Below are 72,089 nucleotides of genomic sequence, written 5' to 3'. Positions count from 1 at the left end.
TTGGCTTATAGTTTTAATTGGTCACCTGGCCAACATACTGCATATCACATTAATGAGCCTGGCCTCCACCAACAAAAATCCAGGGAAGCAAAGTGTGCAACTCCTGAGTTATCTTCTCAAATATGAAGCCATTTGCCCTTACCCTTACCCTCCACCCACCCACCCACCATTTCTTGGCTGCAATGAGAGTGTGGAGGTAACTAGCTTTGGTGGAAAAAACAACATGGAATAGAACAATAAAATGGAATCAGAACCACCCACCACCTCTCAATGCCACCAGATTATTACAGAAGAAATCCTTCTACATTACTGAATATTAAATAAAGCCACTCTATTTTGGTGGTCTTTCAGTTAGAGTAGCCTAACTTTACCCTCCATGGCTTGATGAAGATGTTGGGCTTTTTGCTGTAAGGTAGCGTGGTCCTTCAATCAGCAGCAACCACATCACTTGGCTCTTTATCAGAATGGACACTCTTGGACTCACCTCAGACCTACTGAACCAACCATCTGAGAAAGGACCCAGAAACTGATTTGTCTTAACTAACAGTTCAGGTGATGAGACAAAAGTTTAGAACAACTGTTACAGAAAATAGGGAGATGTTGAGTTTCTAAACAGAAAATTAAAATGGTCTTGTGGACTTTAATTACTTTCTTTCCTATAGATGTGTGAAAGAAGGTGGGTAATGGTTTCTCAAGGCTCTTAGAAGAAATGAAGGAAATGAGGAGTTTTGTCTAAATGAAATCAATATAAATGGGTATTCTTTATTTAATACTATCTTCTAGCCCTTTAATTTTATAATATTCTTCCTTTTTCTTAGAAAGCACTTTTTTAAATCTTTATTTAAATCTAATTTCGTTAAAATAATATACTGTATCATCAGTTTCAGGGGTAGAATTTAGGGATTCATTCTATTAAGTGCCCTCCTACTGCCCATTAACCAATTACCCATTCCTCCCACCCACCTCCCCTCCGGCAACCCTCAGTTTGTTTCCTAGAGTAAGAGTCTCTCATGGTTTGCCTCCTTCTCACTTTTCATATTATTATTATTATACTATTTGTCCATTCCTTACCCTATGTTCATCTGTCTTGTTTCTTAAATTCCACATATGAATGAAATCATATGATAATTGTCTTTACTATCTTATTTCATTTAGCATAATACCCACTAGGACCAGACACATCATTGAACATGACAATATTTCATTACTTTTGATGGTTGATTAATATTACATTGTATATATACACCACCCATTCCTTATCCATTTATCTCTTGACAGATATCTGGGCTCTTTCCATAGTTTGACTACTGTGGAAATTGCTGATATAAACATTGGGGTGCAGGTGTCCCTTCACATCAATGTGTTTGTATCCTTTGGATAAATACACAGTAATGCAATTGCTGGGTTTTAAGTTAGCTCTATTTTTAACTTTTTGACGATCCTCCATACTGTTTTCCAGAGTGGCTGCACCAACTTGCATTCCCATCAACAGTGGAAGAGGGTTCCCCTTTCTCCACATCCTCTCCAACACACGTTGTTTCCTGTCTTGCTAATTTTGGCCATTCTAACTGGTGTAAGGTGGTATCTCAATGTGGTTTTGATTTGAATCTCCCTGATGGCTAGTGATGATGAACATTTTTTCATGTGTCTGGTAGCCATTTGTATGTCTTCATTGGAGAAGTGTCTGTTCATATCTTCTGCCCATTTTTTAATATGATTGTCTGTTTTGTGTGTGTTGAGTTTGAGGAGTTCTTTATAGTATTAGAAGTCCTAGCAACAGCAATCAGACAACAAAGAGAAATAAAAGGTATCCAAATTGGCAAGGAAGAAGTCAAACTCTCTCTCTTCACAGATGACATGATTCTTTATATGGAAAACCCAAAAGACTCCACCCCTAAACTTCTAGAACTCATACAGCAATTCAGTAATGTAGCAGGATACAAAGTCAATATACAGAAATCAGTGGCTTTCTTATATACTAACAATGAAAATACAGAAAGGGAAATTAGAGAATCGATTCCATTTACTATAGCACCAAGAACCATAAGATACCTGGGAATAAACCTAACCAAAGAGGTTAAGGATCTGTACTCGAGGAACTACAGAACACTCCTAAAAGAAATTGAAGAAGACACAAAGAGACGGAAGACCATTCCATGCTCTTGGATGGAAGAATAAACGTTGCCAAAATGTCTATACTGCCTAGAGCAATCTATACTTTTAATGCCATTCCGACCAAAATTCCACCAGTATTTTTCAAAGAGCTGGAGCAAATAATCCTAAAATTTGTATGGAATCAGAAGAGACCCCCAATTGCTAAGGAAATGTTGAAAAAGAAAAACAAAACTGGCGGCATCACGTTACCTGATTTCAAGCTTTACTACAAAGCTGTGATCACCAAGACAGCATGGTACTGACATAAAAACAGACACATAGACCAGTGGAACAGAGTAGAGAGCCCAGATATGGACCCTCAACTCTATGGTCAAATAATCTTCGACAAAACAGGAAAAAATATCCAGTGGAAAAAAGACAGTCTCTTCAATAAACGGTGCTGGGAAAACTGGACAGCCATATGTAGAAAAATGAAACTCAACCATTCTCTTACACCGTACACAAAGATAAACTCGAAATGGATAAAAGACCTCAACGTGAGACAGGAATCCATCAGAATCCTAGAGGAGAACATAGGCAGTAACCTCTTTGATATCAGCCACAGCAACTTCTTTCAAGATATGTCTCCAGGGGCGCCTGGGTGGCTCAGTGGGTTAAAGCCGCTGCCTTCGGCTCAGGTCATGATCCCAGCGTCCTGGGATCGAGCCCCGCATCGGGCTCTCTGCTCAGCAGGGAGCCTGCTTCCTCCCTTCTCTCTCTGCCTGCCTCTCTGCCTACTTGTGATCTGTCTGTCAAATAAATAAATAAAATCTTTAAAAAAAAAAAAAAAGATATGTCTCCAAAGGCGATGGAAACAAAAGCGAAAATGAACTTTTGGGACTTCATCAAGATCAAAAGCTTCTGCACAGCGAAGGAAACAGTCAACAAAACAAAGAGGCAACCCACGGAATGGGAGAAGATATTTACAAATGACAGTAGAGACAAAAGGTTAATATCCAGGATCTATAAAGAACTCCTCAAACTCTCTTCTTTTTAATTTTTTTTTATTTTTTTAATTTCTTTTCAGTGTACCAGAATTCACCACACCCAGTGCTCCATGCAATACGTGCCCTCCACAATTCCCACCACCAGGCTCACCCAACTATAGGTTGTCTTTTGGCTTTATGGCTGTTTTCTTTGCTGTGCAAAAGCTTTTTATTCTGATGAAGTCCCAATAGTTCATTTTTGCTTTTGTTTTCCTTGTTTGGAGACATGTCTAGCAAGAAGTTGCAGTGGCTGAGGTCAAAGAGGTTTCTGCCTGTGTTCTCCTCTAAGATTTTGATAGATTCTTGTCTCACATCGTGTTCTTTCATCCATTATGAATTTATTTTTATGTATGTTGTAAGAAAGTGGTCCAGTTTCATTCCTTTGTATGTGGCTGTCCAATGTTCCCAGCACCATTCATTGATGAGACTCTCTTTTTGCCATTGGATAGTCTTTGCTGCCTTGCTAAATTTAGTTGACCATAGCGTTGAGGGTCAATTTCTGGGTTCGCTATTCTGTCCATTGATCTATGTGTCTGTTTCAGTGCCAGTACCATGCTGTCTTGATGACTACAGCTTTATAATATAGCCTGGTTTTGGGTATTCTGATGCCACCAGGTTTGGTTTTCTTTCTTTCTTTTTTTAAGACTTTCTGTTATTTACTTATTTGAGATAGAGGAAAAAAAGAGAGACAACAAAGCACAAGAGAGTATGAACATAGGGATCAGTGGAGGGAGAGAGAAAAGCAGACTCCCCATCAAGCAGGGAGCCCAATGTGGGGCTTGATGTCAGGGCTCCAGGATCATGACCTGAGCCAAAAGCAGATGCCCAGCTGAGCCACCCAGGCACCCCTGCTTTTCTTTTTCAACATTCTTTGGCTATTCAGGTCTTCTCTGGTTCCATACAAATTTTAGGATTTTTTTTCCAGTTCTGTGAAAAAAGTTGGTGGTATTTTGATAGGGATTGCATTGAATGTGTAGATTTCTCTGGGTAGCATAAACATTTTAACAATATTCATTCTTTCAATTCATGAGCATGGAATGTTTTCCCATATTTTTGTGTCTTCCTCGATTTCTTTATAAGAGATCTACAGTTTCCAGAGTACTGATCATTTATCTCTTTGGATGGATTTATTCCTATGTATCTTATGGATTTTGGTGCAATTGAAAATGGAATTGATTCCTTCATTTCTCTTTCTTTGTTCTCATTGTTAGAGTATAGAAATGCAAGTTGCTTTTGTACACTGATTTTATATCCTGACACATTAATTCTTTATGTGTTCTAGCAATTTTGGGGTGGAATCTTTTGAGTTTTCTACAGAGTATCACTTCATCTGTGAAGAGTAAAAGTTTAATTTCTTCTTTGCCTACTTGGATGCCTTTTTATTTCTTTTTGTTTTTTGATTGCTGAAGCTAGGACTTCCAGTTCTATGTTGAACAATAGTGGTGAAAGCGGACATCCCTGTCACGTTCCTAACTTTAGGGAAAATGCTCAGATTTTCCCCACTGAGGATGATATTTGTTGTGGATTTTTAATATATGGCTTTCATGATATTAAAGTATGTTCCCTCTATCCCTACACTGTGGAGACATTTTATCAAGAAAGGATCCTGTATTCTGTCAAATGCTTTTTCTGCATCTATGGAGAGGATCATATGGTTTTTGTCCTTTCTTTTACTAATATTGTGTATAACATTGACTGATTTGCAAGTGTTGAACCAAATTTGCCTCCCAGGAATAAATCCCACCTGGTCATGGTGAATAATTCTTTTAAGGTAGTGTTGGATCCTACTAGCTACTATTTTAGTAAGAATTTTTGCATCCTTGTTCATCAGAGATATTGGTAATTCTCCTTTTTCATGGGGTCTTTGTGTGATTTCAGGATCAAGGTAATGCTGGCCTGACAAAATGAGTTTGGAAGTTTTCCTCCCACTCCTTTTTCTGGAACATCTTCATAAGAATAAGTATTATTTCTTCCTTAAATGTTTGGGAGTATTCCAATGGGATAGCATTGACCCTGGACTCTTGTTTATTGGGAGATTTTTTTATTATTGTTTCAATTTTTTGCTGGTTAGGGGTCTGTTCAGGTTTTCTAATTCTTCCTGTTTCAGTTTTGGTGGTTTATATGTTTCTAAAAATGCATCCACTTCTTTCAGACTGCCCAATTTCTTGGCATAGAATTAATTGGTCATAACATATAATATTCTGTTATAATTGCTTGTATTTCTTTGCTGTTGGCTGTGATCTCTCCCTCATTCATGTGATTTTACTTATTTGGGTCACTTCTCTTTTCTTTTTGATAAGTCTGGCCAGGGGTATATCAATCTTATTAATTCTTTCAAATAATCAGCTCGCAGTTTGTGGGATTTTTTCTGCTGTACTTTTGATTTCTGTTCTAATCTTTATTATTTCTCTTCTCCTTCTGGATATAGGCTTTATTTGCTGTTCTTTCTCCAGCTCCTTTAGGTGTAAGATTAGGCGTTCTGTATTTGAAATTTTTCTTGTTTCTTGAGAAAGGCTTGTATTACTTAATACGTCTCTCTTAGGACAGGCCTTGCTGCATCCAAAAGGTTCTAAACTGTTGTCTTTTCATTCTCATTTGCTTCCATGAATATTTTTAATTCTTCTTTAATTTTCTGGTTGACACATTCATTCTTTACTAGGATGTTCTGTAACCTGTGTTCCTTCCAAATTTTCTCCTGAGATTAAGTTTAAGTTTTAAACACTATGGTTTGAGAATATGGAGGGATATAAACAATGAATCTTGGAACCTGAGGGTTTTGAAGGGGCAGAAGTGGGAGGTTGGGGGAACCAGGTGGTGGGTATTAGGGAGGGCACAGATTGCATGGAGCACTGGGTGTGGTGAAAAAACAATGAATACTGTTACGCTGAAAATAAATTAAAAAAATTTTTAAATTAAATTAAATTATAAAAAAAGAATATGCAGGATAAAGATGTTGTCCATATATACTACGGAGTATTATGCCTCCATCAGAAAAGATGAATACCCAACTTTTGTATCAATATGGACGGGACTGGGAGAGATTATGCTGCATGAAATAAGTCAAGCAGAGAGAGTCAGTTATCATGTGGTTTCGCTTATTTGTGGAGCATAAGGAATAACACAGAGGACATGGGGAGATGGAGAGGAGAAAGGAGTTGGGGGAAATTGGAGGGGGAGATGAACCATGAGAGACTATGGACTCTGAAAAACAATCTGAGGGTTTTGAAGGGGCGAGGGGTGGGAGGGTGGGTAAGCCTGGTGGTGGGTATTGTGGAGGGCACGTATGGCATGGAGCACTGGGTGTGGTGCATACACAATGAACTCTGGAATACAGAAAAGAAATTTAAAAAAATAAATAAAATTTTTTAAAAAGAATATGCAGGGAATAATCCCAACCTTTTGGTATCCTGTGAGACCTGATTTGTGACTCAGTATGTGATCTATTCTGGAGAATGTTCCATGTGCACTTGAGAAGAATGTGTATTCTGTTGTTTAGGATGAAATGCTCTGAATATATTTGTGAAGTCCATTTTGTAGGGATTTCTACTTCCCAAACAGGCGATAATCTGAGTATCAATAAGAAAATTACTGAAACATAACAAAGAATGAAATCTTGCCATCTGTGATGACATGGATGGCGCTACAGACTATTCCTCTGAGTGAAAATGTTATGCAAACCCAAACTCTAACCCCCAGCCCCTAAACCCTATCCACTAAACCCTAAGCCTGACCCTGACTCTAATTCTAATCCCAGCCCTAAACTTGTCCCTCTGGAGAGATCTCCAAGTTGCTGGCTAATAGGCACCCTCCTCACCTGACACCCTAATCCAAACCCTTCTTCTGGCTCAAACCTGAACCCTAATCCAAGGTCTGTGCAAAGATCAAATTTGGTCCATATAACTAAAGGCATATTAGTCAGTCAGGAAAGCAGGATGAAATCTTGCCATTTGCAATGACATGGGTGGAGCTAGAGAGTATTGTGCCAAGTGAAATAAGTCACACAGAAAAGGACAAATGCCATATTATTTCACTCATATGTGGAACTTAAGAAACAAAACAGAAGAAACAGAATCTTTACAATAAGGTACAAACTGAAGGTTACTGGAAGGGAAGTGGGCAAGGGGCTGGGTTGAATAGGTGATGGAGATTAAGGAGGGCATTAGCTGTGATGACCTCCACATGCTGTATGTAGATGATAAATCATGAAGTTCTATACCTGAAACATTGCACTATATGTTAGCTAGCCAAAAATTTTTTTAAAACTTGGGGTATGTATTACATGGAGCAATGAGTGTGGTGCATAAACAATGCATCTTGGAACACTGAAAAAAAAATAAAATTTAAAAATAAAAAAATAAATCCCCTAAAATAAACTTGGGGAAAAATTATACCTTAATAAAATTGAATTAAATAAATAAATACATAATAAATAAATAAAAGGCAAACTACAATCTAAGTTTCCTGCATATTCAGGATGGTCTATGGATGAATTAGACAAGTAATCTAACTTTCCATAAGTAAATAATATGATTTTCAGGACTGTTTGTCTCCTGTTTTGGGGGACAGGATGAGAGCATTATCATTTGCCTGAACAATAGCTCTCTCAGGTTAGGCGGAAGCAGAAAGTTGCTACACAACTTTCTAAAAGTTCATCTACATGTGCAAGGAGATGTACAGATGTTGACAAACCAAGGACCTACTGAGCATTACACTGGACACACAGCTAGCCAGTGCCACATACTAAGCTTTGTACTGTGAACCTAACTTTCTGTACCGGGCTTTGCAGTGCTGGATTGGGTCATCTAAAATGACATTTTTTCTTTGCCATGGCACTTCTAGTTGGATTCTATCAGATAGCCATAAAAAGTATTCGAAGGCTGTATGACATAGGAAGAACTTTCTCATTACTCTGTTTCTGTTCCCGTGAGCATCCCCAGTGACACCACATAATCCAGTCTCCACGTAGTCACTGACCTACCACCACCACATGGAAGCTCTTCAGATTCACCAGCACCCACAGGAAAGTGCCCCCTCCTCAATGCTCCAGAGGCACTGCTGCAGCCAGGGGGAACTTCTAGTGGGTAGTCTTGAGTCCCAGCTCTACCTGTCCCCCCGACAAAGCGCCTGGGCTCTCTGCCCTTATATTCCAGCCCTGGGCTAGAAGCTGGTTCCTACAGTCAACATGAAGACACTTCAGTGTTTCCTGTACTTGATATGTCTACCAACAACTGCTTAAAATATTCTTTATTATGTTCTGTTAGCCAACATATAGTACATCATTAGTTTTTGAGTAGTGTTCAACAATTCATTAGTTGGGTATAACACCCAGTGCTCTCTCACACTCTCTTCATTGAAATAAGTTGCTTTTCTTCCATTACTGGACTCAGACTGAAAGTCTACCTTAAAAAATCCTTAAAATATATTGTAAACGTGGATCAAATTATAAGGATAATATTGTCAGTGAGCCATCATGATACATAACTTCATTCACTTCTCTTAGTTATTATAGGTCAGACAAAGCCAACATAGATGGATACAGGATAGTGGAACAATTACTGAATAATAGCCATTCTTCCCAAGCACATGTGGTGCATTTTAAAACTGGGATCATGACCTGGGTTTTACAATGTATTTAAATAATTTTTTTTGATGTTTGATGTTTTTACTTTTAAAGAAGTCAGCAGTAATGCAGTGTAACCTCAGCAAATGGAAACTAGGCTCAATAAAGAGCCAGAGAACCCATTACAGGAAGAGTGTGGGATGAGTTACTTTCATGAAGTACTTGAATAGATTATTAATTTCTATGGTTTATATAAAACTTTTTTCTTTGCTTTACTTTTCTTTTTTTTTTTTAATTTCTTTTCAGCGTAACAGTATTCATTGTTTTTTCACCACACCCAGGGCTCCATGCAATCTGTGCCCTCCCCAATACCCACCACCTGGTTCCCTCAACCTCCCACCCCCCACCCCTTCAAAACCCTCGGGTTGTTTTTCAGAGTCCATAGTCTCTCATGGTTCACCTCCCCTTCCAATTCCCCTCAACTCCCTTCTCCTCTCCATCTACCCTTGTCCTCTATATTATTTGTTATGCTCCACAAATAAGTGAAACCATATGATACTTGACTCTCTCTGCTTGACTTATTTCACTCTGCATAATCTCTTCCAGTCCCATCCATGTTGATACAAAAGTTGGGTATTCGTCCTTTCTGATGGAGGCATAATACTCCATAGTGTATATGGACCACATCTTCCTTATCCATTCATCCGTTGAAGGGCATCTTGGTTCTTTCCACAGTTTGGCGACCGTGGCCATTGCTGCTATAAACATTGGGGTACAGATGGCCCTTCTTTTCACTACATCTGTATCTTTGTACATCTATATCTGCACTACCCAGTAGTGCAATTGCAGGGTCATAGGGAAGCTCTATTTTTAATTTCTTGAGGAATCTCCACACTGTTCTCCAAAGTGGCTGCACCAACTTGCATTCCCATCAACAGTGGAAGAGGGTTCCCCTTTCTCCACATCCTCTCCAACACACGTTGTTTCCTGTCTTGCCAATTTTGGCCATTCTAACTGGTGCAAGGTGGTATCTCAATGTGGTTTTAATTTGAATCTCCCTAATGGCTAGTGATGATGAACATTTTTTCATGTGTCTGATAGCCATTTGTATGTCTTCATTGGAGAAGTGTCTGTTCATGTCTTCTGCCCATTTTTTAATATGATTGTCTGTTTTGTGTGTGTTGAGTTTGAGGAGTTCTTTATAGATCCTGGATATCAACCTTTTGTCTGTACTGTCATTTGCAAATATCTTCTCCCATTCCGTGGGTTGCCTCTTTGTTTTGTTGACTGTTTCCTTCGCTGTGCAGAAGCTTTTGATCTTGATGAAGTCCCAAAAGTTCATTTTCACTTCTGTTTCCATCGCCTTTGGAGACATATCTTGAAAGAAGTTGCTGTGGCTGATATTAAAGAGGTTACTGCCTATATTCTCCTCTAGGATTCTGATGGATTCCTGTCTCACATTGAGGTCTTTTATCCATTTTGAGTTTATCTTTGTGTACGGTGTAAGAGAATGGTCGCGTTTCATTCTTCTACATATAGCTGTCCAATAAATCCATGTCGTCAGGGCGCCTGGGTGGCTCAGTGGGCTAAAGCCTCTGCCTTCGGCTCGGGTCATGATCCCAGGGTCCTGGGATCGAGCCCCACATCGGGCTCTCTGCTGCATAGCAGGGATCCTGCTTCCTCCTCTCTCTCTGCCTGCCTCTCTGCCTACTTGTGATCTCTGTCTGTCAAATAAATAAATAAAATCTTTAAAAAAAAAATAAATAAATCCATGTCGTCTGATCAAATTAATTTTTAAAGATAAGTGGGGGGGCGCCTGGGTGGCTCAGTGGGTTAAAGCCTCTGCCTTCGGCTCGGGTCATGATCCCAGGGTCCTGGGATCGAGCCCCATATCGGGCTCTCTGCTCCGCGGGGAGCCTGCTTCCTCCTCTCTCTCTGCCTGCCTCTCTTCCTACTTGTGATCTCTGTCAAATAAATAAATCTTTAAAAAAAAAAAAAGATAAATAGGGTTTCACCCCCTGGGGTATTAATACTCATAGGTGAAATAATATAGTGGAAGTTTTAAATGCTTAGAATCAGAAGAATGACATCATCAAAATAGCACAAGAGGAACTTTCTACCATTTTGAACCGAGGAACACTGATTGTAACTCAAGCAACAGATGACAGTGACTTTGTCCACTCTGGCAGTCCAGACGACAAGTCCCTGGACATCATAGACCAAAGATAAATCCAAGATTGGACACCCTGAAGAACAGCTTCCTTTTATTACTCTGGTCTCCTCAACTCCACAGTGGCAAAGCTCCACACCTGAGAGACCTTCTCTCAGTATACTTCTCCTTTGGGGGCAATGGGAACATGTGAGTGAGCACCTGACTTCCCCAGCTGGGCAGCATGCCCATGCACTGCTGGTAGGAATGTAAATTGGGTGGCCACCATGGAAAACAGTATGGAGGTTCCTCAAAACATTAAAAATAGAACTATCCTATGGTCCAGCAATTCCACCCCTGGGTATTATTCTCAAGAAACCAAAAAAAACTCAATTCTCAAGAAAACAAACAAAACAACAACAACAACAAAACTATTTGAAAAGCTACATACAGCCCATGTTCATTGCAGCATTATTTACAATAGCCAAGATATGTGTCCATTGATGAAGAAAATGTGGTATTACATATTCTGTAGAATGTTATTCAGCCACACACAAAAAAAGAAATATGGGTGTGCCTGGATGGCTCAGTCAGTTAAGTGTCTGACTCTTGGTTTCAGCTCAGGTCATGACCTCAGGGTCATGAGATCAAGACCCAGGTCTTCCTCCAACCTCAACGTGTTTTTTTTTTTTTAATTTTTTAAAAAGACTTTATTTATTTGAGAGAGAGACAGAGTGAGAAAGAGAGAGAGAACGTGAGCAGGGTGAGGGGCAGAGGGAGAAGCAGACTCCCTGCTGAGCAGGAAGCCCAGTTTGGGGCTTGATCCCAGGACTCCAGGATCATGACCTGAGCCAAAGGCAGACACTTAAATGACTGCGTCCCACCTGCTTCAGATTCTTTACCCTCCTGCCTCCCCTCCCCCTCTGATCTACCCTATCTCATTCTCTCTCTCTCTCATAGATATAGATATAGACATATAAAAACCCTTTTTTAAAGATGAAATTTTGCCATTTGTGAATATATGAATGGATCTTGAGGGAGTTATGCTAAGTGATATGTCAGATAGAGAAAGACAAATAACAAATGACCTCACAATGTGCGAAACCTTAAAATAATAATAATAAGCTCAGACAAAAAGAACAGAGGTCTGGTTGCCAGAAGTGGGTATGGAGATGGGTGAAATGGAACACTGAAAAAATAAAATTTTTTAAAAGGTTCAAAAATTGTCATAAAACAATTAACTCATTGGAATCTAATGTACAGCATGGTGACTATAGTTAATACCGTACTGCATGTTTGAAAGCTGCTCAGAGACTAAATCTTAAAAGTCCTTATCACAAGAACTAAATAACATTTTTATAACTATGTAGGGTCATGAATGTTCACTAACCTTAGTGTAGTGATCATCTTCTTGTAATATATACAAATATTAAATCAGTATATTGTACACCTGAAACTAATATATTACAAGAATTGTACCGCACATTTAAAAAAAAAAAGCCACAATAAGATGTCACCTCACACCAGTAAAAATGGCTAAAATTACCAAGTCAGGAATAAAAAAATGTTGGTGAGGACGCAAAGAATGAGGAACCCTCCTAAACTGTTGCAGAGAACGGAAACTAGTACAGCCATTCTGGAAAACTGTATGGAGGATACTCAAAAAGTTCAAAACAGAGCTACTGTATGACCCAGCAATTGCACTACTTGGTATTTACACAAAGGATACAAACGTTGTGATCTGAAAGGGCACCTGCACCAATGTTTATAGCAGCAATATCCACAATAGCCAAACTATGGAAAAAGCCCGGATGTCCCTCAACAGATGAATGAATGAGGAAGATGTGGCATATATATAAATATACAATAGGATATTACTCAGCCACAGAAAGGAAGAAATCTTAGCATTTGCAATAATATGGATGGAACTAGAGGGTATTATGCTAAGCAAAATAAGTCAATCAGAGGAAGACATCATATGGTTTCACGCACATATGGAATTTAAGAAACAAAACAAAGGATCGTAGGGGAAGGAAGGGAAAAATAAAATAAGAGGAAATCAGACAGAGGGAGACAAACCATAGGAGACTCTTAATTGTTGGAGGGGAAGTGGGTTGGGAGATGGGGTTACTGGGTGACGGACATTAAGGAGGGCATGTGATGTAATGAGCACTGGGTGTTATATGCAAGTGATGAATAACTAAAGTCTATCTCTGAAACTAATGACAGATATGTTAATTAACTGAATTTAAGCAAAATAAGATACTTAAAAAATGACACTAGGTTGTATCATATAAGGAAAAGACACTGAGAGGGAGAGCAGAATTCAGAGCCCAGAAATATATCAGCATCCAAAAATACACAACACATATGCAGAACCTTGATATACTCAACAGCTATAATGGCAATTTCAATAAATTAAACTGGAATCTGGTTACTTATATGGAAAAGCAAATTTGGACCCCCACCTTCTACCATACAATTACACTAATTCCAGGTGTATTTAGGGTATGACTTTAAAATGTTTAGGAAAAATAGAGCTTAATACCTTTCTCACTTTGGAATGCACAAGGATTTCTTAAAGTCTAATTAAAAGTGTTTTACATAAGCAGTGAATCTTGAAACACTACATCAAAAACGAATGATGTATTATATGGTAACTAACATAACACAATAAAAAAATAAAAAAACAGAAGACATACAAGTGGCTAACAGACACATAACAAAATGTTCATCATCATTAGCCATCATGGATATTCAAATCAAAACCACACTGAGACACCACCTTCCACCAGTTAGAATGACCAGAATTAACAAGACAGTAAACACCAAGTGTGGGAGAGGATGTGAAGAAAGGGGAAGCCTCTTACACTGATGGTGGTAATGCAAGTTGGCACAGCCACTTTGGAAAAGTGTGCAGATTCCTTAAGAAATTAAAAATAGAACTACCCTATGACCCTGCAATTGCACTACTGGTTATTCACCCCGAAGATACAGATGTAGTGAAAAGAAGGGCCACCTATACCCTAATGTTCATAGCAGCAATGGCCACATTTCCCAAACTGTGGAAAGAACCAAGATGCCCTTCAACAGATTAATGGATAAAGAAGATATGGTCCATGTATACAATGGAATATTATGCCTCCATCAGAAAGGTTGAATACCCAACTTTTGTATCAACATGGACAGGACTGGAGGAGATGATACTGGCTGAAATAAGTCGAGCAGAGAGATTCAATTATCATATGGTTTCACTTACTTATGGAGCATAAGGAATAACATGGAGGACATTAGAAAAGGAAGGGAAAAGTGAATTGGGAGAAATTGGAGGGGGAGATGAACCATGAGAGACTGTGGACTCTGAGGAACAAACTGAGGGTTTTGGAGGGGAGAGGGGTGGAGGGTTGGGTGAGCCTGGTGGTGGGTATTAAGGAGGGCAGGTATTGCATGGAGCACTGGGTTTGGTGCATAAACAATGAATCTTGGAACAGTGAAAAAATAAAATTAAAAAAAAAAAAGAAATGGGCAGAAGACATGAGGAAACACTTCTCTTTTTTGTTTTATTTTTTCAGTGTTCCAAGATTGCTTATGCACTACTCCCAGCGCTCCATACAATACATGCCCTCCGTAATACTCAGCAACAGACATTTCTCCAAAGAAGACATACAAATGGCCAAAAGACTCATGAAAAAATTCTCCATATCACTTGGCATCGGGGAAATACAAATCAAAACCACAATGAGATACCACCTCATACCACTCAGAATGGCTAAAATTAACAAGACAGGCAACAATAATAATGTTGGCAAGGATGCAGAGAAAGGGGGACCATCTCACATCGTTGGAAATTCAAGCTAGTGTAGCCACTCTGCAAAACTTTGGATTTGGAGGTTCCTCCAAATGTAGAAAATAGGGACACCCAGGTTCCTCAGTCAGTTAAGTGGCTGCCTTCGACTCTGGTCATGATCCCAAAGTCCTGGGATCAAGCCCCGCATTGGGCTCCCCCCTCAGCAAAGACCCTACTCCCTCTCCCTCTGCCTGCCGGTCTGCCTACAAGTGTTCTCTCTCTCTCTGTCAAATAAATAAAATCGTTTTTAAAAAAATGTTGAAAACAGAGCTACCCTATGAATAAGCAATTTCACTACTGGGTATTTACCCCAAAGATACAGATGTAATGATCCAAATGGGTGTATGCTCCCCAGTGTTTATAGCAGCAATGTCCACAACATCCAAACTATGGAAAGAGCCCAGATGTCCACTGACATATGAATGAATAAAGAAGATGCGGTATAAATATATATAATGGAATACTATTCAACTGGCAAAAAAGAAAAGGAAAGAAAAGAAATCTTGCCACTTGCAACAATGTGGATGGAACTAAAGGATATTATCCTAAACAAAATAAGTCAATCAGAGAGAAAGACAATTATCATATGATCTCACTCACTCATGTGGAATTTGAGAAACAAAACAGAGGACCATAGGGGAAGAGAGGAAAAAAATAAAATAAGATAAAATCATCTATACCGCCTAGAGCAATCTATACTTTTAATGCCATTCCGAACAAAAATCCAACAGTATTTTTCAAAGAGCTGGAGCAAATAATCCTAAAATTTGTATGGAATCAGAAGAGACCCCCAATTGCTAAGGAAATGTTGAAAAAGGAAAAGAAAACTGGGGGCATCACGTTACCTGATTTCAAGCTTTACTACAAAGCTGTGATCACCAAGACAGCATGGTACTGGCATAAAAACAGACACATAGACCAGTGAAACAGAGTAGAGGGCCCAGATATGGACCCTCAACTCATTAGTCAAATTATCTTCGACAAAGCAGGAAAAAATATACAGTGAAAAAAGAACAGGCTCTTCAATAAATGGTGCTGGGAAAATTGGACAGCTGTATGTAGAAGAATGAAACTCGACCATTCTCTTACACCGTACACAAAGATAAACTCAAAATGGATAAAAGACCTCAACATGAGACAGGAATCCATCAGAATCCTAGAGAAGAACATAGGCAGTTCTTTGATATCAGCCACAGCAACTTCTTTCAAGATATGTCTCCAAAGGCAAAGGAAACAAAAGCGAAAATAAACTTTTGGGACTTCATGAAGATCAAAAGCTTCTGCACAGCAAAGGAAACAGACAACAAAACAAAAAGGGAACCCATGGAATGGGAGAAGGTATTTGCAAATGACAGTACAGACAAAAGGCTGATATCCAGGATCGATAAAGAACTTCTCAAACTCAACACACACAAAACAGATAATCATGTCAAAAAATGGGCAGAAGATATGAACAGACACTTCTCCAATGAAGACATACAAATGGCTATCAGACACATGAAAACATGTCATCATCACTAGCCATCAGGGAGATTCAAATCAAAACCACATTGAGATACCACCTTACACCAGTTAGAATGGCCAAAATTAGCAAGTCAGGAAACAACGTGTGTTGGAGAGGATGTGGGGAAAGGGGAACCCTCCTACACTGTTGGTGGGAATGCAAGTTGGTGCAGCCACTTTGGAGAACAGTGTGGAGATTTCTCAAGAAATTAAAAATAGAGCTTCCCTATGACCCTGCAATTGCGCTACTGGGTATTTACCCCAAAGATACAGATGTAGTGAAAAGAAGGGCCATCTGTACCCCAATGTTTATAGCAGCAATGGCCGCGGCCGCCAAACTGTGGAAAGAACCAAGATGCCCTTCAACGGACGAATGGATAAGGAAGATGTGGTCCATATACACTATGGAGTATTATGCCTCCATCAGAAAGGATGAATACCCAACTTTTGTATCAACATGGGCGGGACTGGAAGAGATTATGCTGAGTGAAATAAGTCAAGCAGAGAGAGCCAATTATCATATGGTTTCACTTATTTGTGGAGCATAACAAATAACAAGGAGGACATAGGGAGATGGAGAGGAGAAGGGAGTTGAGGGAAATTGGAAGGGGAGGTGAACCATGAGAGACTATGGACTCTGAAAAACAATCTGAGGGTTTTGAAGGGGCGGGGTGGGAGGTTGGGGGAGCCAGGTGATGGGTATTAGGGAGGGCACAGATTGCATGGAGCACTGGGTGTGGTGAAAAAACAATAAATTCTGTTACGCTGAAAAGAAATTAATTTTTAAAAAATGAAAAAAAAAGATGAAATCAGAGAGGGAGACAAACCATAAGAAACTCTTAATCATGGGAAACAACTGAGGGTTGCTGAGGGGAGGGAGATGAGGGGATGGGGTAACTGGGTGATAGACATTAAGGAGGGCACATGATGTAATGAGTATATCTAAGACTGCTGAATCACTGACCTCTACCTCTGAAACCAATAACACATCATAAGTTAATTATTTGATTTTAAATTTTTTTAATTTTTTATTTCTTTTCAGCATAACAGTATTCATTGTTTTTTCACCACACCCAGTGCTCCATGCAATCTGTGCCCTCCCTAATACCCACCACCTGGTTCCCCCAACCTCCCACCCCCGCCCCTTCAAAACCCTCAGGTTGTTTTTCAGAGTCCATAGTCTCTCATGGTTCACCTCCCCTTCCAATTTCCCTCAACTCCCTTCTCCTCTCCATCTACCCTTGTCCTCCATAATTAAAAATTCCTTACAAAATTAAAACAAAACAAAAAGTTCAGTTAAATGTGTTAATTTTTATATAAATGTTTAACATTATATTTTCAATCTTCAATAGTAAATCACATATATAAACAAATCCATTTCTTTATTTAGTTTCCATGGAGGAATCTAAAAGGAAAAATAAAGAAAAAAAGAACAGGTGAAACCCAATGTCTTAAGGGAATCGCTCCTAAAATAGTTATTTGGATAGGCCTCTGACCATGGTCTAAGTCCTGTTAATCCCTCTGTGGGGCACCAGTCCCTAGGGTCTATACCACCTTAACTTACCAGCCTTTAAGTCCTACATAAACACTTCTTGGAGTACACACGAACAAGTGTAGGGCTCTCCTGGTTTAATTAGGCAGAGATCCACCCACAAATGTGTCTCTAACAGAAGTGTACACAAAAAGATTGCAAATATCCCATCAAAAATACATTCAATGAACGAAATTCATCAGCTTTTCCACCAGTCCCACATTTAGTTTTCCTTCAACATTCACATTAGAGACCTCACTGAATATTAGTGCAGCTGTTGCATTTAAACACAAAAGTGATCATATTGTTAGCACAAGTAGTCAGGACTAATCAGTATTTCATGAAATCAGTAACTTGTCAAAGAAGAATCCTTCTGATTACCGCTGAAACGAAGGCTCGTCATCATGGGAAGAAGGGTACCTTTGGACTATGTAAGAACATGACAGCTGTGAACTCTTCCCTTCTGAAATGTAAATATGTTCTAATTTTCCTTCTAATTTACTCTCCACATCATTCTGTACATTCAAATTATGTTTAAATATGTTTGCTTCATTTGTGTTATGTTTCATAGAACAAGGTAATTTGTAAATTCATGCTAAGCTATTAGAACCTGGAGTCCATACCATGAAAAATGAAAATCTGTTTCAGTGAAAACATCACATGCCTCTTTTTTAAACATCTGTTTCTTCTACTTGTGGTTTCTCCTTTTTAATATCACATTCACTTTTTTTTATTCTTTTTTTTTTATTTCTTTTCAGCATAACAGAATTCATTGTTTTTGCACCACACCCAGTGCTCCATGCAATACATGCCCTCCTTAATAATACCCACACCTGGCTCCCCCAACCTCCCACCCCCCGCCCCTTCAAAACCCTCAGATTGTTTTTCAGAGTCCATAGTCTCTCATGGTTCACCTCCCCTTCCAATTTCCCTCAACTCCCTTCTCCTCTCCATCTCCCTATGTCCTCCTTGTTATTTGTTATGCTCCACAAATAAGTGAAACCATATGATAATTGACTCTCTCTGCTTGACTTATTTCACTCAGCATAATCTCTTCCAGTCCCGCCCATGTTGATACAAAAGTTGGGTATTCATCCTTTCTGATGGAAGCATAATACTCCATAGTGTATATGGACCACATCTTCCTTATCCATTCGTTCGTTGAAGGGCATCTTGGTTCTTTACACAGTTTGGCGACCGTGGCCATTGCTGCTATAAACACTGGGGTACAGATGGCCCTTCTTTTCACTACACCTGTATCTTTGGGGTAAATACCCAGTAGCGCAATTGCAGGGTCATAGGGAAGCTCTATTTTTAATTTCTTGAGGAATCTCCACACTGTTCTCCAAAGTGGCTGCACCAACTTGCATTCCCACCAACAGTGCAAGAGGGTTCCCCTTTCTCCACATCCTCTCCAGCACACGTTGTTTCCTGTCTTGCTAATTTTGGCCATTCTAACTGGTGTAAGGTGGTATCTCAATGTGGTTTTGATTTGAATCTCCCTGATGACTAGTGATGATGAACATTTTTTCATGTGTCTGATAGCCATTATCACATTTACTTTTAAGTTAAAATTACAATCATAGCTAAATTTGTACCAGGACTTAAATCAATATGAAATAGAGGCTGGTGGTGGGTACTAAGGAAGGTACGTATTGCATGGAGCACTGGGTGTGGTGCAAACACAATGAATCTTGGAACACTGAAAAAATAAAATTAAATTAAAAAAATAAAGCTAATGAAATTTAAGCTTTAGAATGCCTTGTTTGGATAGGCCCCACTTAAATAAATACTCAATTTTGTTCCTTCCAAAAAAAAATGAAATAGTTTACAGCATAAAGGAAAAGTCCAATACCTGGATTCACTACATAAAATTGCATGAAGGATAATTCCAGCTTAACACTTCCAGTAAGTACCTGAGTTCCTATGTGACCCAAAGTGTAAACTCAGCTGTTAATGTTTTTCCCCTGTTAAACCAAGCAAACATATATTTTAGGAACTATACCTGCCTCATAGATGCTCATTGTCTTCTTCATACACCTATGGTATTGTGTTCACATCTCAACTCATAATCAAAGGTATTTGATAAACCATAGTGAGTCCAATGGATAGCAAACAGGAAAGTATACTAATTAAACATCATACAGTGTTAGAAGCAGCTGATAGCCATCAAACACTAAGTCTAGGAATATAGATCTAGGAGTATATTTGATAAGAGATTCCAATATTTGGGACGCCTGGGTGGCTCAGTTGGTTGAGCTGCTGCCTTCGGCTCAGGTCATGATCCCGGGGTCCTGGGATCGAGTCCCGCATCGGGCTCCTTGCTCGGCGGGGAGCCTGATTCTCTCGCTGCCTCTGCCTGCCTCTCTGCCTGCTTGTGTGTACTCTCTCTCTGACAAATAAATAAATAAAATCTTTTTTAAAAATAAATAAATAAAATAAAAATTAAAAAAAAGAGATTCCAATATTAAAAGAAACTCAAAAGACATATAAAAAACTTTTAATGAGCCCAACTAAACAATATTGTCTACAGGTGCACATTTGGGTAATCAAGCTATTAAATACAAGAAGATGATTACTAATGGCACCTCAGTGGCGCACTTGTTTAAGGGTTCGACTTTTGGTTTTGGGTCAGGGTGAGAGCTCAGTGTCATGAGATTGAGCCATGCCTCAGGCTCTGTGCTCAGCATAGCCTGCATGAGTTCCTCTCTCCCTCTCCATCTGCCCCTTCCCCCCATGCTCTCTTTCTCTCACTCTCTAAAATATATATTTTTTAAGATTTTTATTTATTTGTTTGACAGACAGAGATCACAAGTAGGCAGAGAGGCAGGCAGAGAGAGAGAGAAGAAGCAGGCTCCCTGTTGAGCAGAGAGCCCGACACGGGACTCGATCCCAGGACCCTGGGATCATGACCTGAGCCGAAAGCAGAGGCTTCAACCCACTGAGCCACCCAGGTTCCCTAAAATATATTTTAAAAAAAAAATTTTAAACTAGGTGAGTACTATAAACCTCAGAATAGTGGATAGTTTGAGAAACAGGGAAGTATAATGATCAGGACCAGTCATGAAGAGAAGTTCCTGGGGTGCTTGGCAAGATCTATTTCTTTTTTTTTATTTTATTTTAATAAACATATAATGTATTTTTATCCCCAGGGGTACAGGTCTGTGAATCGCCAGGTTTACACATTTCACAGCACTCATCATAGCACATACCCTCCCCAATGTCCATTTCCCCAGCAAGATCTATTTCTTGATGTGCCTGTTAGTTACAAGAATATTCACCTTAACTTATCAAGCCTTTGTTTTCCTCTGCATTTATGTTTTGTTGCATAATAAAACTGTTCTTCATAATGAAGCCATGTTGAATCGACATATTCTCTGTTATTTCTAGAATAAAGAAAAAGCATCAGTCTTGGATGTTAAGGAGGCATCTCTGAGCTCAACACAAGGAGTAGGGATGAGGCACAGATTAAAGGCGCAGAGCTATGAAGCTCTGAAAACTGGAGTCTGTGGGTATTCTCTGGAAGACGTCCATCCTAAGGCAGAAGGCTGGATCACACTTTCTGAGTCTATTTCAGCTCTAAAGTTCTGTGGCCTTTTAATTCCCAGCACTACCCCAGCCTTATGTGGTCAAAGGATGCCCAGTGCATTTTGTAACCTACACATGTTGGGAGCTAAGTCCCCTGTCCTCTCCTGCCTCTGGGTTTATCAGTTCAGTATATACACCATGCTTGTGGTCACTTTTGTGTACAGGAGTGGGTGTGCATTTGAAAAGTTATGCAAACATGAAGTTTTAGGCATTCAGGTTCAGTTCTAGACCATCATGGTAATATCAACAGTGTGAAAAATGATGACAGGAAGGAGTGAATACAATAACAATAATAAGTTGTGGGTAGATTAATACAATTTTTAATTTTGATAGTTGATATGAACCAAACACAGTTCCTAGTGTTTTCACAATTACTAAACCTTACCACCTTCTTTTAAGGAACATTATTATCTTCACTGAACATATAAGGAAGCTGGTGTAAAAAAATTACATAACTGCCCAAGGACACATTACCTCCAAGTAGTGAACCTGGGATTTGACACCTAGCTCTGAGTCTAGAATCTGTGCACTTAGCCACTATGCCCAACTTAGCTGTCATCCACCACATAAAAACATCACATTCATTAATTAAATTCCATTTTCTATTGAGAAAAGCTATATCCCTATCTCATGCTACTTGGTAGTAACAGTTCTTTTTCATGATAATAATATTTTCGTGTTCTGACTAAACTGCTTGTAGCAACCATATATGGTAGATAATTTAATTCACCTTATTTTACTGTAATGACAGCAAGTAAAGTTATTATTCCTGGTCACAAACGCACAACAAATATAAACTACCCTATGTCTGATGTTTACGGCCAGAAATTCTATGCAAAAAAACACAAATTTACAAACCAAAAAAATAAATAAAAATTTAAAAATATTTATAAACTAATTCAATTAATAAAATTCTGTCTATAAAGTGATATGATAAACTATTCAGAAATAGTGAAATGTATGTGTTCCTTATCTCTTTTCTGAATTCTTATAGAACTAAAATGAGGTTTTACCTATAGAGGTCTGAAGCAAGCAGAGGATTGACTCATTTGTGGAACTGGGAAATTCCACAAAGAAAAACAACCCACTGATTGTTTACTGAGCTGCTTCTTGTTCCAGTCCCCTGCCATCGTAATTTTGCAGAATGGCCAGGTGAGTTGGAGCTAACACAGGTAGTTGCTGTGTGTGGGTGGTAACCAAATGTTTCTGGAATTAGTTCAATATTTAACTCTGCAACAAATCAGTAAGGCTATTTAAATGCTATACAGCAGTCATGAATGGCATTCTAAGAAATATGGGTCCTCTGTACACAGAAAAGAAGGTTAATAGGAAAGATGATTTTTCCTGGCATCAAAAAAGGTCAGTAGAGTGGGGAACAGCAAAACTGATAAAGGAACAGCAGTGTATGTCATGCTGAAGAGGAGGGAAATCAAGGAAGGGACAGTGATGATAATGGCTGGAATGAACACATTTGAAAATGAATATGGAAACTGATCCTGCTGCCAAATACTGGAGATTGTCCCTAGGAAGTGGGTCCCTTAACTTTTTACTTGAAATTCCACTTCTTGGATAAGGCAAAAATTTGTCATGACCAAGTATGCTTATGTCATATTTCAACAAGGAACAGCTCTTCCAATCTTAAGTAATATTAAATTTATGGATTTATCACGTAACCAAAACACACAGAAACATAGGTGACATGGCATCATTAAACCATTTCAATGATCTATAACTCAGTGTGACTGAGTTTGCCATATTATTTTTAGAACCACTCTGGTTATGAGTAAACACAGAGAGGCTATGGACAATGAACACATGGAGAGTGTTAACAGAGGTGGTCCAAATGGGAGAGAGAGCACAAACAACTGAATTGGGGATACTCATGGCAAGCTACATGGCAAGCTATTTCTGCCTAGGGCTGATGCTATTTTGATTACCACGATCTTGTCTCCTAGACTTTCCTAAGGAGCCATGGACACAAACAATGCAAGTTCCACAACAGATTTCATCCTGCTGGGCTTTTCTGATCGACCCCAATTAGAACCCATCATCTCGGGGGTGGTCTTCATCTTCTATATTGTGACTCTGGTAGGAAACACAACCATCATCCTTGTATCTTACCTAGACACCCAGCTCCATACGCCCATGTATTTCTTCTTATCCAATTTGTCTTTTTTGGATCTCTGCTATACGACTAGCATTATCCCCCAGATGCTGGTAAATCTATGGGGTCCTACAAGGTCTATTACGTACGGAGGGTGTGTGCTCCAATTCTTCTTTGCCCTTGACCTGGGAGCCACTGAATGTCTTCTCTTGGCTGTGATGGCCTATGACCGCTATGCTGCTGTCTGTCAACCTCTTCACTACACAGTAATAATGAACCCTCAGCTTTGCCAGAATATGGTGCTCACCGCGTGGTTAGGTGGCCTTGGCAGTGCCTTAATTCTTTGTTCCCTGACTTTGAAATTACCAAGATGTGGGCACCAGGAAGTGGATAATTTTTTCTGTGAGATGCCAGCATTGATCAAGATGGCTTGTGTCTACTCAAAAGTAATTGAGGTCATTCTCTTTGCTCTCGGGGTGATATTTCTTCTAGTACCTCTATCACTAATTCTCATCTCATATGCAGTAATCACTCAAGCAGTCGTGAGGATCAAGTCAGCAGCAAGGTGGAGTAAGGTCCTTAATACATGTGGTTCCCACCTCACAGTAGTAACTCTGTTTTATGGAACAGCCATTTACATGTACATGAGGCCACAGAATAGCACCTCCCATGATGAGGGGAAGTTCTTTACTCTCTTTTACACAATCATCACACCCACGCTTAACCCTCTGATCTACACTTTAAGAAACAAAGATGTGAAGAGGGCAGTAAAGAGAATACTATGTGTTGAAAAATGGCCAGCCAAGTCATGAGTTACATGGAAGAGAGCTAGGAAATAATACTGACTTTTACCAACAAAAGATGAATTGATTCTTTTCTCCAAAGAGCATTTATTGGGTGTTACCATTGTACCAAGAATTGTACTAATTAATGGCACTGTAAATAAGTGTAAAGAGAGAAAAATTTTAGGAGCTAGAGATACAGACACATAAAAAAACTTCAACTCATACACTTAGAATCCCTCAAGACTAATCAAGAACTGTAGATAACTAAACATATAATTATGAAATGTGGTTAAATACAGTAATAGAGATATGTACAAAGTATTAACATTTCACATGGAAATTATTTTAATATAGGATTACACTGTACACTAATTTTTTCCTTTCCTCACTGACCAATTTTATAGGAATACCCTTTCTTCATCTACCTGATACTGATATTGGGGCTTCTGTACTGGAGATCGTCTGCCCACTAATACCCGTTCCAACTTCTCCTAGTTTTAACTGGACACAGGGCCACAAAGTGTGTATTGCATTTCTGAGCCTGGCTTTCATTAACACACTGTCAGGGAAGCAATGTGTTTAACTCCTGGGTTATCTTCTCAAATATGAAGCCATTTGCTCTCACCCTTCTCACTCCCCTTCATCTTGACTGGAATGTCAATGTGGAGAGTACCTAGCTTTACCAAAAGCCCTAATAAGGAATGGAAAAATAACACGGAAACATCCACCCCTGCAGCAGAGAATGTCTCCAGACTATTACAGGAGGAAAAGCTTCTATATTATTTAATATTAATTAAGCCCTTTACTTTAGGCTCTCTCTGTTAGAGTAGCTTAACTTTTACTCTCTGTGGCCTGATAAGGAGTTTGAGTGTTTCCTGTAAGGTAGTGTGCCCTTGGACCACCAGCAATAGCATCACTTGGCCCCTTATCAGTAATGCACACTCTTGGGCCCTCCTCAGACGTACTGTAGTGTTTTAACAAACACTACAGGTAATTAGGCTAAACTTTCAGAACCACTATTACAGAGAATAGGGAGATGTTGAGTCTCTAAACAGAAAATTAACAGTGCTTTACAGATTTTAATTAATTTCCTTCCCATATACCTGTGAAAGTAGGTGAGTAATGGTTTCTCTAGGCTCTTAGATAAGAGAAATGAAGGAAATGAGAAGTATCACCTAAAAGAAATCCATATAAAAGGGTATTCATTATTTAATAGTATCTTCTTACTCTGGTTTTATATTTTTTTCTTTTATTAAGTTAAGATGGTAATAGATGGTAATTTTTTGGAAAGGGGCTTGATGTTCTTATTTGGCAAAAGAAACCTTAGCAATCTCATGTTTGTTCCCCATATGCTTTTACTTTGCTTTACTGATAAATACATTCAAACTCTGATAATCTGGATGCTGGAGAGAGAAATACTCCCCTTCTATACAAGATGACCATTTCAAGAGACTTGGAAATCCTCTCTGCACAACAGAGTCCTCACATTTGTGGGGTCCTTGCTCTGTGATTTCAAGGTCAAGTAAACTGCCATCCACCTGGAGTACTGGGTGGGAGCACAGGGTTTGTAAGGCTTAATGGTCTTTTCTCTCCCGTCTTCAAGCCTTGTGGTTCCCAGGATTCCACAGGGAAAACACTATACCTTTATTTATAGTTTTAATTCCTTTTTGCAGGTAACTTTAAAACCATCAGATATGTAAGCCTTGGTAATAATAAGGAATCTGAGAGAGGGTGATGATACCCAAAGACAGGAAGCCCTAGAGACAACAGAAACTTTATGGTGCTCTAAGGACTTGGGAGGAGAATGTACAGAATGGTGGCAGTGTGGCCCTTGGAAACGAATATCACCTCTTCTTTGTGAAAAATGCTTGTCCCCAATCTTGATAACCTATTAATTTATCACTTACAAACCTCTCACTAGATTCCTAAATCCAGTTATAATCTTACCTCTGGATAGATATTCTTACAAATCTCATCAATCTGCCCTTTGAATTCCCTCCAAAACCAGTCCCTGCCACTATTATGGCATTATCTCATTTTATATATTTGTCTGTATGTATGTTTGAGGAAAGGCATTGGTGAGCTTTTCAACAACATAGAACCTCTTACTCATGTGTGATTTTCCTGCGTCTAAACTGGCTTCTGACATGAATTACATGTTTAATAAATACAGAGAATGAATAAGTGAATGGATATTTTCTTAATAAATATACATGAAATGTTCTTATTCTACAGAGTATAACAAATATTCATTGGGCAATGAATACAGGAGCAACATCTTTAGGCTTTTAACATTTAGAACATTTGCAACACCTGACAACTAAAAGAAGGGAAAGATACTCTAGGTTTTCTTTCACCTTCATATTATTATGGAATCCTTTTAAGTGTGTATTTGGACATGAGAAAAACAGGAAGAATAAAAGAAAAAGTTTCTCAATTATCTCATAACCTAGAAATAATGACTGCTAACTCTTTAGTTGATTTCCTTTTAAATTATTCCCTTCCATATTAAAGTTTTAGTCACACTGAGTAGCTGATTCATAGTATTAGAAGTCCTAGCAACAGCAATCAGACAACAAAGAGAAATAAAAGGTATTCAAATTGGCAATGAAGAAGTCAAACTCTCTCTTTGCAGATGACATGATACTTTATATGGAAAACCCAGAAGACTCCACCCCCAAACTACTAGAACTCATACAGCAATTCAGTAATGTGGCAGGATACAAAGTCAATGCACAGAAATCAGTTGCTTTCTTATACAATAACAATGAAAACACAGAAAGGGAAATTAGAGAATTGATTCCATTTACTATAGCACCAAGAACCGTAAGATACCTGGGAATAAACCTAACCAAAGAGGTAAAGGATCTGTAATCAAGGAACTACAGAACACTCATGAAAGAAATTGAAGAAGACACAAAAAGATGAAAAAACACTCCATGCTCATGGATCAGAAGAATAAACATTGTTAAAATATCTATACTGCCTAGAGCAATCTATACTTTCAATGCCATCCCAATCAAAATTCCACTGGCATTTTTCAAAGAGCTGGAACAAATAATCCTAAAATTTGTATTTCTCCCAAGGTATGAATTCACATCAGATAAATCACTCCCAAGGGCAAGTGATTGGTGGCCTTTGAAAGAGCTACTGTATGTAAACAGACATATGAGGTAACTGTGATATGAAAATGGGAAGAAGATGGGAAATGGGAATGTGATGGGAAAATGGGAAGAAGATGCTGACAGTGACAAGACTGGAAAAACAATGTTGCACTGTTATAGCACATGCTTGTCCCTGTCCACACAGACGACAGAGATCTCCTGTGAGACAAAATGATGGATGAGGAAACACACCCAGGCTCCAGTACCTGAGGAAAGTGTGAATGGTCTTCTAGGTAAGTGACTGACATCTTGGACCCAAGAATGGCGTCAGTTAATCAGGGTCAAGTGCTGGAGATTCCCTGGAATAACACTTTAAAGTTCTATAACACAAAGAATAATTGTGAGTTTGGGGAAACAGACATCTCACTTTTCCTGGTTGTATTAGTTATCTGCTGCCACATAAACACTTATTTTAATTCTTTATTTAAATGCAATTTAGTTAACATATACTGTTTTATTAGTTTCAGGGGCAGAATTTAGTGATTCGTCAGTTTCATATAGCACCCAGTGCTCATTATATCAAGTGCCATCCTTAATGCCCATCACCCAGTTACCCAATCCTCCCACTAACCTCCACTCCAGCAACCCTCAGTTTGTTTGCTATAGCTCAGAGTTTCTTATGGTTTGTCTCCCTATTTTTATTGTATTTTATTTTTCCTTCCCTTCTCCTATGTTAATCTGTTTTGTTTCTTAAATTCTACATTTGAATGAAATCATATGGTATTTGTCATTCTCTGACTGACTTATTTCATTTAGCATAATACTCTCTAGTTCCATCCACATCACTGCAAATGGCAAGATTTCACTCTCTTTGATGGCTGAATAATATTCTATTATCTATAGACACCACATCCTCTTTATCCATTCATCTCAATGGACATCTGGGCTTTTTCCATATCTTAGCTACAGTGGACACTACTGCTATGAACAGTGGGGTGCAGGTGACCCTTCAACTATGTTTGTATCCTTTGGATAAATGCCTAGTAATATAATTGCTGGGTTATAGGGTAGCTGTATTTGGAAAACAGCATGGGGGGTTCCTCGAGAAGATAAAAATAGAACTACTCTATGAGCCACATAAATATTTTTTAAAGATAAAGCAGGGCTGCTAGAAATATGTTATTATATATATTAGTATTATGTTATAACATACAACATATGTAATAGAATATTACTCAGCCATATAAAAGAATGAAATCTTGACATTTGCAATGATGTGGATAGATCTAGAGTATAATGCTAAGCAAAATGAGAGTCAGAGAAAGACAAATACCATATGACTTCACCTGAAGTGGAATTTAAGAACCAAACTATAGAGAACAAATTGATGGGTACTAGAGAGGAGGTGGGAGGACGGGTGAGACAGGTGAAGATGGAGAGTACACTTATCTTAATGGGCACCGAGTAATGTGTAGAATTTTTGAATCTATGGAATGTATAGAATTGTTGAATATTGTATACCTGAAACTAATGTAATACTGGGTATTAACTATACTGGATTTAAAATAATTTTTTTAATTAGGGAAAAAAAGAAATGACAGAGTAGGTTGAATATCCCTTCCCCACAATTCTGAAACTAATATTCTGTTCATAACTCTGTTGGCAGCAAACCTGTCCTAAATAGATATGAGGCTATTTCTGCTCCTAGCTTTCAGTTCTGTTAAACACAGTCAGATCAGTGTTAAAACAATTCCTTTGCAATAGAAAATAATATTAGCTACATGTCATTTGTCATTTCTTCAGAGAATACTCATTATTTTTTTAAAGATTTTTATTTATTCATTTGACAGACAGATCACAAGTAGTCAGAGAGGCAGGCAGAGAGAGAGAAGGAGGATGCAGGCTCCCTGCTGAGCAGAGAGCCCGATGCAGGGCTCGATCCCAGGACCCTGAGACCATGACCCGAGCCAAAGGCAGAGGCCCCAACCCACTGAGCCACCCAGGCACCAGAGAATACTCATTATTAACACTTTGTAAAACTATACATTTTCTTCGGAGGATTCAAAAGAAATCAGACTCTGTTTTAGATGAACTGGTGGAATCAAAGGAAATATGTGAAAGAATAACTTAAAGTTAACCATTTTAAGTGCACATTTAGAGTAGCCATGTGAAAAGGATGGGTCACATTTTATGTTCACGTTAGTCAACAAAAATATCAGTGGGAAAGTTTCTGTCCTTTGTATCAGTTATCTTTCTGGGAAGAAATGTTCCATGAATTCTGAGCACAAATATGGCCTGTTATTTTTCTTTATTATCATTACTTTCCAAATATTCATCAGCCCCCAGTTGTAGTATTACCAGAATGTCCAGTGCCTGCATTTTGGGCTCCCCTTCCCCATGAATGGTCACCAAATTTCAAATTCCAAAAGTGCCTCAGTGTGCATGCCAGCCAGTAAACACCCTGTGTTAAGTGCACTACTTCCATTACTGCTTAGTGCCATATATGCCATGGTGCCTATTGGGGGATGATCCCACAGGTGCACAGAACTAGTGTGGGATGATGGTTCTTCAGGTATAAGCCCTGACCATTCCTATCATAAGAAGGACCAGTATTCCAGATCTCTGAACCAGCTTCAGTGGACCTCCTCAGGAGGCACATTCCCCTCTCCAAATTTTCATGACAGTTGCATCCCTGTGAGCCCTGTGTTCAGTCTCTGAGGTGGCTGATACAGCAGCATGATAGAGGCCTTTGTGACAAGCCCACAGCTAACATCACACTCGATGATGGATGTCCACTCTGACCACTTCTATTCAACACAGTACTAGAAATCCTAGCCAGAAGAACGAGGCAAGAAAAAGAAATAAAAGCATCCAAATCAGAAAGGAAGAAATAACTGTCTCTATATGCAGATGACATGATATCCTACATAGAAAATCCTAAAGACTCCACCAAAAAACTGTTAGAACTACTAAACGAATTCTGTAAAGTTGCAGATATAAAATCAATATACAAATATACATCATTTGCATAGACTAATAACAAACTACTAGAAAGGGAAATCAAGAAAATTAATCTCACTTACCATTGCATCTAGAAGAATTAAAGAGGTAGGAATAAATTTCACCAAGAACCTGAAAGACCACATCTTCCTTATCCATTCATCCGTTGAAGGGCATCTTGGTTCTTTCCACAGTTTGGCGACCGTGGCCATTGCTGCTATAAACATTGGGGTACAGATGGCCCTTCTTTTCACTACATCTGTATCTTTGGGGTAAATACCCAGTAGTGCAATTGCAGGGTCATAGGGAAGCTCTATTTTTAATTTCTTGAGGAATCTCCACACTGTTCTCCAAAGTGGCTGCACCAACTTGCATTCCCACCAACAGTGCAAGAGGGTTCCCCTTTCTCCACATCCTCTCCAACACACGTTGTTTCCTGTCTTGCTAATTTTGGCCATTCTAACTGGTGTAAGGGGTATCTCAATGTGGTTTTGATTTGAATCTCCCTAATGGCTAGTGATGATGAACATTTTTTCATGTGTCTGACAGCCATTTGTATGTCTTCATTGGAGAAGTGTCTGTTCATGTCTTCTGCCCATTTTTTAATATGATTGTCTGTTTTGTGTGTGTTGAGTTTGAGGAGTTCTTTATATACACTATGGAGTATTATGCCTCCATCAGAAAGGATGAATACCCAACTTTTGTATCAACATGGATGGGACTGGAAGAGATTATGCTGAGTGAAATAAGTCAAGCAGAGAGAGTCAAGTATCATATGGTTTCACTTATTTGTGGAGCATAACAAATAATATGGAGGACAAGGGTAGATGGAGAGGAGAAGGGAGTTGAGGGAAATTGGAAGGGGAGGTGAACCATGAGAGACTACGGACTCTGAAAAACAACCTGAGGGTTTCGAAGGGGCGGGGGGTGGGAGGTTGGGGGAACCAGGTGGTGGGTATTAGGGAGGGCACAGATTGCATGGAGCACTGGGTGTGGTGAAAAAACAATGAATACTGTTACGCTGAAAATAAATAAAAAATTTAAAAAAAAAAGAACCTGAAAGACCTATCTATATACTGAACACTGTAAGAATTGATTATAATAATTGAAGACACAAATAAATGATCATGGCTTGGAAAAATATTGTTAAAATGCACATACTTCCTAAAGCAAGCTACAGATTCGATGCAATCCCTACCAAAATTCCAATGCCATTTCTCACAGAAATACAAACAGTCCTAACATCTGTATGGAACCACAAAAGAACCTGAATCATGAAAGCAATCATGAATGAACCACAAAGTTTAAAGCATCACACTTTCCGATGTCAACTACATTACAAAGCCATACTAACTACAGCTGTGTGGTATTAAATAAAAACACACACATAGATCAATGGAATAAGAGAGAAATCCCAGAAAGAAATTCATACATAATGTGGGCATTTAATTTTTTATTATATACACATAATGGACTATTACTCATCCATGAGAATGGACATCTTGACCCTGCGGCAACACAGATGGACCTTGAGGGTATTATGCCAAGTGAGATAAGTTAAAGACAAATACTGCATGATATTACTTATATGTGGAATCTTTATAAAAGAGTCAAGCTCATTGAGACAGAGTAGTGAAAAAGTTGGCAGGGGCTGGGGAATGGAACAGAGGTTGATAAAAATGCACAAACTTCAGCTATAAGATAAATAGGTCTGAGGAGCTCATGTAGAACATGGTGATACTGTATTTTATCATTGAAATTGCTGAGAGAATAGAACTGAAATACTCACCAAAACAAAACAAACCAAAAATATGAGGTGACGGATTAAGTTAATTAATTACTTGGGGGGAGAGTATCATTTCACAATATATATAAAACAGCAAATCACGATGATGTTTACTTTAAATATCTTACAATTTTATATCTCAACTATATTTCAATAAACCCTAATTTTAAAAAAGACATTAAAAATAAAGGAGATGAACCATGAGAGACTATAGACTCTGAAAAACAATCTGAGGGTTTTGAAGGGGCAGGGGGTAGGAGGTTGGGGGAGCCAGGTGGTGGGTATTATGGAGGGCACGTATGGCGTGGAGCACTGGGTGTGGTGCACAAACAATGAATTCTGTCACACTGAAGAGAAATTAATTAAAAAAAAAAAAAAGGAGAGTTAGGGGAGAGTAGTAGAAAATGCTATTTTAGAATGGGTGGTCCGGGAGGGCTCTCTGCCCAGAGTGCTGAGTAGAGCAAGGGGGTCAGTCTCAAGACAGTAATGGGAAGATGATTCCTAGGAAGCTGCAAGGGATATACTTCACGTGTTTGCTGAACAGCAAGAAAATGGGAAAGTGGCAGAGTCACAGAAGACACACCAGCAGCAGCAAGGAAAGAACTAATCATGAGAAGGCTTCTATTTCATATGATGTTTATTCTAAGTGTGATCATTCAGGACTTGAGAAAAACTGGAGAAGCTATGATGGCAGAGTAGTAGGAGGACCTAGGCTTGCCCCATTCCTGGAACACAGCTAGATAAATATGAAATCATTCTGAACACCTGAGAAATCAATCTGAGGACCAACCGAACAAACTTCAAACTAGAAGGAGGTAAGAGGTCACGTTGTGGAAAGTAGGAGGTGCAGAGTGGTGTTTTCATTGATTAATGGATCAAAGATGCTGCATAGAGGAGGGAGCCCTGGTCACAGATAGAAGCGAGAGAGAGAGGAAAACAGAGAATCACACATGAAAAACACTCCCCCAAAGCCACTGACATGGAAAATGAGAGGAGCTAAACTTCATGTGTCTTTACAAAATGGATACAAAAACTGGAGTATTAGATGTCTGGCTTGTGGGCGGTGTGGAGCCCTGAGGGAGCTACACTACTCCTGTGGAGAAGGAGGGCAGATAGCCCAGTAGCAGATGGTGTGAACTGAGGATACCCTGGGATGCACAGGGAGAGAAGGCTCCCCCATCTTGGAGCATATCTGGAAGAAGCAATATTGCCTCTGCAGAGACAAAAGAACTGGCAGGCATCATTACCCTCACACCTGCCTCAGCATAGGCACAGAGACACCTGCTGAGGGCAGCTAACCTGGATAGGCCTTTGCTGTACTTTATTCCAAATTCCATGTTCCTGAGCTTTGGTGGGACTGCCTTTCTGGGACAAACCTGCATCAGTCCCAGTACAGTAAGATCCTCCCCCCAGAGGACCAGCATGGATCTCCACCACGCCAGGTCCCTAAAGCTGGAGTTTAAAAACTCAGCCAGCCTGTCTAGGATAGAATATAGGTGCATCACACTGCGGGGAGTCAGACAGTCTGGACACAAGTAGGGTGAATGCAGGGATCTGAGGGATTCTTGGGACATACCAGGGAAGGTAGTTCACTTTCCTGGAAGTGTTTCCCCGACAGCATGTGGAAGCTCCCTTCTCCAGGATGAGTGAGGCAACCTGTGTCAATTCCCTCCCCATCCCTCAACATAAACTAACTCCAGCAAGAAACACAGCACCAATAATGACAGCCTAGACTGGTTACACCAAGTCCTGCCTTCCCCTCACCATCTGCTGGTACTCCTTTTCTCATGCAAGTGTGCTGAAAACCAGAGCAGTGGGATTCTCTCCCAGAAGAAAACCTACCCATACACATGATGTTTATTGACCATAGAGTTCTGCAAAGCTTCAGCTCCAGTGGAAATAACATCAGGTCTCTTTTAACAAGCAGACAAGAGCACGTCCACATTCTGGCCAAGGTCCAAACACTTCCTGCTGCAGGCACAAAGAAATTCTGTAGAGGACTGGCCTGAGGGAAAAAGCAGCCATAACATAGCAGCAGGGTGTAAGCAGCACTCATCATAGACACTTCCTGAAGCACCAGGCCCTGGACAGTAAATGACCTCTGCTTATAAAGCCATTACTCTCAGGAGCAGGAACACCTAACAGGCTCTTCTAACACAGAGAAGAAGACAGAGAAGTAGATAAAATGCCAACACAGAGAAATTCGTCCCAAAAGAAAGACCAAGAAAAGGTGACAGCCAGGGATCTAATCAAAACAGATATAAGTAATATGCCTGATCCAGAATTTAAAGCAACAATCATAAGGATATGCGCTAGTCTTGAGAAAAGCACAGAACACACCAGGGGGGTTCTTACCACAGAGATAAAAGACTTAAAAACTAATCAGTCATGAGAGACTATGGACTCTGAAAAACACTCTGAGGGTTTTGAAGGTGGGAGGGGAGTGGGAGGTTGGGTGGGAGGTTGGGGTGGGAGGTTGGGGGAGCCTGGTGGTGGGTATTAAGGAGGGCACGTATTGCATGGAGCACTGGATGTGGTGCATAAACAATGAATTCTGTTACACTGAAAAGAAATTAAATTAAAAAAAAACTAATCAGCCAAAATGAAAAATACAATAATGGAGATTCATGGTCCTCTCAATTGATGCAGAAAAAGCATTTGACAAAATCCAGCATCGGTTCCTAATTAAAACGCTTCAAAGTATAGGGATAGAGGGAACATTCCTGAACTTCATAAAATCTATCTATGAGAGACCCACAGCAAATATCATCCTCAATGGGAAAAAGCTTGCAGCCTTCCCGTTGAGATCAGGAACACGAGATTCAAAACAGACTAGATCTAAGGACCACGAGGATGGAAGAAGCTGAGGAATGAATAAGTGATATGGAAGCTAAAACTTCCCTCTTCTGAAAAGAAGAGGGAAAGAAAGGCATTGGATCATGAAAGTATGCTTAGGGAGCTCAGTGACTCCATTAAGCATAGTAACATTCATATCATAGGAGTCACAGAAGAAGAGGAGAGAAATGGAGGCAGAAAGTTTATTTGAGGAAATAACAGCTGAAAACTTCCCTAATCTAGGGAAGGAAACATATATCCAAATTCAGGAAGCACAGAAAATTCCCATCAAAATCCCCAAGAACAGACCAACACCAAGACATATTGTAGCTAAATTTGCAAAATATGGAGGTGAACAACAACAAAAAAAAAAAAAAAGGAAAAAGAGGCTCCCTAAGGTACAAGGGAAGACAAACAGGGTTAGCAGCAGATCTCAGGGTGGCATGATATATAGTTTCCCACTCAAAGAGCCCCCTTTAATATTTCTTGCAAGGCTGGTATAGTGGTCACAAACTCCTTTAGGTTTTTTCCTCTGGGAATTTGATTATCTCTTCTTCTATTCTGAATGGCAGCCTTGCTAAACCAGGAATTTCTTTTTTATACCAGAAAGTAAAACTCAAATAATGGAGATATGTGGAAAAGACAGAGATACTGGCTAGAAGGGGTGCCTGGTGGTACAATCTTAGACAGTTTGCACATCAAAATAAATAATAATAATCACAGCTTACAGATCACTGAACAAAATAGGAATCCATCAGTCTACACTGATACAAATTAAAAAATGGGATATGATAAGATATGAAGTAAATGCCAACCAATGAATATAGGAAGACAGAAGGGTGGGATATGATAAGATAGGATTAGGAAAATCATGATAGAAATAATTCAAGCAAGAAATATAATTAGATGTTTAACTGGCAGGTGAGTTTGTTGGGCACTGGGTTATTTACACATTCTGAAAGTGCTTCCCCACAGAACTTTATTCCAAATTCTGATTACTGATTATTAAAACTGATTAACTTTATATGGAGAAAACCAGCAGATATCACATTAACCAAGTGATCACAGGTTACATCATTAATATGACATACCAAAATTGTGTACAAGCTGATATACCACAAGAAAAGGAACCCAGCGTCACTGCTGTGATGTCCCTGACAAAAATGCATAACCTGAATGTAATAAGAAAACATCAAACAAAAATTGAAGGGCATTCTGCCCATGGTGATGTCTTGGATTCAGTGATTATGTAAGAGAATGCCCTTATGTCACGAAATACATGACATATGTTCAGGTGTGATGAGGGGGCATCATGGCTACAAATTATTCTCACTGGGTTCAGGAGAATATTAAGGTCATTGGACTGTTTTTTTTTTAATTAAATTTTTTATTTATTTTCAGCGTAACAGTATTCATTGTTTTTTCACCACACCCAGTGCTCCATGCAATCTGTGCCCTCCCTAATACCCACCACCTGGTTCCCCCAACCTCCCACCCCCCGCCCCTTCAAAACCCTCAGGTTGTTTTTCAGAGTCCGTAGTCTCTCATGGTTCACTTCCCCTTCCAATTTCCCTCAACTCCCTTCTCCTCTCCATCAACCCTTGTCCTCTATATTATTTGTTATGCTCCACAAATAAGTGAAACCATATGATACTTGACTCTCTCTGCTTGACTTATTTCACTCAGCATAATCTCTTCCAGTCCCATCCATGTTGATACAAAAGTTGGGTATTCGTCCTTTCTGATGGAGGCATAATACTCCATAGTGTATATGGACCACAACTTCCTTATCCATTCATCTGTTGCAGGGCATCTTGGTTCTTTCCACAGTTTGGCGACCGTGGCCATTGCTGCTATAAACATAATACCCCAATACGAGAGTGCCCTGCGTCTGGGGACCAGCATTAACTTGGAGTCTGGTTGAAAGCACTCAAAAGAGCAAAGGATCGTGGGGGGAAATTGTGGGAATCGGGGCGGCTAGGGACAGGGGCTTAAGTCCCCAGACCCAGGACTGTTTTCTTAAAGGAATGGAGGAAGAAAGGAATGTAGGAAGGAAGGAGGGAACAGAGGGAGGGAGGGGCGGGCCATTCTGAAGGTATTTCAACTGCCCAAGAAGCAGCAGCTGAGCATCAACAAGAATGACAGAAGCACAATGAAAGAATTAAGTCTTGCCATTTGCAACAATGTGTACGGAACCAGAGAGTATTGTGCTAAATGAAACAAGCCAGAGAAAGAAAAATACAATACAATTTCACTCATGTATGGAATTTAAGAAACAAAACAAGTGAACATGTGGGAGATGGAATAGAGAGGCAACCAGAAAACAAACTTAACTAGAGAAAACAAACTGAGGGTTGCTGGAGGGTGGAAAAGATAGGTTAAATGGCCAATGGGTATTAAGGAAGACACCTCTTATGATGACCACAGGTGGTTGTATGTAAGTGATGGATCACTAAATTCTACACCCAAATCTAATATTGCACTATGTGTTAACTAACTGGACTTTATTATTTTCTTTTTCTTTTTTTATTTTTTTTAACATCTTAATTTTATTTTTTTCAGCATTCCAAGATTCATTGTTTATGCACCACACCCACTAACTACACTTTAAATTAAAATTTGGGGTAAAAATATACACCTTAATAAAACTGAATTAAATAAATAAACAAATAAATAAGTAAATAAAAGGCAAACCCCATTCCTAGTTTGCTGTATATACAGAATGGTCTATGACTGAATTAGAAGGGTAATTAAAATTCCCATAAATGAATAAAAAGACTTTGGAGACTTTGTCTCCTCTTTTTGGGGAGATGATGAGAGCATTTTCATTTGTCTGAACAATTGCTCTCTCAGGTTAGGCAGAAGCAGAAAGTTGCTATGCTAGTTTGTAAACATTCATCTATGTGTGCAAGATGTATAGATGCTGAGAAACTAAAGATGAGTTGAGCATTACACAGGACACACAGCTAGCCAGTGCCACATACTAAACTTTCTACTCTGAACCTAACTTTCTGTACTGGGCTTTGCAGTGCTGGATTGGGTCATCTAAAATGACATTTTTTCTTTGCCAAGGCACTTCTAGTTGGATTCTATCAGACAACCATAAATAGGTATTCGACAGCCTTATGACATAGGAAGAACTTTCTCATTACTCTGTTTCTGTTCCCGTGAGCATCCCCAGTGACACCACATAATCCAGTCTCCACGTAGTCACTGACCTACCACCACCACATGGAAACTATTCAGATTCACCAGCACCCACAGGAAAGTGCCCCCCCCTCAGTGCTCCGGAGGCACTGCTGCAGCCAGGGGGGACTTCTAGTGGGTAGTCTTGAGTCCCAGCTCTACCTGTCCCCCCCCACAAAGCGCCTGGGCTCTCCGCCCTTATACCCCAGCCCTGGGCTAGAAGCTGGTTCCTACACTCAACATGCAGACACTTCAGTGTTTTCTGCACTTGACAAGTCTACCAACATCTACACGAAGTATTTTTATCTTAAACATGCTTTCATTGAAACAGCTTATATTTCTTCCATGATTGAACTGTGACTGAAACTCTATCTAAAAAACTCTTAAGGGGAGAAGCAAGATTTCGGAGGAGTACGGGACCCCATTTCACCGGCCCCCTGAATTTAGCGGATATCTACGAAACCATTCTGGACACCAACAAAATCAGCCTAAGATGTAAGAATACATATCTGGATCTCGACAAGCAGAAAAGCGACTGTGTTTTGTAAGGTAGGATGTGCAGAGTCGTGAATCTGCAGGGACATATCAGAAGATAAACAGAAGGGGGAGGGAGCCTCCATAAGCCGGCTCCTGGAAAGTGATAGAACACTGGAGCGCAAAATCAGAACCCTTAGAAATCTGCTCTGAGAGAGACACCCCTCTCTGAAAGGGGCTCTGGAAATGAAAAGGCAGAATTCTATGTAGGGTACTGCAGTCTCCTCATACAAAAAGCCTTAGAACCAAAGGAGATTCCTGGTAGCAGAGTGTCCAAGCAGTGGAGCCAGAAAACAGGTATGGTCAGTGAGCCCAGGAAGGGACTCTCACCTCAGATGGTCATAAACCACAAGCCGGGTGAGATGAGAATCGCTCTTCTCTTGAGTAGCCTGAAAAAAATCAGGAACATGCACCTGGTGAATAGGCAAAAACTCCTAGGGTGGTAGCGCCAGCAAAGGCCTTTAAAGTAAGAAAAGTAGGAAGGAAGGAAGGAAGGATGAAGTGAGCCAGGAGGGAGTGAGCCATGATCCAGGACTTGATCCAGGAGCTTCAGGCACCTGTGTATGCCCATGGCCACCTGTGGTTTTAGAAGCATAGAGGGCAGAGGCAGTCCTGGGCTCCTGTGACCACCTCTGAGAGAGCTGCTATGGGTGCACACAACAGGACGCTATGGTTTTCAGCAGTGCAGACAGATATGGAGGTGGTTTGTCTTGGAGGGTTTACTGAAGAGAGCATATTGCAATTTCTCTGTTCTGGGCCAGACGTTTGGCTGCAGCCATTTCTGCTCTGACCCTTGGAAGAAGCAAAGAAAGCCACCAGAGGAAAAAAGTACAGAGGATGGGTTTCCAATGAGCTGATCCCCCTAATGGGATGGGAAAACTGCCCAGGCAGGGATACCTGAGGAACAGCAAGGCAGTCCCCTCCCCCATAAGATAGTCTGGAAGAACAAGTGGATGACAACCCTATGACCCCTTAAGACTGTAAAATCCCACTGCCAGGGGAAAATTGTATATTGAGCTCCACGCTTGTTCATTGTTTAGATATAACTCTCCTTTTCTTTTTTTTTCTTTTTCTTATGCTTTTTTTCTGCTGTTTTCTTAATCTCTCATTCCAACTAGATGTTTATTATATCAACTTATATTTCCTAGTAGCTTTTTAACTTGTATTTTTCCCACATATATTTTTATTTTTTTAATCATTTCATTCCTTCCTTTTTATTATTAATTTCTTTTCAGCGTAACAGAATTCATTGTTTTTGCACCACACCCAGTGCTCCATGCCATTCGTGCCCTCCATAATACCCACCACCCAGCTCACCCAACCTCCCACTACCCGCCCCTTCAAAACCCTCAGGTTGTTTTTCAGAGTCCATAGTCTCTCATGGTTCATCTCCCCTTCCAATTTCCCTCATCTCCCTTCTCCTCTCCATCTCCCCATGTCCTCCATGTTATTTGTTATGCTCCACAAATAAGCAAAACCATACGATAATTGACTCTCTCTGCTTGACTTATTTCACTCAGGATAATCTCTTCCAGTCCCGTCCATGTTGATACAAAAGTTGGGTATTCGTCCTTTCTGATGGAGGCATAATACACCATAGTGTATATGGACCACGTCTTCCTTATCCATTCATCCGTTGAAGGGCATCTTGGTTCTTTCCACAATTTGGCGACCGTGGACATTGCTGCTATAAACACTGGGGTACAGATGGCCCTTCTTTTCACTACATCTGTATCTTTGGGGTAAATACCAATAGTGCAATTGCAGAGTCATAGGGAAGCTCTATTTTTAATTTCTAAAGGAATCTCCATACTGTTCTCCAAAGTGGCTGCACCAACTTGCATTCCCACCAACAGTGGAAGAGGTTCCCCTTTCTCCACATCCTCTCCAACACGCGTTGTTTCCTGTCTTGCTAATTTTGGCCACTCTAACTGGTGTAAGGTGGTATCTCAATGTGGTTTTAATTTGAATCTCCCTGATGGCTAGTGATGATGAACATGTGTCTGATAGCCATTTGTATGTCTTCATTGGAGAAGTGTCTGTTCATGTCTTCTGCCCATTTTTTTAAATTAAATTTTTTATTTATTTTCAGCGTAACAGTATTCATTGGTTTTTCACCACACCCAGTGCTCCATGCAATCTGTGCCCTCCCTAATACCCACCACCTGGTTCCCCCAACCTCCCACCCCCCGCCCCTTCAAAACCCTCAGATTGTTTTTCAGAGTCCGTAGTCTCTCATGGTTCACCTCCCCTTCCAATTTCCCTCAACTCCCTTCTCCTCTCCATCTACCCTTGTCCTCTATATTATTTGTTATGCTCCACAAGTAAGTGAAACCATATGATAATTGACTCTCTCTGCTTGACTTATTTCACTCTGCATAATCTCTTCCAGTCCCGTCCATGTTGATACAAAAGTTGGGTATTCGTCCTTTCTGATGGAGGCATAATACTCCATAGTGTATATGGACCACATTCCTTATCCATTCATCTGTTGCAGGGCATCTTGGTTCTTTCCACAGTTTGGCGACCGTGGCCATTGCTGCTATGAACATTGGGGTACAGATGGCCCTTCTTTTCACTACATCTGTATCCTTGGGGTAAATACCCAGTAGTGCAATTGCAGGGTCATAGGGAAGCTCTATTTTTAATTTCTTGAGGAATCTCCACACTGTTCTCCAAAGTGGCTGCACCAACTTGCATTCCCACGAACAGTGTAAGAAGGCTCCCCTTTCTCCACATCCTCTCCAACACACATTGTTTCCTGTCTTGCTAATTTTGGCCATTCTAACTGGTGTAAGGTGGTATCTCAATGTGGTTTTGATTTGAATCTCCCTAATGGCTAGTGATGATGAACATGTTTTCATATGTCTGATAGCCATTTGTATGTCTTCATTGGAGAAGTGTCTGTTCATGTCTTCTGCCCATTTTTTAATATGATTATCTGTTTTGTGTGTGTTGAGTTTGAGAAGTTCTTTATAGATCCTGGATATCAGCCCTTTGTCTTCAGCGTCATTTGTGAATATCTTCTCCCATTTCATAGGTTGCCTCTTTGTTTTGTCAACTGTTTCCTTTGCTGTGCAGAAGCTTTTGACCTATATTTTTAGATATATGCTTTATTATAGTCATAGAGCACATTAATAAAAGAAAAGGACAAGAAACATATGATCCTCTCAACTGATGCAGAAAAAGCATTTGACAAAATACAGCATTCTTTCCTGATTAAAACTATTCAAAATATAGAGATAGAGGTAACACACCTCAATATCATAAAAGCCATCCATGAAAAGCTCACATGAGTATCATTCTCAATGGGGAAAAGCTGAGAGCTTTTCCCTTAAGGTAAGGAACATGACAAAGATGCCTGCTCTCACCACTATTGTTCAACATAGTACTAGAAGTCCTAGCCTCAGCAATCAGACAACAAAAAGAAATAAAAGGTATTTAAATTGGCAAAGAAGAAGTCAAACAATCTCTCTACACAGATAACATGAAACTTTATGTGAAAACCCAAATGAATCCACCCCCAAATTACTAGAACTCATACAACTATTTAGCAACATGGCAGGATACAAAATCAATGCACAGAAATCAGTTGCATTTCTATACACAAACAATGTGACTGAAGAAAGAGAAATTAAGGAATCCATTCCATTTACAATAGCACAAAAACCATAAGATACCTAGGAATAAACCTAACCAAAGAGGTAAAGGATCTATACTCTACAAACTACAGAACACTTATGAAAGAAATAGAGGATTATTTGACCGTAGAGTTGAGGGTCTATTTCTGGGCTCTCTACTCTGTTCCACTGGTCTATGTGTCTGTTTTTATGCCAGTACCATGCTGTCTTGGTGATCACAGCTTTGCAGTAAAGCTTGAAATCAGGTAACGTGATGCCGCCAGTTTTGTTTTTCTTTTTCAACATTTCCTTAGCAATTTGGGGTCTCTTCTGATTTCGTACAAATTTTAGGGTTATTTGCTCCAGCTCTTTGAAAAATACCGGTGGAATTTTGATTGGAATGGCATTAAAAGTATAGATTGCTCTAGGCAGTATAGACATTTTGACAATGTTTATTCTTCCATCCAAGAGCATGGAATGGTCTTCCATCTTTTTGTGTCTTCTACAATTTCTTTCATGAGTGTTCTGTAGTTCCTCGAGTACAGATCCTTTACCTCTTTGGTTAGGTTTATTCCCAGGTATCTTATGGTTCTTGGTGCTATAGTAAATGGAATCAATTCTCTAATTTGCCTTTCTGTATTTTCATTGTTAGTGTATAAGAAAGCCACTGATTTCTGGACATTGACTTTGTATCCTGCTACATTACTGAATTGCTGTATGAGTTCTAGTAGTTTGGGGGTGGAGTCTTTTGGGTTTTCCATATAAAGAATCATGAAGAGAGAGAGTTTGACTTCTTCCTTGCCAATTTGGATACCTTTTATTTCTCTTTGTTGTCTGACTGCTGTTGCTAGGACTTCTAATACTATGTTGAACAAGAGTGGCGAGAGTGCGCATCCTTGTCGTGTTCCTGATCTCAACGGGAAGGTTGCAAGCTTTTTCCCATTGAGGATGATATTTGCTGTGGGTCTTTCATAGATAGATTTGATGAAGTTCAGGAATGTTCCCTCTATCCCTATACTCTGAAGCGTTTTAATCAGGAACGGATGCTGGATTTTGTCAAATGCTTTTTCTGCATCAATTGAGAGGACCATGTGGTTCTTCTCTCTTCTCTTATTGATTTGTTCTGTCACATTGATTGGTTTGCGAATGTTGAACCATCCTTGTAACCCAGGGATGACTCCCACCTGGTCATGGTGGATAATCTTTTTAATGTGCTGTTGGATTCTGTTTGCTAGGATCTTGTTGAGAATCTTAGCATCCATATTCATCAGTGATATTGGTCTGAAATTCTCCTTTTTGGTAGGGTCTTTGCCTGGTTTGGGGATCAGGGTAATGCTGGCTTCATAAAAAGAGTCTGGAAGTTTTCCTTCTGCTTCAATTTTTTGAAACAGCTTCAGGAGAATAGGTGTTATTTCTTCTTTGAAAGTTTGGTAGGATTCCCCAGGGAATCCGTCAGGTCCTGGGCTCTTGTTTTTTGTTGTTGTTGTTTTGTTTTTGTTTTTAAAGAATTTATTTATTTATTTGACAGACAGAGACCACAACTAGGCAGAGAGGCAGGCACAGAGAGAGGAGGAAGCAGGCTCCCCGCCGAGCAGAGAGCCCGATGCGGGGATCGATCCCAGGACCCTGGTATCACGACCCGAACTGAAGGCAGAGGCTCAACCCACTGAGCCACCCAGGTGCCCTTGGGCTCTTGTTTTTTGGGAGGCTTTTGATCACTGCTTCAATCTTGTTACTAGATATCGGTCTATTCAGGTTGTGGTGCATAAACAATGAATTCTGTTACGCTGAAAAGAAATTAAAAAACAAAGAAATAGAGGAAGACACAAAGAGATGGAAAAACATTCCATATTCATGGACTGGAAGAATAAATTATATTCATGTATATTCATACAATTGTGACAATGTCTATGCCACCCAGAGCTATTTACACTTTCAATGCCATCAATATCAAAATACCATTGGCATTTTTCACAAAGCTATAACAAATAATCCTAAAACTTATATGGAACCAGAAAAGACCCTGAATCACTAGGGGAATGTTGAAAAAAGAGAAACAAAGCTGGAGGCATCATAATGCCTGACTTCAAGTTCTATTACAAAGCTGTGGTCATCAAGACAGTATGGCATTCGCACAAAAATAAACACACAGACCAATGGAACAGAATAGAGAGCCCAGATAGGAACCCTCAACTCTATGGTCAACTAATCTTTGACAAATCAGGAAAGAATATCCAATGGAAAAAAGTCTCTTCAGTAAATGGTGCTGGGGAAAATTGGAAACCCACAAGCAGAAGAATGAAACTGGACCATTCTCTGACACCATACATAAAGATAAACTCAAAATGGATGGAAGACCTCAATGTGAGACAAGAATCCATCAAAATCCTAGGGGAGAACACAGGCAGTAACTTCTTCAACATAGGCCACAGAAACTTCTTTCAAGACATGTCCCTAGAAGTGAGGGAAATGAAAGCAAAAATGAACTACTGTGTCATCACACACAGAAATAAGGTTCTCAGACAGCAATCTGAGTGGCCATGAAGAGCTGCCTCTGAAAGGGAGAGCAGCCACAGCTGAATACTGCACATAGATTTTATTTTGGTTTTTTGTCAGAAAAGCAAGGACAGATGCTTCCAAGTGTGGAAAAGGAGTACAAAGGGATGGCAAATATCTTAAAGCAGGCTTGCATTTTCCCCTACACATAGGCATGCAGAGAGTTAGTCATGGATAAGGGAGGAGCAGGATGTTTAGGCTAGTAATCACCAGGTTCAGAAAGGGAAGACTGGGGGCGCCTCGGTGGCTCAGTGGTTAAAGCCTCTGCCTTCGGCTCAGGTCATGATCACAGGGTCCTGGGATCGAGCCCCACATAGGGCTCTCTGCTCAGCGGAGAGCCTGCCTGCCGCAACCCCCCGCCTCGCCTACTTGTGATCTTTGTCTGTCAAATAAATAAAATCTTTAAAAAAAAAAAGAAAAGAAAAGAAAAAGAAAGAAAGGGAAGACTGAGGGTTACATTCTTTCATACATGCTAACATATGCCCTGCCCCTGGGGATCGTGGGATTCTGCTCCTGCCAGGGCCATTGCATTCAACAGCCTGAGAACAGGAACACTGCTGACATTTCAGCTGCTTCCACAGGCAGTCCCCAGGGATTACAATATATTTTCTAAGACTAACTTCACACTATTGAGACTTCATCAGGATAAAAAGCTATGCACAGCAAAGAAAACAGTTAACAACACTAAGAGGCAACCTATGGAATGGGAGAAGTTACTTGCAAAAAAATTCATGGAAACAAATGAAAATGAAAGCACAACTGTTCAAAATCTTTGGGACACAGCAAAGGCAGTCCTGAGAGGAAAGTATATAGCAATACAAACCTTTCTCAAGAAACAAGAAAGGTCTCAAGAATGCAACCTAACCCTACACCTAAAGGAGCTAGAGAAAGAACAGCAAAGAAACCCTAAATCCAGTAGAAGAAGAGAAATCATAAAGATCAGAGCAGAAATCAATGAAGAGAAACCAAAAGAACAGTAGAACAAATCAATGAAACTAGGAGCAGGTTCTTTGAAGGAATTAATAAAATTGATAAACCCCTGGCCAGGCTTATCAAAAAGAAAAGAGAAAGGACCCAAATAAATAAAATCATGAATGAAAGAGGAGAGATCACAACCAACACCAAAGAAATACAAACAATTATAAGAACATATTACAAGCAACTATACACCAGCAAATTTGACAATCTTGAAGAGATGGATGTATTCCTAGAGACATATAAACTACCACAACTGAACCAGGAAGAAACAGAAAACCTGAATAGATCCATAATTGAAGCAGTCATCAAAAATCTGCCAACAACTAAGAGCCCAGAGCGAGATGGCTTCCCAGGGGAATTCTACCAAGCATTTAAAGAAGAATTAATTCCTATTCTCCTGAAGCTGTTCCAAAAAAATAGGAATGGAAGTAAAACTTCCAAACTCATTTTATAAGGCCAGCATCACCTTGATCCCAAAACCAGACAAAGACCCCATCAAAAAGGAGAATTACAGACCAATATCCTTGATGAACACAGATGCAAAGTTCTCACCAAGATACTAGCCAATAGGATCCAACATTACATTAAAAGGATTATTCACCACGACCAAGTGGGATTTATTCCAGGGCTGCAAGGTTGGTTCAACATCTGCAAATCAATCAATGTGATACAATACATTAATAAAAACAAGAACCACATGATACTCTCAATAGATGCTGAAAAACCATTTGACAAAGTACAGCATCTTTCTTGATTAAAACTCTTCACAGTGTAGGACAGAGGGCACATACCTCAATATCGTAAAAGCCATCCATGAAAAACCCACAGTGAATATCACCTTCAATGGGGAAAAACTGAGCTTTTCCCTATGGTCAGGAACACGGCAGGGCTGTCCACTATCACCACTGCTATTCAACATAGTACTACAAGTCCTAGGCTCAACAATCAGACACAAAAAGAAATAAAAGGCATCCAAATTGGCAGAGAAGAAATCAAACTCTGCTCTTTGCAGATAATATGATATTTAACGTGGAACACCCAAAAGACTCCACTCCAAAACTGCTAGAACTCATAAAGAAATTCAGTAGTGTCAGGATATAAAATCAATGCACAGAAATCAGTTGCATTTGTATACACCAACAGCAAGACAGAAAAAAGAGAAATTATGGAGTCAATCCCATTTACAATTGCACCCAAAACCATAAGATACCTAGGAATAATCCTAACCAAAGAGGCAAAGAATCTGTACTCAGAAAACTGCAAAGTACTCATGAAACAAATTGAGGAAGACACAAAGAAATGGAAAAAAGTTCCATGTTCATGAGTTGGAAGAACAAATATTGTAAAAATGTCTATGATACCTAAAGGAATCTACATGTTTAATGCAATCCCTATCAAAATGCCATCAATGTTTTTCAAAGAAATGAGACAAGTAATCCTAAAATTTACATGAAACCAGAAAAGACCTCGAATAGCCAGAGGAATGTTGAAAAAGAAAGCCAAAGTTGGTAGCATCACAATTCCAGACTTCAAGCTCTATTACAAAGCTGTCATCATCAACACAGTATGGTACTGGCACAAAAACAGACCCATAGATCATTGGAACAGAATAGAGAGCCCAGAAATAGACCCTCAACTCTATGGTCAACTAATCTTCGACAAAGCAAGAAAGAATGTCCAATGGAAAAAAGACAGTCCCTTCAACAAGTGGTGTTGGGAAAATTGGACAGCCACATGCAGAAAAATGAAACTGGATCATTTCCTTACACCACACACAAAAATAGACTCAAAATGGATGAAAGACCTCAATGTGAGAAAGGAATCCATCAAAATCCTTGAGAAGAAAACAGGCAGCCACCCCTTCGACCTCAGCCGCAGCAACTTCTTCCTAGAAACATCGCCAAAGACAAGGGAAGCAAGGGCAGAAATGAACTATAGGGACTTCATCAAGATCAAAAGCTTTTACACAGCAAAGGAAACAGTTAACAAAACCAAAGACAACCAACAGAATGGGAGAAGATATTTGCAAATAACACATCAGATAAAAGGCTAGTATCCAAAATCTATAAAGAACTTACCAAATTTAACACCCAAAGAACAAATAATCCAATCAAGAAATGCGCAGAAGGCATGAACAGACATTTTGGTAAAGAAGACAATCAAATGGCCAACAGACACATGAAAAAGTAATCAACATCACTTGGCATCAGGGAAATATAAATCAAACCACAGTGAGACACCACCTCACACCAGTCAGAATGGCTAAAATCAGCAAGTCAGGAAATCACAGACACTGGCAAGGATGCAGAGAAAGGGGAACCCCCCTACTCTAGTGGCATGAATGCAAGCTGGTGCGGCCACTCTGGAAAACAGCACGGAAGTTCCTCAAAAAGTTGAAAACAGAGCTACCCTATGACCCAGCAATGGCACTACTTGGTATTTACCCTAAAGATACAAACATAGTGATTCAAAGGGGCACATGCCCCCAAATGTTTATAGCAGCAATGTCCATAATAGTCAAACTATGGAAAGAACCTAGATGCCCATCAACAGATGAATGGATAGGAAGATGTGGTAATATATATACAATGGAATACTATGCAGCCATCAAAACAAATGAAATCTTGCCATTTGCAACGATGTGGATAAAACTAGAGGGTATTATACCAAGCAAAATAAGTCAATCAGAGAAAGACAATTATCATATGATCTCTCTGATATGAGGAATTTGAAATGCAGGTCGGAGGTGAGGGGGTAGGGATGGAAAAAATGAAACAAGATGGGACCTGGGAGGAAGACAAACCATAAGAGACTCTTAATCTCAGGAAACAAACTGAGGGTTGCTGGGGGGTAGAAGAGGAGGGTTAGGGTGGCTGGGTTATCGACACTGGGAATGGTATGTGCTATGGTGAGTGCAGTGAACTGTGTAAAATTGATGATTCACAGACCTGTACCCCTGAAGCAAATAACACATTATATATTAATTTAAAAAGAAAAGAAAAAAATGGCCATCAGCGAATGAAGAGATTAAATAATTGTAATATAGTCACATAAAAGAACATTATACAGTGGGAGGAATAAAGGAACCACACACACCTATGCAAACAATATTGGATAATCTGACAAAATATTAGGTGAAAAAAGGAAAGTCCCCAAAGCACATATAAGATATGATGTCTTTTGTGGGAGTTCAAATAAATTAAATTTTAAAATACAAAGGACTTCTCAAACTCAACACACACAAAACATAATCATGTCAAAAAATGGGCAGAAGATATGAACAGACACTTCTCCAATGAAGACATACAAATGGCTATCAGACACATGAAAACATGTTCATCATCACTAGCCATCAGGGAGATTCAAATCAAAACCACATTGAGATACCACCTTACACCAGTTAGAATGGCCAAAATTAGCAAGACAGGAAATAACGTGTGTTGGAGAGGATGTGGAGAAAGGGGAACCCTCTCGCACTGTTGGTGGGAATGCAAGCTGGTGCAGCCTCTTTGGAGAACAGTGTGGAGATTCCTTAAGAAATTAAAAATAGAGCTTCCCTATGACCCTGCAATTGCACTACTGGGTATTTACCCCAAGGATACAGATGTAGTGAAAAGAAGGGCCATCTGTACCCTAATGTTTATAGCAGCCATGGCCACGGTCACCAAACTGGGGAAAGAACCAAGATGCCCTTCAACGGACGAATGGATAAGGAAGATGTGGCCCATATACACTATGGAGTATGATGCCTCCATCAGAAAGGATGAATACCCAACTTTTGTATCAACATGGACGGGACTGGAAGAGATTATGCTGAGTGAAATAAGTCAAGCAGAGAGAGTCAAGTATCATATGGTTTCACTTATTTGTGGAGCATAACGAATAACACGGAGGACATGGGAAGATGGAGAGGAGAAGGGAGTCGAGGGAAATTGGAGGGGGAGGTGAACCATGAGAGACTGTGAACACTGAAAAACAATCTGAGGGTTTTGAAGGGACAGGGGGTGGGAGGTTGGGGGAGCCAGGTGGTGGGTATTGAGGAGGGCACGAATGGCATGGAGCACTGGGTGTGGTGCAAAAACAATGATTTTGTTACACTGAAAAGAAATTTAAAAAAAAAAAAGAGTTACAAACCTTTCCACAGAATTTAAGATCAAGCTATGCAGACTTTAGTGATGTAAAGTAGGGAGTAAGTCTATGATATTACCATATTATCATATACTCATTATAAATTGCTTCTTAGACCATCAAACATTTCACTTAGAATTTATTTTTCATTTAAACACCTGAAAATAAATGTATTGGTTTCTATCCAAATAATAATAATAATAATAATAATAATAATAATAATAATAAATACATGGTATTTAGGCATTGACATATGTAGGTGAGTATGTTGATATAGAAATTATATTCTAATGTAAGTGTGTGGTGAACACCAAATTCAAGATCACAAATTCCCTGGGGGTCAGGTAGGAACAAAAGAGAGTGTAAAAGCATAGAGGTAGCTATAGGCTGGCAGTAAGATCTCAGTTCTTATGACAAGGATGCCCACTCTCATCATTGTTGTTCAACATAGTACTAGAAGTCCTAGCAACAGCAATCAGAAAACAAAAAGAAATAAAAGGTATTCAAATTCACAAAGAAGAAGTCAAACTCTCTCTCTTCACAGATGACATGATACTTTATATGGAAAACCCAAAAGACTCCACCCCCAAATTACTAGAACTCATATAGCAGTTCAGTAATGTGACAAGATACAAAATCAATGTACGGAAATCAGTTGCTTTCTTATACACTATCAATAAAAATATAGAAAGGGAATTTAGGGAAATTAGAAAATCGATTCCATTTACTATACAATCAAGAACCATGTGGTGAAAAAACAATGAATACTGTTACACTGAAAAGAAATAAAAAATTAAAAAAAAAAAAAGAACCAGAAGATACCTGGGAATAAACCTAACCAAAGAGGTAAAGGATCTGTACTTGAGGAAATACAGAACACTCATGAAAGAAATCGAAGAAGACACAAAAAGATGGAAAAGCATCTCCTGCTCATGGATCAGAAGAATAAACATTGTTAAAATGTTTATACTGCCTAGAGCAATCTATACTTTCAATGCCATCCCAATCAAAATTCCACCAGCATTTTTCAAAGTGCTGGAATAAATAATCCTAAAATTTGTATGGGACCAGAAAAGACGCCGAACTGCTAAGGAACTGTTGAAAGTGGAAAAAGAAAAACAAAACTGGCGGCATCATGTTGCCTGATTTCAAGCTTTACTACAAAGCTGTGATCACCAAGACAGCATGGTACTGGCACAAAAACATAGACCAGTGGAACAGAGAGCCCAGATATGGACCGCAACTCTATGGTCAATTAATCTTCGCCAAAGCAGGAAAAAATATCCAGTAGAAAAAAGACAGTCTCTTCAATAAATGGTGCTGGGAAAATTGGACAGCTATGTTTAGAAGAATGAAACTCGGCCATTCTCTTACACCATACACAGAGATAAACTCAAAATGGATAAAGAACCTCAACATGAGGCAGGAACTTATCAAAAGCCCAGAGGAGAACATAGGCAGTAACTTCTTTGACATCAGCCACAGCAACTTCTTTCAAGACATGTCTCCAAAGGCAAAAGAAACAAAAGCAAAAATGAACTTTTTGGACTTCATCAAGATCAAAAGCTTCTGCACAGCAAAGGAAACAGTCAACAAAACAAAGAGGCAACCCATGGAATGGGAGAAGATATTCATAAATGACACTACAGACAAAGGGCTGATATCCAAGATCTATAAAGAACTCCTCAAACTCAACACTCAAAAGCAGATAATCACATAAAAAAATGGGCAGAAGACATGAACAGACACTTCTCCAAAGAAGACATACAAATGGCTAACAGACACACAAAAAAATATTCATCATCATTAGCTATCAGGGAGATTTAAATCAAAACCACATTGAGATCTTACCCCAGGTAGAATGGCCAAAATCAACAAGACAAGAAATAACAAGTGTTGGAGAGGATGTGGGGAAAGGGGAACCCACTTACACAGTTGGTGGGAATGCAAGTGGTGCAGCCACTTCGAAAAACAGTGTAGAGATTCCTTAAAAAAATAAAAATAGAGCTACCCCTGGAATTGACTACTGGATATTTACCCCAAAGATAGAGATGTAGTGAAAAGAAGGGCCATCTGTACCCCAATGTTCATAGCAGGCAAATGGCCACAGTCACCAAACTGTGGAAAGAGCCAAGATGCCCTTCAACAGATGAATGGATAAAGAAGATGTGGGCCATATATACTATGGAGTATTGTGCCTCCGTCAGAAAGGACGAATACCCAACTTTTGTATCAACATGGATGGAACTGGAGGAGATCATGCTGAGTTAACTAAGTCAAGCAGAAAAAGTCAATTAACATATGGTTTCACCTACTTGTGGAGCATAAGGAATAACACGGAGGACAGTGGGAGAAGAAGAGGAGAGGTGAGTTGGGGGAAATTTGAGGTGAGATGAACCATGAGAGACTATGGGCTATGAGAAACAAACTGAGGGTTTGGGAGGGGAGGGGTATAGGGGGTTGGGTGAGCCTGGTAGTGGGTATTAAGGAGGATACATATTTCATGAAGCACTGGGTGTGGTGCATAAACCATGAATCTTGTAACACTGAAAAAAAATAAATTACAATTAAAACAAAATAAAAACAAATTCCTAAATTAAAAAAAAAAAAACTCCCAGTTCTTAGGTTGAATGGTAGACTAAAATATAGCCATGTTACAATTTTTCATTTACTGAAAATGGAACAATGATGATATGGCTCTTAAAATACAAAATTATGATTATTTCATAATCTTTTAAAAAGCAAGTATTTTCTTTTTTTTTTAATTTTTTTATTTTAATAAACATATAATGTATTTTTATCCCCAGGGGTACAGGTCTGTGAATCGCCAGGTTTACACATTTCACAGCACTCATCATAGCACATACCCTCCCCAATGTCCATTTCCCCACCACCCTCTCCCGTCCCCCCTCCCCCCAGCAACCCTCAGTCTGTTTTTTGAGATTGAGTCTTTTATGGTTTGTCTCCCTCCCAATCCCATCTTTTCATTTTTTCTTTTCCTACCTCTCCCCAACACCCCCCCCCCCGCCTAAAAGCAAGTATTTTCTTTCCTGCAAAAATAACACCTACATAATCACCTATATTTCTACAACTTGACTGATGTCTTACCCACTGGGAAAAAAAACACAGTTCAATTAAATCTGCTAAATTTATAGATATTACTTAAATCATATTTTTTATCTCCAACAACAAATTTAATACATAATAATAGTCATCTCTGAAATTAATTTTCATGGAGGAAATCTTTAAGGGAAATAAAGAATAAAAATCATGATAAAACCCAAATCTTTTTTATTACATTTTATTTTTTCAGTGTTCCAAGATTCATTGTGAAACCCAAATCTTAAGGGAAGCTTTCCTAAAATGGTTGTTTGGATAACCCTCTGACCACAGTGTAGGATCTGTTAATCACCTCTGTGGGGCACTAGTCCCCAGGGTCTGCACCATGTTAACACACTAGCCTTTACACTCCTACATAAGCACTTCTTGGAGCACACAAAGACCAGGGGAGGGCTCTCCTGGGTTAACTGGGGAGAGACCCACCCACAAATGTATCTAGCGGGAGTGCACATGAAAAGACTACACATATTCCATCAAAAATACATTTAACAAACCAAATTCAGCAACTTTTCTACCAGTCCCACAAATAGTTTTTCTCCAGCATCCACAGTAAACAGAGACTTCCCCGAATCTTAGTTCAGCAACTGCATTTCAATGCAAATGTCATCGTGGTGTTAGTACAAGACAGCGGTGGCTAATCGGTATTTCCTAGACTCACCAACGGGCCAAACAAGAATCCCTCCGATTACCCACGAAATGAAGGCTCACCATCATGGGAACATGGATACCTCTGGACTACGTAAGAACACAACAGCTGTGAATTCTTCCCTCTTGAAACGTAAATATGTTCTAATTTTCTTTCTCGTTTCCTCTCCACGTCATTCTGTACATGAAGTTATGTTTAAATATGTCTGCTTCACTTCTCATACATTTCACTGAACAAAGTAACATGTAACTGGATTCCATATTGTGAAAAATGAAACACTGTTTCAGTGAAAACACTGATGTCACTTTCTTTTTTTTTTTTTTTGATGTCGCTTTCTTTTTTTTTTTCCCCCCCAAAGTTCTTGGCTTGAGATATCTTTTTATTTATTTATTTATTTGACAGACAGATATCACAAGTAGGCAGAGAGGCAGGCAGAGAGCGGGGGGAGCAGGCTCCCCACCAAGCAGGGAGCCCAATGCGGGGCTCGATCCCAGGAGCCCGGGATCATGACCTGAGCCAAAGGCAGAGGCTTTAACCCACTGAACCACCCAGGCGCCCCGATATCACTTTCTTACCATCTGTTCTTTCTGCTTGTGCTCTGTAGTTTTTATATCATGTCCATGCTTAAATTTAAATCACAATAACAGCTAAAGTTTGAGACCAAGGAAGTCCTATATTTGAATTCACAACATAAAATTACACAAAGTGTAATTTCGGGCTTCACACTTCCAATAAGGATACCTGGGTTCTTATGAGACCCAAAGCTCCAAATGAGCTGGTGATGTATTTCAGCTGCTAACCCTAGCTACCATATATCTTTTTTAAATGTTTTATTGAGTTATGTTAGTCACCATATAGGACATCAACAGTTTTTTATGTAGTGTTACATACTCCATTGTTTGTGTATAACACCCAGTGCCCCATGCAATCCATGCCCTCCTTAATACCCACCACCAGGCTCACCCATCCCTCCACCCCCATCCCCTCCAAAACCCTCAGTTTGTGTCCCTAAGTCCATAGGCTCTCATGGTTCATCTCACCCTCTGATTTCCCCCTTTATTTTTCCCTTCCTTCTCCTAATGTCCTACATGCAATTCCTTATATTCCACAAATAAGTGAAATTATATGATCATTGTCTTTCTCTGCTTGACTTATTTCACTCAGCACAATCTCCTCCAGTCCCATCCAACATATATTTTAGAAACTGCATGTGCATCACGGATATTCACAGCCTTCTTCAGTGGTACAGCACACTCTCAACTCATAATCAATGCATTTGGTAAGCCATGGTGAGTTCAAGGACAGCAACCAGAAAAGCATGGTAGTTAAACATCACACAGTCTTAGCAAGAGCTGACAACCATCAAGCACTTAGTCTGGGAACATAAAGCTAAGTGTATATTTAGGTTCTAGGTAATAAGTTCTAATATTATAAGAAACTCAAAACAAATATAAAAATTTTAATGAGCCAAACTAAACAATATTGTCTAGAGAAGCACATTTGGATAATAAAGCTATAAAAAACAAAGAGGTGATTACTATAAACATGAGGATAGTGGATACTTTGAGGAACAGAGAAGGGTAATGATAGGTTGAGACACAAAGAGAAGTTCCTGCGGTGCTTGGTAGGGTTCTATTTCTGGATCTGCTTGTTAGTTACAAGAATATTCAACTTAATTCATTGAGCTTTTGCTTTTCCCTTTATGTAAGTTTTATTTTACAATAAAACTGTCTTTTTTCTTTTTTTTTATTAATTTCTTTTCAGTGTAACAGAATTCATTGTTTATGCACCACACCCAGTGCTCCACGCCATACATGCCCTCCATAATACCCACCACCCGGCTCACCCAACCTCCGACCCCCCGCCCCTTCAAAACCCTCAGGTTGTTTTTCAGAGTCCATAGTCTCTCATGGTTCACCTCCCCTTCCAATTTCCCTCAACTCCCTTCTCCTCTCCATCTCCCCATGTCCTCCATGTTATTTGTTATGCTCCACAAATAAGTGAAACCATATGATACTTGACTCTCTCTGTTTGACTTATTTCACTCTGCATAATCTCTTCCAGTCCCGTCCATGTTGCTATAAAAGTTGGGTATTCGTCCTTTCTGATGGAGGCATCATACTCCATAGTGTATATGGACCACATCTTCCTTATCCATTCGTCCGTTGAAGGGCATCTTGGTTCTTTCCACATTTTGGCGACCGTGGCCATTGCTGCTATGAACATTGGAGTACAGATGGCCCTTCTTTTCACTACATCTGTATCCTTGGGGTAAATACCCAGTAGTGCAATTGCAGGGTCAAAGGAAAGCTCTATTTTCAATTTCTTGAGGAATCTCCACACTGTTCTCCAAAGTGGCTGCACCAACTTGCATTCCCACCAACAGTGCAAGAGGGTTCCCCTTTCTCCACATCCTCTCCAGCACACGTTGTTTCCTGTCTTGCTAATCTTGGCCATTCTAACTGGTGTAAGGTGGTATCTCAATGTGGTTTTGATTTGAATCTCCCTAATGGCTAGTGATGATGAACATGTTTTCATGTGTCTGATAGCCATTTGTATGTCTTCATTGGAGAAGTGTCTGTTCATGTCTTCTGCCCATTTTTTGACATGATTATGTTTTGTGTGTGTTGAGTTTGAGAAGTTCTTTATCGATCCTGGATATCAGCCTTTTGTCTGTACTGTCATTTGCAAATATCTTCTCCCATTCTGTGTGTTGCCTTTTTGTTTTGTTGACTGTTTCCTTTGCTGTGCAGAAAAACTGTCTTTTTTCTGAAGCCATGTTGAATTGACTTATTCCATGTTATTTCCAGAATACAGAAAAAGAGCCTGCATGTTAAGGAGGCATCTAGGAGCTAAACATGAGGAGTAGGGATGAGGCACAGATTAAAGGTGCAGAGCTACAAAGCTCTGAAAACAGGAGTTGTGTGAACGTTCTGTGTAAGACCTCTTTCATAGGACAGAAGGCTGGATCGTGCTTTCTAAGTCTATTTCAGCCCTAAAGTTCTATGACCTTTTAATTCCCAGCACTATCCCAATCTTATATGGTTAAAGAATGTCCAGTGCATTTTGTAATTTGGGCATTTTGGGAGCTAAGTCCTCTGTACTTTCCTGTCTCTGGGTTTATCAGTTCAGTATGTACATCACGTTTGTGAGCACTTTTGTGTACATGAGTGTCTGTGCATAACAATGAATTCTGGAACACTGAAAAGAAATTTAAAAAATAAATAGAATTTTTTTTAAAAGTTATGCAAACATAAAATTTTCACCATTCCAAGTTTAGTTCAAGACCATTATGGTAAAATAACCAGTGTGAAAAATAAAGAGAGTAAGAAATGAATAGAATAATAATTTGTGGGTAGGTGATTTCAATTTTATTTTTGAGGATTAAATTTGAACCAAGCTTAGTTCCTATTGTTTTCACAAATGTTAAACCTCACCAACTCCCTTGATGAATATTATTATCTTTAGTGAACATATAGAGAACCTGGTGTACATGAGGGCTACAAAACCGCCCAACGACACATTACCTCCGAGTAGTGAAGCTGGGATTTGACACCAAGATCTGAGTCCAGAATCTGTGCAATTAAGCACTATGCTTAACTTAGCTGACCTCTCACCACATAAATACTTCACACTCATTACTTAAATTACATTTCCATTTTGAATTGAGAAAAATTACATCCCAATCTCATGCTACTTGGTAGTAATAGTTCCTTCTTCATGATTATAACATTTCCATGTTATAGCAGAACTGCTTATAACAATGATATACCATAGGTAAATTATTTTACTTGACTGCAGCAAATAAATGTATTATTCCTTGACCCCACTCTATGAATATAAAGCACCTTAGATCTGAAGTTCATGGTCAGAAATTATATGAACAAAAAATTTATAAACAACAAAAAACTAAAAGATATTTACACACTAAGTCAGTCATTAACCAATCCACCTACATAATGATACACTAAAGTATTCACAATAGTGAAATATATATTTTTATCACCTTTCTGTATTCTTTTAGAATTGAAATGGGGTTTTACCTGTAGAGTCCCAAAGCAACCAGAGGACTGACTCAGATACATGGTAAATTCCATGCGGAAAAACAACTCACTGACTTTAATGAGCTGCTTTTTTTCCAGTTAACTCCATTGCCACTTTTACTGAATGGCCAGGTGAGTAACAGCTAACGCAGGTTACTGTGTGTATGTGGTAACCAGAGGCTTCTGAAATTAGTTTAAATTCTGAAACAAATCAATAAGGCTATTTAAATGCTGTGTTCACAGTCATGAATAGTATTCCGAGAAACACAGGGCCTCTGTACATGGCAATGAAAGTTAATAAGAAAAATGAGTATTCCTGGCACCAAAACGCACACATAAAATGGGGCAATATAGTGGGGAACACCAAAACGGATACAAGGAACATCAGTGTCTATAATGTTAAATAGCAGAAAATATGAGGAGGAGATTGGGGGTGATGTGATGATAATATCTGGAATGCACATATTTGGAAATGAATTTCGAAAGTCGTGCTGCTACCAAATAGTGCAGCTTATCCCAAGAATATGGGTCATTTAACTTTTTACCTCCACTCCTTTGATAAGGGAAACATTTGTCATGATCAAGTGATACTTATGTCACACGGTCAAGAAAGAAAAATTCCTCAAAATATACCCCACTCTTAAATTATATCACTAACACATGGATTTGTTACCTAACCAAAACACAACCATAGATGTCATAGTATCATTAAACCCTCTCAATGCTTTACAATTCAATGTGATTAGGTTTGCCATATTATTTTTAAAACCACTCTGGTTATGAGTAAACACAGAGAGGCTTTGGGCAAGGAACACAAGGGAGGTGTTAACAGAGGTGCTCCAAATGGGAGAGAGCACACAAACAACTGAATTGGGGATACTCATGGCAAGCTACATGGCAAGCTATTTCTGCCTAGGGCTGATGCTATTTTGATTACCACGATCTTGTCTCCTAGACTTTCCTAAGGAGCCATGGACACAAACAATGCAAGTTCCACAACAGATTTCATCCTGCTGGGCTTTTCTGATCGACCCCAATTAGAACCCATCATCTCGGGGGTGGTCTTCATCTTCTATATTGTGACTCTGGTAGGAAACACAACCATCATTCTCGTATCTTACCTAGACACCCAGCTCCATACGCCCATGTATTTCTTCTTATCCAATTTGTCTTTTTTGGATCTCTGCTATGCGACTAGCATTATCCCCCAGATGCTGGTAAATCTGTGGGGCCCAACAAAGTCTATTACGTATGGAGGGTGTGTGCTCCAATTCTTCTTTGCCCTTGACCTGGGAGCCACAGAATGTCTTCTCTTGGCTGTGATGGCCTATGACCGCTATGCTGCTGTCTGTCAACCTCTTCACTACACAGTAATAATGAACCCTCAGCTTTGCCAGAATATGGTGCTCACTGCATGGTTAGGTGGTCTTGGAAGTGCGTTAATTCTTTGCTCCCTGACTTTGAAATTACCAAGATGTGGCCACCGGGAGGTGGATAATTTTTTCTGTGAGATGCCAGCATTGATCAAGATGGCTTGTGTACACTCAAAAGTAATGGAGATCATTGTCTTTGCTCTTGGAGTGATATTTCTTCTAGTACCTCTATCACTAATTCTCATCTCATATGCAATAATCACTCAAGCAGTCGTGAGGATCAAGTCAGAGGCAAGATGGCGTAAGGTCCTTAATACATGTGGTTCCCACCTCACAGTAGTAACTCTGTTTTATGGAACACTCATTTACATGTACATGAAGCCACAGAACAGCACATCCCAAGATGAGGGGAAGTTCCTTACTCTCTTTTACACAATCATCACACCCACTCTTAACCCTCTGATCTATACATTAAGAAACAAAGATGTGAAGAGCGCAGTAAAGAGAATACTGTCTTTGGAGAAATGGTCAGCCAAGTCATGAGTTAGTTGGAAGAGAGCTAAGGAAATAATATTGATCTTTACCAAGAGATGTATTGATTCATTTATGCAAAGAGCATTTATTGGGTGTTTATTGGGTACCAAGAATTGTACTAGGTACTGGCTTTGTAAATAAGTAGAAGTAGACAGAAACTATAAGGAGAGAGATAGTCAATTCATACACTTAAAAGACTTCAAGACTAATCAGGGCTACTGATAAGTAAACATAACTATGAGATGTGATTAAGTACAGTAACAAATATTAAGAAAATGTTTCACAGGGAAATTTATTTTAATGTAGGATTCACAAGACACTGATTACTTCTTCCAAGACTTAACACTTTTATGGGAAATAACACACCCTTGAGGCACCTGATACACCAGCAGGGCCTTTGTGCTGGAGATCAGATAACCACTGATACCCACTCTAACTTCTGCTTCTAGTTTTAACTAGGCACAACGCCACCATATCACATTTCTGCCTACCACGTTTCTGAACCTGGCTTCCCCCAACACAATGCCAGAGATTCAATGTGTGTAACTCCTGAGTTATCTTCTCAAACACGAAACCATTTATTCTCACTCTTCCCCCACCCCTTCCTCTTGGCTGGAATGTGAATGTGAAGAGTATCTAGTTTTACCAAACCCTAAGAGGGAATGAAAAAGTAAGATGGAAAGAGAACCACCCACCAATAGAGGAATGCCTCCAGAATAATATAGGGGGAAAAGCTTCTATATTGTTTAATACTAATTAAGCCACTCTGCTTTGGGATCTATTAGAGTAGCTTAACTTTAACCCTCCGTGGCCTGATAAGGAGTTTGGTATTTCCTGTAAGGTAGTATGATCCTTGGGCCAGCAGCAACACCATCACTTGGCCCCATATCAAAAATGCATACTCTTGGGCCCACCTAAGACCTACTGACCAACTAACTATCCAAGGATGGATCCAGCAATGGATTTTTTTGAAGATTTTATCTATTTACTTATTTTACAGAGAGACAGTGAGAGCGGGAACACAAGCAGGGAGAGTGGGAGAGGGAGAAGCAGGTTTCCCACTGAGCAGGGAGCCCAATGTGGGGCTCGATCCCAGGACCCTGGGATCATGACCTGATGTTTAATGACTGAGTCACCCAGGTGTGTCCCCACCCACCCACCCCCCCTGCAGCAACTGATATTTTTAACAAACACTACAGGTGATCAGGATAAAGTCTGAGAACTACTATAATACAGAATAGGGAGATTTTGGGTTCTAAAAAGAAAGTTAACATAGTTTTATGGATTTTAATTGATTTCCTCCCCATACACCTGTGAAAGGGGGTGGGCAATGGTTTTTCTAGGCTCTTACATAAGAGAAATAAAGGAAATGAGGAATTTCCTCTAAATGAAATCACTATTAAAGAGTGTTCTTTATTTGATACTATCCTCTTGCTATTTTGTTTAATAATATTCTTTGTTTTGTTGAATTATGGCAGCAGTAATGGTAATTTTCTGGAAAGGGACTTGATCTTATTTAACAAAATAAAAATTTAGCAATCTAATATTAGTTTCCCCCTTTTTTTTTTTACTTTTTTTTAGTGGTAAATACATTCTAACTCTGAGAATCTCTATGCTGAAGAGAAAACTATTCCCCTTCTCTACAAATCAACCATTTCAGAATTGGAAATTCTGTCTGCATGTGAGAGTCCTCACATTGTCGGTGCCCTTGCTTTGTGATTACAAGGCCAAATAAGCCAAAATCTACCTGGAATATGTGGGTGGGGTTCTGAGGTGTATAGGGGTTAATGTTCTTCTCTCTTCCATTCTCAATCTTTGTGGTTCCCACATTCCACAGGGAAAACACATTATAACTTTACTTTAAACATTTGATTCCTCATTGAACACTACATTAAAAACTAATGATATACTATATGGTGGCTAACTGAACATAATAAAAATGAAATAAAATAAAAATTTTAGGCTGCACTGGGTGTGGTGAAAAAACAATGAATACTGTTACACTGAAAAGAAATAAAACATTTAAAAATGGCAAAAAAATTTAGGCTGCAAAAAAATTAAAAATTTTAAAATTTTAAAAATAAACATTCAATTCCTTTCTGCAGGTAACTTTAAAATAGCCAGGTGTGTTAGCCTTAAGAATAATAAGGAATCTGAGAGAGGGTGATTATATCCAAAGACAGGAAGCCCTAGAGACAATGTAACATTTATGGTGTTGCAAGGACTTCGTTTGGAGAACATTTAGAATGGTGACACTGTGGACAATGGAAATGAGTATCAAGTTTTGTGAGAAAAGCTCACCCCCAATCTTAGTAAACTAGTGATATATCACTTATAAACCTTTTGCTCAACTCTTAAATCAGATGCTATCTTACTTTAGGAGAGATATCCTTACAAATCTCATCAATCTATCCTGTGAATTCCCTCCAAAACCAGTCACTATACTGGCATTATCCTTTTCTATGTTTGTTGTATATATGTTTGAGGAAAAGGCATTGGTGAGCTTTTCAACAACATAGAACCTCTTATTCATGTGTGATTTAACCGTGTCTAATTTGGCTTCTGAAATGATTCCATATTCAGTAAATGTCTGGATAATGATTAAGTGAATGAAGAGGTTTTTTTAATAAATATACATGAAAATATTCTTATTCTACAGAATGTGACAAATGTTCATTGGGTAATGAATACTGGAGCTGCACCTTCAGGCTTTTAACATTTAGGACCTCTGCAACACCTGACACCTAAGAGAGGTGAAGTATAGTATAGTTTTTCTTTCACCTGCATAATAATATAGAATCCTTATGAGTGTTTATCTGGGCATGACAAAAACAGAAAGAATAAAAGAAAAAGTTTCTCATTATCTCATAATGTAGAAATCATGACTGCAAGCTTTTTAGTTAATTTCATTTTAAATTATTCCCTTCCATACTAAAGTTTGGGTCACGCTGAGTAGCTGATTTATTTCTCCCAATGTGTACATTTACATCAGATAAATCACACCCAAGGGAGAAAAACTTGACTCCTAAAAGAGTGAGAAAACATCTCAGCTGATTGGCGGCCCTCCAAAGGCCACTCACTGTACGTGAACAGACACACCACGTAACTGATGTGAGAAGGTCACTGGGAGAAAGATGCTGACGTTGACAAGACTGGAAAAACAATGTCTTCGTGTTATAGCACATGCTTGTCCCTGTCTGCAAAGATGACTGAGCTCTCCTCAGGGACAAAATGATGGATGAGGAAACATACCCAGGCTCTAGCACCTGAGGAAGGTATGAATGGTCTTCAAGGTTAGTGACACACCTTGCATTCAATGATGGCCTCAGCTAATCAAGGTCAAATGTTAGAGACTCCTTGGTATTCTATATAAAAAGCTTGATAACATAATGTATTATCAAGAATTTGGGGAAACAGAAACCTCAGCTTTTCCTGATTGTGGTAGCGATCTGCTGCCACCTAAACACTCTCTAAAGAAATAAACTGTCCTCCTGCAAATGACAGACATAGGCTGAAAATCCCTTACCCACAATTCTGAATTTAACCAGTTTGGAAAATTGAAAATGTTCATAACGTTGTTGGCAGCAAATGTAATAGATGGGTCCTAAATAGGTATGACACTACTTCTGCTCTTTCAGTTCTGGTTTTTAAAAAAGTCAGATTTTTTTTTTCCAAGGCAAGATGGCAGAGGAGTGGGGGGCTCCATTTCCACTGGTCTCCTGAATTTAGCTGGATATCTACCAAGCCAGTCCGAACTCCCATAAAATCAGCCTGAGATGTAAGATTATATGTCCTGGATCTCTACGAGGCAGAGGATCTTCCTTCCAGAAGTACAAAGAACAGAGTTGTGACTGTGCAGACAGATACTGGAGGCTAAACAGAAGGGGGAGGGGCCATCAGAAGCTACCCATTGGAAAGTAAAATAAATCCCCAGGGCAAAAATGTCCTGCACCTGGGGACAAACGGTGGGACCCGGGCAGCCACTTGTGTGGACCTGTGCCTACAGACATGGGGGGCTGCTGTTGCTGCAGCCGCCACCCACAGCCACTCACACCAGGATTGCTTGTGGTTTTGAGGCACAGGGGGCAGAGACAAGCTGGGGCCTGGGTCAACCGCTGAGAGGATCACTGGGGGCAGGCACCACCTGTGGGAGGCTGCAGTTTTCAGTGGCACTTACAGAGGAGACTATGTATTCTGGAGGGTTCAAAGAGGAAGACACTGTGGCTCCTCTCCGCTGGGGCAGAGGTCTGGGTGCAGATATTTTCCTTTGTTCTGACCCTCTGAAAAGATGCCAAAAAACTGCCAGAGAACCGAAGCTCAAAAAACCAGTCTGCACAGAGGCCAGCCCCTGGACGGGGGCAGGGAACTCCACCCAAGCAGGACCAGCTGGAAAACAAGGCGGCAGGCCCCTCCTGCAGAAGACAAGCTGAAGGAGCAAGAAGACAACCACCACAGGTCCCCATAAAACTGTAAAACCCCAACACCAGAGGAAAACAGTATATTAAGCTCCCGGTGTTGCCTTACAGCCCATATAGTTCTTAGATGCAACTTTTTTTTAATTTTATTTTTTTTCAGTGTTCCAAGATTCATTGTTTATGCACCAAACCCAGTGCTCCATGCAATTCTTTCTCATGTTTTTTCTCTGTTTTTTTCTTTTTACTTACTTACCATTTCAACTAGATGTTTAATATAACATATTCCATAGTAACTTTTTATTTTTTTCATAGTAACTTTTTAACTCCTACTGCTGCACACGTATAATTTTTTCCTTTTTTCTATATGTATAGATGTCAGCTTCAATGTAGTCCTTTTTTCCCTATTCAATACTACCTCTCTATATATACCAGTTTAATTTCCCTGTAACTCTGGGAGGTAGTGTTCTCTAACAAAGAGAACAAAATACATCCAGGAAGAACTGAAACACCCTATCTCGCCCACATTAGGAGATTATAGCCTCCCCTCCCCCCACCCCCTTTTTTCTTTTTTTTTTTTTTTTAATTTAACTTGATAAGTATTATTCTTGGGTTTTATTTTGGCTGGGTTTTCTTGGTGGTGGCTTCTAATCACTCTTAATTTTCCCAGGGTGCACCTTGTCTGGATTGTGGTTGATATTTTTGACTCTGTATGTTCCCTTAACCACCCCTCAACAGAATGACTAGGAGGAGGAACTCCCAACAAAGAAAAGAACCAGAGACGATGGCCTCCCCACAGACTTAATGGACATGGATATAAGCAAGACAGCAGAAACGGACTTAAGGGTGAACAGTTATGAAGACAATAGCTAGGATGGAGAAAACCACTAACGGCAACATAGATTCTCGAAGGACACAAATGAGAGATGATCAGGTTGAACTTAAAAATGCCATGAATGAGATGCAATCTGAACTAGATACTCGAACAGCTAGGGTAGAAGAACAAATTAGTGATCTAAAAGACAAACTGACAGAAAGGGAAGAACAGCTTAAAATCCGTGAAAACAGAATCAGAGGAATAAATGGCACCATGAAACGTTCCGATGTCGAAATTATTGGGATCCCTGAGGGGGTGGGGAAAGAAGTCTAGAAGATATATTGGACCAAATTGTAGCTGTGAACTTCCCCAATCTGGGGAATGAAACAAGCCTTCATGCTCTAGAGACAGAGAGGACTCCTCACAAGAAGATCAAGAAGAAAGACCAATGCCCCAGCATGTAATAGTTAAACTCACAAATCGTAGAACAAGGAAGCCATCTTAAGGGCAGTTAGAGGGAAGTGAATTCTTACGTAGAGAGGGAAGAACATCAGAATAATGTCAGACCTGTCCACAGAGACCTGGCAAGCCAGAAAGGTCAGACAAGACATAGGGTACTAAATGAGAAGAACATGCAGCCAAGAATACTTTATCTGGCAAGGCTGCCATTCAGAACGGATGAGATAGAAAGAGCTTCCAGGACCAGCAGAAACCAAAAGAATATGTGCCCACTAAGCCGGCCCTTTAAGAACTATTGGGGGGGGGACTTCTATAAAAGGAGAAAAACCCCAAGAGTGATATGAAACAGAAATTTACAGAGACAATCTATAGAAAAAAAGACTTCACAAGCAACATGAAATAAAATCGTATTTTTCAATAATCACTCTCGATGTGAATGGCCTAAATTCTCCTGCAAAACAGCACAGGGTTGCAGATTGGATAAAAAGACAGCACCCATCCATATGCTGTCTATGAGAGACTTATTTTGAACCTACAGATAATCTGGACTGAAAGGGAAGGGATGGAGAACCATCTTTCATGCCAACAGATCTCAAAAGAAAGTTGGGGTAGCAATTCTCATCAGACAAAGTAGATTTTAAGCTAAAGATACAGAAGGACACTATATCATGATTAAAGGGTCTATCCAACAAGAGGATCTAAAAAAATTGTAAATATCTATGCCCCCAACATGGGACCAGCCAACTACATAAGCCAACTGTTAACCAAAATAAAGATGTTGATATTGGTAATAATACATTAATGTAGGAGACCTAAACACTCCACTCTCAGCAATGGACAGATCATCTAAGCAGAAAAACACAAAGAAACAAGAGCTTTGAATGACACACTGGACCAGATGGATCTCATAGATATATACAATGACACCCTGAACAACAGAATACGTATTCTTCTCAAGCACACATGCAACTTTCTCCAGGATAGACCACATACTGGGTCACAAATCAGGACTCAAACAATACCAAAAGATTAAGAATATTCCCTGCATATTCTCAAACCACAGTGCTTTGAAACTGGAACTCAATCACAATAAAAAGTTTGGAAGGAATTCAAACACTTGGAAGCTAAAGACCATCCTGCTCAAGAATGTTTGGATCAACCAGGAAATCAAAGAAGAAGTTAAACAACTTATGGAAACCAATGAGAACAAAAACACATCAGTCTGAAACCTATGGGATACTGCAAAGGCTGTCCAAAGGGAAATACATTGCCATCCAAGCCTCACTCAAAAAAATAGAAAAAAATCCCGAATACACAAAGTATTCTTACACCTTAAAGAACTGGAGAAAGAACAACAAATAAAGCCTAAGCCACAAATTAGAAGAGAAAAAATTAAGATTAAAGCAGACATCAATGAATTAGAAACCAGAAATACAGTAGAGCAGATTAACAAAACTAGAAGCTGGTTCTTTAAAAGAATTAATAAGATCAATAAGCCACTGGCCAGACTTCTCCAAAAGAAAAGAGAAAGGACCTAAATTAATAAAATTATGAGTGAAAGGGTAGAGATTATGATTAACACCAAGGAAATAACAATTATTAGAAGTTATTATCAATTACTGTATGGCAATAAATTCAGCAACCTGGAAGAAATGGATGCCTTCCTGCTGAAACAGGAAGAAACTGACAAACTCAATAGACCAATAACTGGTAACAAGATTGAAGCAGTGATCAAAAAACTCCCAAAAAACAGGAGTCCAGGACCCGATGGATTCCCTGGGGAATTCTACAAAACATCCTAAGAAGAAATAATACCTATTCTTCTCAAGATGTTTCAAAAAATAGAAACAGAAGGAAAACTTCCAAACTCATTTTATGAGGCCAGCATTACCTTGATCCCAAAACCAGGCAAAGACCCCACCAAAAAGTAGAAATTTCAGACCAATATCCCTGATGAATATGGATGCCAAAAATTCTCAACAAGATCCTAGCTAATAGGATCCAACAGTACATGGAAAGGATTATCCATCACGACCAGGTGGGATTTATCTCTGGTATGCAAGGGTAATTCAACAATTGCAAATCAATCAATGTGATAGAACACATTAATAAGAGGAGGGAGAAGAATCATATAGTCCTCTCAATTGATGCAGAAAATGCATTTGACAAAATACAGCATCCTGGGGTGCCTGGGTGGCTCAGTGGGTTAAAGCCTCTGCCTTTGGCTCGGGTCGTGATCCCAGGGTCCTGGGATAGAGCCCCGCATCGGGCTCTCTGCTCAGCGGGGAGCCTGCTTCCTCCTCTCTCTCTCTGCCTGCCTCTCTGCCTACTTGTAATCTCTGTCTGTCAAATAAATAAACAAATAAATAATCTTTAAAAAAAAATACAGCATCCTTTCCTGATTAAAATTCTCCAGAGTGTAAGGATAGAGGGAACATTCCTCAATTTCATAAAGACCATCTATGAAAAGCCCACAGTGAGTATCATTCTCAATGGGGAAAAGCTGAGAGTCTTTCCCTTAAGATCACAAATACAACAAGGATGCCCACTATTGTCACTATTGTTCAACATAGTACTAGAAGTCCTATCATCAGGAATCAGAAAACAAAAAGAAATAAAAGGTATCAAACTGGCAAAGAAGAAGTCAAACTCTCTCTCTTCACAGATGACATGATACTTTATATGGAAAACCCAAAAGACTCCATACCCCAATTACTAGAACTCATACAGAAATTCAGTAATGTGGCAGGATACAAAATCAGTGCACATAAATCAGTTGCTTTTTCTGTACATTAACAATGTAACTGTAGAAAGAGAAATTAGGGGGTGCCTGGGTGGCTCAGATGATTAAACATCTGCCTTGGGCTCAGGTCATGATCCCGGGGTTCTGGGATTGAGTCCCACATAGGGCTCCCTGCTCAGCAGAAGGCCTGTTTCCCCTCTGCCTCTCTTTCTCTCTCTCTCTCTCTCTCTCTCTGCCTTTCATTGATAATTAAATGAAATCTTTAAGAGGGAGAAAGAGAGAGAGAAATTAGGGAATTGATTCCATTTACAATAGCACCAAAACCATAAGATACCTTGGAATAAACCTATCCAAAGAGGTAAAGGATCTAGAACCTACAGAACACTTATGAAAGAAACTGAAGACGATACAAAAACCTGGGAAAACATTCCATTCTCATGGATCAGAAGAATAAACTTTGTTAAAATGTCCATGCTGCCCAGAGCAATCTACACTTTCAATGCCGTCCTGATCAAAATACTGGCATTTTTCAAAGTGCTGGAACAATTCTAACTTGTATGGAACCAGAAAAGCCCCTGAATCACCAAGGAAATGTTAATAAGAAAAACAAAGCTTGGGGGCATAAGGATGCCTGATTTCAAGCTTTACTACAAAGCTGTGATCACCAAGACAATATGGTACCGGCACAAAAGCAGACACATAGATCAATGGAAGAGAATAGAGAGCCCAGATATGGACCCACAACTGTACGGTCTGACAAAACAGGAAAAAATATCCAATGGAAAAAGGACAGACTCTTCAATAAATGGTGCTGGGAAAATTGGACAACTATATACAGAGGAATGAAATTCAACCATTCTCTTACACCATACACAAGGATAAACACAAAATGGATGAAGGATCTCAATGTGAGAAGGAATACACCAAAATCCTAGAGGAGAACATAGGCAGTAACTTCTTCAATATTGGCCACAGCAACTTCTTTCATGACACGTCTCCAAAGGGAAGGGAAACAAAAGTGAAAATGAACTTTCAGGACATCATCAAGATAAAAAGCTTCTGCACAGCAAAGGAAACAGTCAATAAAACTAAGAGGCAACCCACAGAATGAGTGAAGGTATTTGCAAATGACACTACTTCTCAAACTCAACACCCAAAAAACAAATAACCCAGTTTAAAAAAATGGGAAAAGACATGGACACTTCTCCAAAGAAGACATTCAAATGGCTATCAGACACATGAAAACATGTTCATCATCACTAGCCATCAGGGAAATACAAATCAAAACCACAATGAGATACTACCTTACACCAGTTAGAATGGCAAAAATTAACAAGACAGGAAACAACAAATATTGCTGAGGATGCAAAGAAAGGGGAATCTTCTTACACTGGTGGTGGGAAACCACGCTGGTACAGCCACTTTGAAAAACGGTATGGAGATTCCTCAAGATGTTGAAAATAGAGCTACCCTATGACCCAGAATTACACTACTAGGTATTTACCCCCAAAGATACAGATTTAGTGAAAAAAGGAGCACATACACCCCATGTTTATAGCAGTCATGTCCACAATAGCCAAACTGTGGAAGGAGCTGAGATGTCCTTCAACAGATAAATAAAAAAAGGAGATGTGGTCCAGGGGCACCTGGGTGGCTCAGTGCGTTGGGCCTCTGCCTTCGGCTCAGGTCATGATCCCGGAGTCCTGGGATCGAGGCCCGCATCGGGCGCTCTGCTCGGCGGGGAGCCTGCTTCCCCCTCTCTCTCTGCCTGCCTCTCTGCCTACTTGTGATCTCTGTCTGTCAAATGAATAAATAAATAAAATCTTAAAAAAAAAAAGGAGATGTGGTCCATATATACAATGAAATATTACTCAGCCATCAGATAGGAGGAATACCCAACCTTTGCATTAACTTGGATGGGACTGGAGGGGATTATGCTAAGTGAAATATGCCAGAGAAAGACAATTATTATAAGGTTTCGCTCATATGTGGAACATAAGCAATAGCACAGAGGACCATAGGGGAAGGGAGGGAAATCTGAAGGGGGAGAAATAAGAGAGGGAGAAGAACCATGAGACACTGTGGACCCCAGGAAACAAATTGAGGGCTTCAGAGGGAAGGGGGCTGATGGATGAGGTAACAGGTTGATGGGTACTAAGGAGGGCATATGTTGTAATGAGCACTGGGTGTTATACACAACTAATGAATCAATGAACACCACATCAAAAACTAAAAGATAAAAATGCAAAAAAAAAAGCTGAAAATATATAATAGAGAAAAGGGGGGCACCTGGGTGGCTCATTGGGTAGGCCTCTGCCTTTGGCTCAGGTCATGTTCTCTGGGTCCTGGGATCAAGCCCCACATTGGACTCTGCTCGGCAAGGAGCCTGCTTCCTCCTCTCTCTCTCTGCCTGCCTCTCTGCCTACTTGTGATCTCTCTGTCAAATAAGTAAATAAAATCTTTTTAAAAAATAAAAATTAAAAGAAAAGAGAAAAGAGGGACGCCTGGGTGGCTCAGTTGGTTAAGCGGCTGCCTTCGGCTCAGGTCATGATCCCAGCGTCTTGGGATCGAGTCCCGCATCGGGCTCCTTGCTCCGCAGGGAGCCTGCTTCTCCCTCTGCCACTGTGTCTGCCTGTGCTCGCTCGCTCTCTCTCTCTCTCTGACAAATAAATAAATAAAATCTTTAAAAAAAAAAAAAAAAAAAGAAAAGAGAAAAGAGAAAAGAATATCGTCCCAGGTAACATCATCTCACTGTGCTCTTCATCTTTGTCCCCTCAGCAGCTAGCACAGAGAAGGCTCTATACACGCTTTGTTTGATATGAAGAAGTGCATACCTAGCAAAGTGCCATCCAGTACTGTGATTTTGCATTTTCCCATAATTAACTCAATAAATATTTATTAAATAATGAAAAAAAAAGTATGTGGCTAAAGGGGAACCCTCTCACACTGCTGGTGGGAATGCAAGCTGGTACAGCCACTTTGGAAAACAGTCCGGGGGCGCCTGGGTGGCTCAGTGGGTTAAAGCCTCTGCCTTCGGCTCAGGACATGATCCCAGGGTCCTGGGATTGAGCCCCACATCGGGCTCTCTGCTCAGCCGGGAGCCTGCTTCCTCCTCTCTCTCTCTGCCTGCCTCTGCCTACTTGTGATCTCTCTCTGTCAAATAAATAAATAAAATCTTTAAAAAAAAAAAAAAAAAAAAAAAAAAAAAAAAAAAAAAAGAAAACAGTCCGGAGTTTCCTCAAAAAGGTGAATACAGAGGCACCCTATAACCCAGCAGTTACACTACTAGGTATTTACCCCAAAGATACAGATTTAGTGAAAAGAAGGGGCACATGCACCCCATTGTTCATAGCAGCAATGTCCACAATAGCTGAACTGTGGAAGGATCCAAGACGTCCTTCAACGGATGAATGGATAAAGATGAGGTTCGTATATACAATAGAATATTCCTCAGCCATCAGAAAGGATGAACACCCACCATCTCTATCGACATGGACGGAACTGGAGGATTATGCAAACTGAAATAAGTCAAGCAGAGAGACAATTATCATATGGTTTCACTCCTATGTGGAACATAAGGAATATCGCAGCGGACCACAGGGGAAGAGAAGGAAAACTGAATGGGATGAAATCAGAGAAGGAGTCCACTCATGAGAGACTCTGTGCTCCAGGAATACAACTGAGAGTTACAGAAGGGAAGGTGGGGGGGATGGGCTAACTGGGTGATGGGTACAAAGGAGGGCACATATGGTGATGAGCACTGGATGTTATACACAACTAATGAATTGTTTAAAACTACATTAAAATCTAATGATCTGCTATATATTGGCTAATGATTATAATAAAAAATAAATTTTAAAACTAGCAACTATATTCTTTCCTGCAAAAATAACACCTACATAATCACCTATATTTCTACAACTTGACTGATGTTTTACCCACTGGGAAAAAAAGAAAAACACACAATTCAATTAAATCTGTTAAATTTATAGATATGGTTTAAATCAT

At 39.6% G+C, this 72,089-nt stretch overlaps 2 protein-coding genes across 2 annotated transcripts; both read left to right on the top strand.

The window, feature by feature from the left end:
* Positions 1-23,289: 23,289 nt before the first annotated feature.
* LOC308343977 (olfactory receptor 2W1-like) lies at positions 23,290-24,234 on the top strand (the record flags this gene model as incomplete). Its single annotated transcript, XM_080805256.1, has 1 exon — positions 23,290-24,234. One exon carries the CDS (start codon positions 23,290-23,292, stop codon positions 24,232-24,234), a length of 945 nt encoding a protein of 314 aa, XP_080661382.1.
* A 34,480-nt stretch (positions 24,235-58,714) lies between these two features.
* On the top strand, positions 58,715-59,659 carry LOC308344557 (olfactory receptor 2W1-like; the record flags this gene model as incomplete). The annotated part of the gene is made up of 1 exon (XM_080806165.1): positions 58,715-59,659. One exon carries the CDS (start codon positions 58,715-58,717, stop codon positions 59,657-59,659), a length of 945 nt encoding a protein of 314 aa, XP_080662291.1.
* Between the last annotated feature and the right edge of the window lie 12,430 nt (positions 59,660-72,089).

Source organism: Martes martes, assembly GCF_963455335.1.
Source record: "Martes martes genome assembly, chromosome: 6".
NCBI lineage: Eukaryota > Metazoa > Chordata > Mammalia > Carnivora > Mustelidae > Martes > Martes martes.
Note: the sequence above shows the minus strand (reverse complement) of the source record. Positions and strands in the feature narration are given on the sequence as shown.